At 35.8% G+C, this 72089-nt stretch overlaps 3 protein-coding genes and 2 long non-coding RNA genes across 5 annotated transcripts in view; 1 reads left to right on the forward strand and 4 right to left on the reverse strand.

The window, feature by feature from the left end:
• Positions 1 to 16940: 16940 nt before the first annotated feature.
• Positions 16941 to 17348, reverse strand: LOC145109095 (uncharacterized). Its single transcript, XR_013708768.1, has 3 exons — positions 17283 to 17348; positions 17116 to 17206; positions 16941 to 17035 (listed from the first exon to the last, which is right to left on the reverse strand). It is a non-coding gene; the product is annotated as an uncharacterized LOC145109095 (long non-coding RNA).
• Positions 17349 to 18572: 1224 nt separating this feature from the next.
• LOC145109100 (uncharacterized) lies at positions 18573 to 19324 on the reverse strand. The gene is made up of 3 exons (XR_013708769.1): positions 19255 to 19324; positions 18960 to 19098; positions 18573 to 18652 (listed from the first exon to the last, which is right to left on the reverse strand). It is a non-coding gene; the product is annotated as an uncharacterized LOC145109100 (long non-coding RNA).
• A 793-nt stretch (positions 19325 to 20117) lies between these two features.
• On the reverse strand, positions 20118 to 20976 carry LOC145129114 (uncharacterized). The gene is made up of 2 exons (XM_079063862.1): positions 20257 to 20976; positions 20118 to 20150 (listed from the first exon to the last, which is right to left on the reverse strand). The coding sequence occupies exons 1-2, from the start codon at positions 20974 to 20976 to the stop codon at positions 20118 to 20120; spliced, it is 753 nt and encodes a 250-aa protein (XP_078919988.1).
• Positions 20977 to 21084: 108 nt separating this feature from the next.
• LOC145129124 (uncharacterized) lies at positions 21085 to 25781 on the reverse strand. The gene is made up of 3 exons (XM_079063867.1): positions 24338 to 25781; positions 21974 to 22198; positions 21085 to 21917 (listed from the first exon to the last, which is right to left on the reverse strand). The coding sequence occupies exons 1-3, from the start codon at positions 25779 to 25781 to the stop codon at positions 21085 to 21087; spliced, it is 2502 nt and encodes an 833-aa protein (XP_078919993.1).
• A 40432-nt stretch (positions 25782 to 66213) lies between these two features.
• LOC145166105 (SNF2 domain-containing protein / helicase domain-containing protein / F-box family protein) overlaps positions 66214 to 72089 on the forward strand; it is a 7222-nt gene continuing 1346 nt past the window's right edge. Inside the window, exons 1-6 of the mRNA XM_079085044.1 lie at positions 66214 to 67011; positions 67836 to 70304; positions 70386 to 70599; positions 71505 to 71753; positions 71833 to 71892; positions 71991 to 72089. The exon at positions 71991 to 72089 is cut by the window's right edge and continues 32 nt beyond it. Of these exons, the coding sequence (XP_078941170.1) occupies positions 66458 to 67011; positions 67836 to 70304; positions 70386 to 70599; positions 71505 to 71753; positions 71833 to 71892; positions 71991 to 72089 (3645 nt within the window). The 5' untranslated portion in view covers positions 66214 to 66457. The remainder of the gene's footprint in view (positions 67012 to 67835; positions 70305 to 70385; positions 70600 to 71504; positions 71754 to 71832; positions 71893 to 71990) is intronic.

Genomic DNA, 72089 nt, shown 5'->3' on the forward strand with positions numbered 1-72089 from the left:
ATCTTGAAGATCCAATATCCTGAATTAGGTTGAGGATCTTGGCCCTAACAAGTACAATATGTGGGCCGAACCACAACTAGGCATATCCTGCACACCTATAGTTAATTATGGTTAGACCGATACACAACAAATCCTGGATATATTAGTTGATAGACTAAACTCTCGAGGATCCCATAAAACTTGGAACCCAACGATTCAAACCATTACCATCTAGGAAAGATAGGGTAATAAAACCATTTCCATAGAAATATCAAGTTAGGCCACTCACCATTAAAATCAAGGATATCCATTTTCCTTAGGTTCCCATACATCTACTTTTCTTTGACCCCCGACAAGGAACCCCACAAGGAGGACGGTTCCTCAGAAACAATTATAGAGCGTGCTGAATTGTCTTAAGAACCCTACGAGGACCTTTCAGATTTCTCCGAGGAAGACGATCCTACTGAGAAGGTGATAAATCCTACTAAGTAATAAGTTGATTTCCCGCATTATAACAATAAGAAGTCCAGAAATCAACATAGGATTTGCTACCTATCCCTTCCCTCGAAATATCACCTACTTGCGCATATCTACCCGAGCCAATCACACTATGCGTTACATCGATCAAATTCACACAATCAATGATGAGTTGGGAATCATCAAAGGAAGCGCAATGAACCCGTCTTACATAATCCAAAGATTAGAGAAGGTTCGAAAAAAAGGATTGAAGCTTCAGGCACAAGTTACTGAGAAAAAGTCATCACTATAATGGAAAGAGCATGTGCGAAAAAAAAATCCATTCCTACAATCCCACAGAAGGGTAAAAGACCATTTTACCCCTCCCTGACCCAAAAGTCCAAATGTTGACCAAAACCCTAAAAGTCAACGAAAGTCAACAGAAGGCAGTACGCGGCGCATACCATCTCTGTACGCGGGGCGTATGCCGGCGATCCATAATCAGGGTCTCAACCCATTACGATGCGCGTTCTGAGAGTTACGCCCAGCATAAGTCTCAGTCAGCCTTTCTTGGATTTTGGTCTAAAACGGTTAAGACATGAACTCAAACTCCAGATCTGACTTCCCTAAGACCACCTAATCCATAAAGTCGAGACCTTTAAGCCTTTGCATGGCTGTAAAGGTCCCTAATCACTCTAACACCTTTCCTTCTTCCTCATAAAGTCTAGATCTCATGCATGGCTCAATATTCACGTCCAAGATTGGATTTTTATGAACATACAACTCATATTACCCTGAAATATGGCAGATCTTGGCCAATGAAGACCATTTGCTCATAAAGTCTCCACCTTGGGACCAAAAACCCTAAAAATTGGTCCAAGAAGCACAAATTACAAATGACAAGGAAAGCTTTGAGCATTTTACCTCAGAAAGAAGCTCCAACCTCTGTAGAACTCGGGTCTACTCTTGTCCACCAACTTCTAGCTCCTAAAATGGCCTCCTCTTCTCCTTCACTACCTTGAAATAGCACTTTGAAGCTTAGACACACACACAAGCTAGGAACAAAGGGTAGCTCTCTATTAGGGTTTCACTCTCTGAAATGGTGGCTGAGGATAAGGCCTTAAAATTCCTTTTATAGTGTACAAGCCACAAATTAGCTTTTTCATCTGGGCCCGCTACGCCCAGTGTAACCCTAGGTACGCCCAGCATACCTAGGCGAGTCCGCGTCCAACTTAAGCGCATGAGTACGCGCAGCGTACTCTTCAGTATGCCCAGCATACTCATTTTCCTTAATATTTCAATTAAGGGCTCAACTTGACAATCTTGGAAAAGGAGAAGGATTTAAGAGACGCACCTGAATTTTGGGATGTTACAGATATTTTCTTTTACACTAACTCATGCGCTTAGTCATTAATACCCGCATCTGCAAAAAGGTGTTATTGAATAACACTCTCTTTTTCGCTAACTACAAAAGGATCCAAACATGCCTCAGAGAATAGTCACCAGAAGAAACCCCAGAGTACAACCAATCCTTGACCCAGTAAAATTGAGAAATTGATTGTCCAATAGGTCGTGCATGCCCTAACTAACTTTGAAACCAACATGAATGTCTGATTCGGTCAAGGAGGAGGAACCAGAGGAGATAATACTCAGGGTCGTAACAGAGATCATCCAAGGGCATGTACTTATAAGAAATTCATGAACTGTAACCCTAAACCCTTCTATGGAAATGAAGGAGTAGTAGGACTGACTCGCTGGATCAAAAAGACGGAGTCAGTCTTTGAGATCAGATTTTGTGCTGAAGATTACAAAGTTAGATTTGCCGCCTGTACCTTCGAGGATACAACATTGTCATGGTGGAACAACCATGGAAATTAGTACAGCCAATTCCATCTCATGGGATAAGCTAAAGCAACTTCTGGTTAATACGTATGCAAAAGCTAGAGCAAGAGCTCTGACATCTTGCTATGCAAGATGAAAACATTGCAGCTTATACCAATCGCTTTAAACATCACTACTCTCTGTCCCAACCTTCTCAGCCCGAAACACAACAAGGTAGATATATATATATATATATATAGGGTTTAGTTCAGCCTATTCAAGGATTATTCACTACTTCCAGAGAAACTACATATGATAGTGCCAAGAGGCTGGCCTTTAACCAAACCAATCAATAAATCTGCCAGTGCACTATGGTAGAGAAGGCTGACCTTCCGGTGTCAAGAAACAACAAGAGGAAGTTTGACGGTGACTCAGAACAAGCACCATGGAATAAAGAAGAATTTGGGAAAGTTTACGTAGCAACCATCGCGTCACCTATTCAGTAAGACGGTATGCATGAGATATTTCGTTATACAATGAGTGCAACTATCACCATGTAGGTGCATGTAGAGATCACTTCTGCAACAACTGCGGTAGAAAGGACCATACTACTAAGTTTTGTAGGAGCTCAAACCACGTCCCAAACCAAGGAATTGGTGTTGGTAGAAATCACAACTAGTATGAATGTGGAGAAATTGACCACTTCAAAAGAGACTGTGCTAGAGTGGCTAGTTGAAGCGATAACACTCGAGGAAAAAATTATATTATTGGCATGAATAACGCTACCAGGGTCTTTCTCTAGAAATTGGTACGTCCTCTTTAACTAATTTGCGTGCAAACTAAATGATGATGTAGTTTTACGAACACTAGATTTAAATAATCGCTAAAACATAAAACTAGTAAAAGCTAAGAAAGACGTGCTATTAAATATTAGGAGGATAAGTAGGTTACATGATTATAGGATTAAATAGTTTTAGAAAGTGTGACTAAGCTCCATTGTACAACTCTCGTCCGAGTCTAACCGTAATAGGAGGAATCATGCAGTCGAAACACTGTTTAATTTTAGTAGCATCTAACAGTATTTGCCAGATTATTAGATAACATTAAGTAGAACTATGGTTATAATACTTTTAATCCCTCGAAAATTCTAGAAAGAATTATTTCGAAAACCCTTAGAATTATAATAGGGATTCAAGATTATGTATCAGAAAGTACTTGTATGAGGGATCACTATCATTACCAATATGTATTAGAAAGTACTTGTATGTGGAATCATTATCACTACCACTATTTATCATAAAGTACTTGTCTCAGGGATCACTATCAATACCACTATCTATCATAAAGTACTTATCTGAGGGATTACTATCACTACCACTATATATCAAAAAATACTTGTCATAGGGATCACTATCACTATCACCATATATCATAAAGTACTTGTCTGAAGGATCACTATCAGTACCGCTATGTATCAGAAAGTACTTGTCTGATGGATTAATATCACTACCACTATGTATCATAGATTACTTCTCTGAGGGATCACTATCACTACCACTATAAGTGTTAGAAAATACTTGTCTAATAACACTATCACTAGTTAATCCAAATCGGTTCTAAACTTCATTTCGAAGGAGAACCCTAGCGAGTCAATTTACTCTCTATAAAACTAAACTATAAGGATAAGCATAGTACTTGGGTATTACTCTGCCCGAATTATCCGGAACAAAAACGATGTAATTATATATATATATATATATATATATATATATATATATATATATATATATATATATATATATATATATATATAAGTATGATATATAATTCTAAAAATAAGATAAATCAAAACAAGGAAAATAAGATCAATAAAACATAATATAAGGTTAAACAAAACCGTTGTAAAATGAGAACGACAATTCATCCTTTAGCTAATTAGTTTTCACCTAACCCCCGCATATATTCATAAACCTTAAGTGACCATGAAAGATATGTATAGATCAGTACAAGATTGACACCTCACATTCGGTTGCTAGCCACAACCCTAATGGTAAAATCACATCAGACATAACTTTCTGAACTAGATAGCCCGATGAAGTGTTGTGTAGTGAAAATATCTAGTCAAAATCTCGATTTTAGGAACTCATTGTAACAAATGCTCGGCTATCCTTAATAAAAATAAACTACCGAGAGGGGAACACCTTGAAGTAGTAATAGTATGTATCAACAAAGCAAAATAAGTGAAAAGCCTTAAGATAAACAGAATAGAATGATGTATCTTAAAAGAAATATTTATAGGATTTAAAGAAAAGATATAAATATATTTATCCTAATTAATTAAGCTTCTCCCGATAGTGCATTCACGTTTGGCACTACAACTTGAATTTTGGGGACGAAATTCCATAAACGGGGGGGGGGGGGGGGGGGGGGGGGATTTAATTAATGCAAAAGTTGTCACCCATCGTTATCCACTAAAAGTGACAAACGTAAAGTATAATAAGGTTTAATACATAATATATATCAATCTATGATAAAAATACAAAATTTCATATTAAATTAGCTAAGAAAAACCATCCAAATCGTCCAGAATTTAGAAAAATAAGTGTGCAAAAAGTTATATTATTTTGAAGAAATAATAACATATTCCCAAAGTACGCGTCTTCCTAATCCTGAAAATATAAATTTCGTAAAAAACCGACTCCATATGAAGTAGATATGATATTTTGCTAAGATATATATAAATCAACCGTGCACAAGGAATGTGCAATGTCAAAAAGATACGAAGAAAGTGGTTGCCTTTTAGTTAAAGTCACCGAAAGGAGAATCGTAGTACTCCTCGAGATAAGAGTTTTGAGAAAAAGAATCCCAAAAATGAAGTCCGTAAGAGAAAGATATGATTTTAACTAAATCATTTAATCTTATAAAATAAGGTCTCTAAATAATGTCAAAATTAGCCAATGCAAGCTAAAGGAAAGTTGTAGTAATCGTCGATAGCTATGTGTGGATATAAAGAACATCAAAAATGGAGCTTTTATGAGGAAGTTACAGATTTTACAAAAAATAGCATTTTCGGCGCGCGCTCAGCACTTCTAGAAGGGGGCATCGCATACCAACAGCTTACAAACGCATGTCATACAACAGCTGGAGCCATGCCTCAAACGAACGACATGCATCTTGAAAGGCATGACGACACACATTCTATTTCTCTACCCTATAAATAGAGGCGTAGGGCTCCCTATTTTTTCACTCATCAAATCAGTTTCTACTGATTTTCTTTCTACCCTCTATTAAGAATTTCCTTGATATATATATATATATATATATATATATATATATATATATATATATATATATATTAGTTATTTTATTTTTCACTCGAGCCTTCTGAATCTCGAACCTCGACGCCACTAACCGCAGTCTAGGGTCTAGTTAAAGCATGCTACAAGGGTGAGTTCATGGTCACACTTTTACAAGGTTTTAAAACATTTACGCGGGGGGGGGGGGGGGGTGATACATGTTATAATATTATGCTATCAGTTTTAATAAATATTATTATATGTAATATAACAGTAGTTTACAAAATGCATGAAACGTTAGGATGATATTATGTATGGTAGTTACCCTACCAATATTTTGGGAATAATATTATTCCTAATCGTTATGCTACAAAACCATAGGATGATATTTTTCCTGGTAGATACTCTGCCTAAACTCCATTATAATATTATACTTAGTCGCTATGCTGATCAAACCACTAGGGTAAGATAGTACCTATTCGTTACTTTGGCCATTTTTCTAGGGTAATGTAGTACGTAGTGTTGACCCAATGTAAAGAAATAGTGTTATATCTAATCGTTATGCTAGCCATTTCTCTAGGTTACCATAGTACCTAGAGTCGACCAAATCCAAAAGATAGTATTTAATTTAGTCATTACTCTAACTATTTCTATAGGGTATCATAGAACCTACAGCCGACCAAGTCTAAATAATAGTATTTATCTAGTCATTACTCTAGCCACTCCTCTAGGGTACAAAGTACCTAGAGCTGGACATATCGAAAGAATAAGTTTAGTACGTAATCATTATGCTTGGCCATTTCTCTAGGTAACATAGTACCTAGAGTTGGCTAAAGGAATAACGTTATACCAAATCATTACTATATCAAATATTCAAACAGATAATAGTAGTATACTATGTCGTTACTTCACTCAATAGTAGTATATTAGGTCGTCACTACGCATGGATAATGATAATATATTACGTCATCGCTACGCTCAATCTAAATGGAGAATAGTAATATATTATGTCGTCGTTATGCTCAATCTAAATGGATAATAGTAATATATTATGTCATCGCTACATTCAATCTAAATGGATAATAGTTATATATTATGTCGTCGCTATGTTCGAATCCCACGGATAACTGTAGTATGTTATTCCATTGCTCAACTCTAATAATGGCTATATCGTCACTCTGCCAGTTGGCTTTACTAAGAACATCTATTTAAATATAACTACGTGTTAATTGTAATTATACAATGAAACATCAAAACTCTAGTTACGTCCTAAGTACATAGTTATATAGGTAAGGGTTGGATTGTATCCAACTAACCTACATTAAGTTCACTCTCGGTTTGGCCTGCTCTCAAAAGTATTATTCGCCTTATGTGTACTCCTAAGATATGGATACACTAACAGTATATAAGATGAATGAGAATTATGAAAACCCTAGTACCTATGAATAGTATATTACTATTTTCAAATCAAATAATCAAAATACTTTTACAACTTAAGAAAGTTATGTACAAAAGGGTATTTTCAAATTATAAAAACCTATGAACTCACCAACAATATGTTGATCTTTCAAAACCACATGTCTTCCTAGGAAACCAGGAGACGGAAGATTGTACTCCCAGAAGTAGTGGTTGATCAACGAAGCTACCGAAGACTTGTTATTGTTATAGTTATGCCTAACTGTCAACGGACCTTTTGTATTAGAAATTCTAGTATTTCAGAAACATATTCTAATGTAATATTTTATCTATAATGGAAGTGATATTTATGTTATAAATATTTTTTGTACTATTCACTGTGATCCAACGTTCTAATGTCGCACAACCTGGCATTTCCGCTACCAGGTCGGGGGTCTGACACTTCCCATGGAATTTGAGAGGATCTGCCTGTTTCACAAAAATCACAACAAGGAAGTTAGGTAAATATGGTCAAACATCATTTCACACCAAGTTAAACACTACAAGTCCATATTATTCAAGAAAGCTCAATTCTTTTAGTATACTCTAGTCTAAAATGGAGTCGAGTATAACAAAATAGGGGCTGAATTCATGCACACGAATCCTGAAGAACTATTTCTCATTGCCATGGTATTTAGCTTAAATATTGAGAGGTATTCACACTTCAAACTCGCCTATGGAAGAGTGAGTGATTTTCTTCAATCTCTTCTTTTTTATTTTGCAACTTTAGATGCAAAGAAACATATAGTTGAGCTTCTGCCCCTTGAAGATCCAGCACTTATAGTTGAAGGTATCTAGAACTTGAATTGCGGTCCTACAAACGTACCAGAGCTTCTGTAAGATACTTGAAAGGTTTTTCAAGCTTCACAAGTAAAGGTGATAGCTACGAGGTCACTTAGGATAAAATATTGATACATGGAAGTTAAGTGTTTGGGTGTTTACGATGTTATTTTGAAGATGATGATGTAAAGGTCTTTTGGTGCAAGTGACGCGAAGAAGTCTATTTTGAGGAATGCGTAGAGTATGAGTTGAATGAAGTTGACTATGTGAAGACTGGAGTTAAGGAGCTTATGTGAAGAATTAAAGATATTTTGTCTTTTGGTGTTGTGTAGAACAATTACTTCACTCAGCCTTTTCTGACGTTGAGTGTTCATTTTTTAGAACAGGCATGGCAAGCATAGGTTCCTGTTGTCTATACTTTTTGTATTATCTTGTCAATAGGTTGTACCTTGTTTTCCTATTAATAGATGGTCTTGGTATATGATCAAAAGTGTGTCTGAAAATCCTATCTTCCTATAATCGATGTTATTAAAATGAAAGTCTCCTTCTCTCCATTAATACTTTGTGGTTCATCATTTACTAACTAAGTCTTTGCTAATAAACCTGGTTACGATTCAACAAGTATTATTTAACTTCCTTATGTTAAAGTATGTATTTTGTTGTTATGTTTCCTTTATAATTACATTACACACTTTAATTATTATAGAGCTAACCATAAGATCCATGAGATTAAATTTAATTATGCATCATCATCTATAAGCATAAGTTCTTTCTCAACAAATACCCTTATCATCTAACATACACACATACTTATTATCACGATTTTAATACATATAATCATATTCTATCGCAATCGAATCTCCCCTATGTATTTGACATAATATTGTTTTTATCTAACCATACAAACATAATCATACATAGGATTATAATGCATATAATCCTACTCTTTCTTCATTTATCTCTATTAGGAGTTTATCCTAAATTGATTAACATCTACTCATGCATACACACTTCTTTATAAGGTTATAAATGATATATCCATATTTACCTTCATTTCATAACTTGTGGGCATTTATCATAATTCCTTAACATTTAGATATACATGCATATATATATATATATATATATATATATATATATATATATATATATATATATATATATATATATATATATATATATATATATATATATATATATATTCGCACACAAGAATATAAAACATATACACATTATCTAGTGAGAGAGAGAGAGAGAGTGTGTGTGTGTGTGTGTGTGTGTGTGTGTGTGAGCTATAACTCACATGTTTAGTTAGTGGAGACTAACTACCCTTTTCTTCAATTCTTCCATTGATGTATGTTGGTCTATTTTCTTTGCTCAAATGTTATTCATACAACATATCAAGATCGATAAAACTTGTTTTTTGCCTATTAAGAGCTTAATCCCTATCTTTTTCGAAATGAATTCTCAATGGATCATAATTCTATCTTCTTAATTTCTACCTCTAAATCTACTCTAAACAATGAATCAAGCATCTCATAGTACCTAATTCATTATATTCTAATCTCTAATGCATTAATCATAATTCCTCACTAGTTAGGGTTTCAAACCCTAACTCTCAATGGATTGATTTCACCATGGACATCACTTCCAAAGCATGTTAAAAGCTTCTAAAAACTCTCAGTAGCATAATACTAAAGTTATATGTTGATCAAACCAAGAATTCTAACCAAAATAACACATTCACCATTAAAGCACAAAGCTTAAGAAAATTGAGAAATCTTTACCTTAATCTAGAGAGGGTAATAATCCTCGCAATCCACCTTCTCTATTTTCTTTTGGCATGGTTTTGGCATCAAAATTGTTATCTTCAAGCTGTCAATCGATTCCCCAAAGAAAATGATTGGAATCAGCTCTTAACATGTTATAAAATGTTTTCTAACCTCGTAACTGTGTCGTAGTCATGTCTTTACCGCGCTGTGGTGCGCTTAGTTTAGCCATCGCCAGTCTCTAACCGATCCTCAGTGCCTTTCTCACAAAGCAACCTAGTTTGGCCACCTCACCACAGTACCCACAAACCAAGCCATAGTGCAAAGTAATTTTCCTTCCACTTACGACAAGGACTTCATCTGAATCCACGCTTCATGGAAAGATCTTCACCATGCCACGGTGGATTTTGACAATAACTTTCATGTCTGATTCCATTCCAGCTTTAGGACATTTTCTTCCAACCTTCAATGCTTCATATCTTCTTTGTCTTAAACCTGTTATCTAATATCTTTATATAAACACTAAGGTGGAGATGAGTTCTACAACTTCATTAAGTCACTTCTCACCGAATTAATATGGGTTTTAATCTATTAAGTCACAAACTTGGCCTAAATGCATAAAATTTCCCATTTTACCCTTTTGGCCAAAATGCATATTCTCATGTATTTATTCTATGGAACTTACCTATCTTATCTCATATAAGTGAATTAAACTTATCTTGGCCATTTTCATGAAGCCATAACGTCATAAACTTCTAAAGTTATTCTAAATGACCAAATTTCCCTTTTGGTCAATACTTTACTAAAAATCAAATCTCTTTTTAAATTTTGGGTTCTTAGAGACAAGGTGCCACTCAGTGGAACCTGATGTGACGTCATTCCACCTCGAAGATGTGTCATGCAGGGGAGGTGTCACTAAGTGAGAAGGGGTGCCACTCATTGGCACATGATGTGTCATTGATACAATATTTGTGCCAATATAATGTATCTCAATGATGAAGGTTCCAGAAGTGGCAACATGTTGGATTTTGTGATTAGTTATCACATTTCATGTGCCTATGGATTAATGGGCTTGGAGAGTTAGGATTTTAGGTCTGATTGAGTGTTTGTAATAGTTCCTTAAAGTTAATAAAATATTCTCACTCTCGTTCGCTTGTGTATGTAGGTCACCTTCACCGAACCACGGTAAAGATTGTGTTCAGTTTTGATTTAATTTTTTTAGAAGTTTTATTCAACAAGTTTAACCGAAGATGGTTTGACATTTGTATGAAGTGCTTAACTTGTTTTGTTGCTATCCTAACAACTATGACTAAAACAGAATGACGACATAAATAAAATGACTTTTAAGATATTAACCATAAACATTAATATGACAATGGATGGAGATATTGTAGTATTTATATATTTATTGATTTAAAGACACATGATGTATAAGGGTACATAACATGATTCTTTTTGATATACGATAAAAAAACATGTTTACTTCAAAGTATATAGGGATAGAAGCTTTTCCCTTTTTATTGTAAAAGTTGCATTTATGTTCCAAGATCATCAATTGCTTCCAATTATATCATGTGTTGCAGGGTCACCTCTTACTCCACCATTATGTATGTTACTACCATTCCCGGAAACTCCTTTAACCATCATGGAAGATCCCATGTTTAGGAGGTTCATAAGAAAACTTATTATTCCTTGGACAAGTGGTCCTATAAAGTCAATGTTCAATTGTGGAAATTGTTCCATGAGGGATTTTTTAATATAATCCTCAAGTTTTCCTCTAAAATCATCACTTAGCCCTTGTGGAAGACGGCTCTCCACTTGTTCTCCTTGGTGAATTGTGTCACTTACTCCACATGATATGTTTCTTGCAGAAACACAACTAATATGGTCAATTTCGTTTCCATATCCAGCAACTATCTTGTCCTCCCCAATAAGATTTCTGCAATAAACATTGTCAATCATGAAAACAGACAACCAAAAAAACACAACAACAATAGATTTAAGAACCATGATAATTTTTATGATGTTCTATCCACCATATGAATTAACTGACCACAACTTCACATGGTATATATAGGATTCTATTGGAAATTAATTTGGTAGGAACAATCAAATACAATTAACCAATCTATTATTTCATGCAAAATATTAAATAAATAATTATGTAATATATATATATATATATATATATATATATATATATATATATATATATATATAAACACATACCGTTCCACACTATTATGTTTTCTTCTTAAAACATTCCAAAACATATATATATATATATATATATATATATATATATATATATATATATATATATATATATATAATTTGAGAACTCATAGATTCTGGAGTATTCAAAAACTTTTTTCTTGACCTTCTTTTCAAAAAAAATTATTTAATGCCTATTGAAGTTGCGGTAGAAGCTTAAATTCTAGTAAAAATTCTAAAAAAAATCATATGATTTTTTGGTGGGTGCATATATGCAACTTTGTGATTAAAACAACTATTTTCATATATACAAATAAAAAACTTGCTTATAGACAAATCGAAAATTTTCATATACACACATATGTACAAATATAAAAAACCGTGTTTTTTGTTTTTTTAATTTACTTTTTACGTGCGGTTGGGCTTATTTAGCAGCGTCATAATGCATTAAGTCTCTTTTTTTAAAACAAAAATCGGGATAAACGTTTTGGGTTTTTGACAATATATATATATATATATATATATATATATATATATATATATATATATATATATATATATATATATATATATAGAGGATAGCTGAAAATATAAAAAAAATAAATTTTTTATTTTATCTTAAAAGTATATCAATATGGATGTCTATTTGTAGAGAATAAAAAATCATAAATTTTGGTATATTTAAAATCATTTTTCGATATAAATAGCTTCTTAAAAATTAAAAAAACAAAAAAAAATATGTTTTTGTATATATTAAGGTAATGATTAGCATAGTTTAGGGAAACATGTTTTGTTGGAAACACATATGTATTCCTTATCCATTTCCGCTGGTACAACAAAGGCTTTTGCGACAAAAATAAATGAGTGGCTGAGAACGATTCCCCATTCTCAACCTTTTTTAATTTCTCAATTGAACTTACCTCTATATATATATATATATATATATATATATATATATATATATATATATATATATATATATATATATATATATATATATATATTAAATGTTATTTAAAAACTCGTAGTTTCGAAAAACCCAAAAACGTTTATCCCAATTTTTGTTTTAAAAAAAAAGAGTTAATGCATTATGACGCTGCTAAATAAGCCCAACTACGGATAAAAAGTTCAAAAAAAAAACACAATTTTTTTTTACATGTGTATGTATGAAATTTTTTGATTTGTATATAAGCAAGTTGGTGTTTTGTATATATGAAAAATAGTTGTTTTGCATATACAAAGTTGCAAAAAATCAAATATTTTTTTAAGAATTTTTACTACATTGCAGCTTCTGTAGCGGTATATATATATATATATATATATATATATATATATATATATATATATATATATATATATATATATATAACCAATTTTATTTAACAACACCATTCCACACTTTCATGTTTTCTTCTCCATCAAAAAACATTAACAACATCTATATTGATTTGTCGTTTCCGTATTACGATAAAACATACCAAAACACACACACACACACACACATATATATATATATATATATATATATATATATATATAGAGAGGTTATTTTGTTTTTACTAACTATTGTGTGCAAGAATACACAGATCTGGACCTCCATTATCGTTTTATCATCTCTGTTTTCTTTCCTCCATTATCGTTTATTACTTCACCCAGTGAACATTACTTTTTTCCACTGTCACAAAGATCTAAGATAATCAATATTTTTGCTTCCTTATCAAAACTATTGCGTCGATCTTGAATCTACATCTTCAAGTGTTAATTATAAACCCCCTAACCGCGATCTTTTTATAGTAAAACAACGTATTTTCATAAGGTTTAGTACCTAAGCTTAAATGGGGCTGTAATGTATACACTTTTCCATATATATATATATATATATATATATATATATATATATATATATATATATATATATATATATATATATATATATATATATATTATTTGTCTAAAATATATGAACACATAAAAAACTTAGAAACACTCAGAAAAATATGAATTTGGTTTTATTACTAATGAATTTGGATGTATATTACTACTGAATTTGGATGTAATCACGATTGATATGGTTTCACTTCCTGGGAACAAATTAGTAGGTTTTTATTTGGCTTTTTTCAATTTCACAAATTAAATGAAACAACGACAAGAACTGATAAAACGTAGGTTAAGGCAACTTATGGTGATTCCATCAACTAGTATACTTATGCGTAATGTTTATGTATATATTATTAAAAATAGAGAATGTTAATTAAACCGCAAAAACCGCACAAAAACTATAGAAACCGTCCGCACCAATCGCACCGCATAACGCGATTTAGAAACATACGCGGTGTGGTTTGCAGTTTTTAAAAATCTCAAACCGCACATGCGTTGCGGTTTGCGGTTTAACCTCGAAACCGCGCCAAACTTTTTTTGGCGAATTTTTTTTTTTTAAAGTTACTTAATGCCTATAGACACCGCCATAGAGCTGCACTGTAGTAAAAATTCTTAAATATTCTTAAAAATATATATATGATTTTTTGTTGGGTGTTCACTGTTCAACTTTGTGATTTGGCTATATGCAAAACAACTTTTTTTTTATATATATATACAATAACAAATTTACTTATTTACTAATCATAAATTTGTATATACACACAAATATAAAATCATGTTTTTTATTTTATTATTATTATTTTTTTTTACATTTTGGCCGCGATTGGGCTTATTTTGGGTTCTATATATATATATATATATATATATATATATATATATATATATATATATATATATATATATATATATATATATATATAAAAAGCTGATTTAACAACACCATCCCGGACTATTATGCTTTCTTGTCCAACTAAAAACATTAATTACATCTATATTAATTTATGACCTATGTACATGTCTATATTGATTTATCACGTATGTACATGTATGTATATATTTATAAATATACTAGTCGAATTTCCGCACGTTACGCACCGAAGATTAAAAATATATTGTTAAAATATTGAAAAGTATATGTTTAAAATTGTTATGTTATTGACATTAACTTTGAGATAATATTTTTACACTAATATATATATATATATATATATATATATATATATATATATATATATATATATATATATATATATATATATTGAACAATAATATTCATTGACATGAACCCACATGCCTCATTAATAGAATTAAATATAATTATCTAATTAGTATTATTTTTAACAATTATTATTATTGATTACTTATATTTTTACTTGTGCGATCATTTTCTAATTTCAATAATGATGTTCATTTAAAATACAATTTATTTATAACTAAATGTAATTTATAACTAGATTGCTAACCCCCGCTTCGCGGGGGGCAGAGCGGGGGGCAGAGGGACCTGATGTCGGCATATGATCTCGGTTAGAAGTTTTGGTCAGAAAATTTCGTATGTATTTTCACATATAAGGAATCTGTTTATAGAATAGATAAATATATTAGGGGATAAGCATCAAAAGTTATCATTCATTACTGGATTGTTATAGGATATTCGATTACAAAACTGTCGATCCATTAAAGGATGACTATAGAACATTTGATTACAAAAGTGTTGGACTGGTATTTGTCGTCACGGTGCTTCATGGTCTCGAATGATCTTCCTGCAGATGTCTGTTGCTGAACTCATGTTGTCTTGCATCGTTTCGAACATGTCCAGCATGATGACGGTGTCTTGGTCGAGGTCTTTGATGAAGGTGTCCGTGATGACAATGTGGGTGTACGGCATGTCGACCGGTGCTTCTTTTATCATAGTTGTCCTTGTCTCGTATGTGCTTTGAACGATTGCCAGTGATTCCTTCATTGTCTGGAGTTGGTCTTGAAGTTTTTGCATGATCGCTTCCATGTTGTATGTTTGGTGTTTGGTGGAGAAGTCGATATCTTTGGTGTATGATTTTATAGGAGATTATTGTGGTTGTTGGATTGTATTTATTAGAGGCAGTGAGTTAGGGTGGCTGTGACCTTTTTTTCCTTTATTTGATAGATGTGATTGTTGGGTTTGGGTGTGGTATTAAATGGGTAATATCTGGGGAAATCTTTGACTACAAGAGGTATATTTGTTTTGGAAAATGGGATAATATATGAATCGAAATTAATAGCTGGCTTGTCTTCAATATGCTTTGTAGCATGTATATCTATTTGAATACACTACTTTTAACCCTATGGTATCTGTTTTCATTGATGTAGTTTGTAAATTGTTAATTGTTGTTGTATATAAATTTATTTAATTGTATATGTGGTGATTCATATTAATATAGAGTAGGATAAGTATGTCGCTTATATTAGTGTGATATTAAATATGACATTGTTATGTAAGTATCATTTGTATAGGTTGTTTTTTGTGAAATTTTGGAAAAGTGGAAGCATGCAAACGGTGTCTGTTTATTATTGTTTATATTACATATGATAGTTGTTTAGCATGTCTGTTACAAAAGATAAACATATTGTCCAAAACAAAAGTTTGATTTCTTAGTGTTGTTTCATGATATCTGCTATTTTGTGGTTCGTTTTTGATTTTTTGGTGGTGGTGGCCCTGTGATAGGAGAAATGAAAAGGTATTAGTATTTGTTTTGGTATTTTGTTGTTTATTTTTTATTTCAGTACATCAACTTTTACCTGGTGGAGTGAAGGTGAGAGTGCGTGCCACAGGGCGAGGAGGTCTGCTTGGCTCTAGTGTTCCATCATCTGGTCGCATTCTTGTCATCCGCGGTACGGCTGGTGTTGTTGGGACAGGTGTCTCTGATGGCGTTGTTGATTCTTGGATGTCAATTATTATGAAACGGATGTTGTCGGTTGTTGATGTCCTAAGCATTTGGATACACATTGTTTTTGTTTGTTCTTTTTGATCAGTGATGATGGAAGGGAGGCTGTTTCTGCTTGTGAGCGGGTTGTCAGATATAAACTTTTGAAGTGATGATTTTAACAGCTTCCGAGACGCTGTTTCGGATACAACCGCAGGTATGGTGTCTGTAGTGTCGGTAATGGTGACTGTGAATTTGCATCTATTGATATAAAGAACTTGTAAGCAGTATAGTTGATGAATAATGGTTTTCTGTATGCTTGAGAAGATACTTACGTGTAGGTTGGGTTTTCAATGAGTCCATGTGCACTGCAATACCACTGTTCGCCTCTTCTGAAAATGGGATCTTTACAAATTGGACATGTTGTTTGGTACCAGCTGTTTTGAAAGTGAAATTCCTTGATTGAAGCTTCTACTATGAATGTTTTATCCTATAGATAAAAAGCAAATAGTTGTCAGAGTGGGAAAGAGATTGTATTTGTATATACTTATATTATTCATATTGTGTTACCAGTAGATCAGATCTGTTTTTCAGTTTCATGTTGTATAGGGTTGAGGGAGTTCCTGATAGTGCTGGTATCGGCCTTGAGGGTCCTGTGAATCTGAAACCATGTTCTTGTTGGTATAGAATTGAAATAATATGGATTCTACCATATTTGTGTAATTTATGTGACTTACAGAGTTATGAGTGATGTTGTCTCCGGTATATCTGGATTGACATAGATATGTGTAGCATGTGATGAGTCGTGCCGTAATGCTCCTACATAGAACGTATTTGGTGATTAAGAATATTAGAGGATATGATGTATATATATATATATATATATATATATATATATATATATATATATATATATATATGGAGCCATACAGAGGAGTGTACCATTGGATGTTGATGGTTTTAGGTTTGCTACTGCAACAACCGTTGTTGTAGATGGGTGATCTAGGGAGGCACGGTTATATTTCTGTGGATTGGTTATGCATTCTTTCCATAGATTGATTGCAAGTTCACTGCCACTAATGGAATTTCAATTGTTTTTGGTGTTAGGCGGTGATGATAGAATTTATGAGTGTAGTTTCATAATTAGTATGTATACCTTTCATCAGTTAGTATAAGCAACACAAATGGTTCTCTATTTGCTTTCGTGCAATCTCTTATCTTTGATAGAACGCCAATGAAGTCTGTTTAGAAGTAAGTGGAAGTATGTAACAAAACCAAATATGAACAATCACTTTACCTCGAAATTGTTCATATTTGTCAATTCACAGTTTCTACCCTTTTTGTTCCTTGCCTCAAAAGAACAGCAGGGGTATATTTGTCAAGTTTGAAACTAAAAAAAAAAAAAAAAAAAACCAACCAAATATGAACAATCACTTTGAATAATATAAAACATTTATGTCCAGATTGTTCATATTGGTTATTTCCCACCTTCAATTTTTTTTTTTTTTTGTTTAATTTCAAAGCTAACAAATATACGTCTGTTGATGTTTGGAGGCAAATAAGAAAAAGGCCAAAAACTATGAAATGACCAATAAGAACAATTTTTGGTTAAATTTTTTATATCATAGATACTTATTATGGGAAATACTGTTTTGCTTTAGAAAAGTTAGAATTCTGTATTTCAATAATGGGCCTGGATTATTGCCTTTAAGATTTGGGATGAAATGAATAAATTTTTTTTTGTCAGATGTACAAAAGTGATTCCCATGGTATTTTGTAGAAATTATAAGTAATACAAATTTACATTTCAGTTATATCGAGGTTTTTAATAAATACCTGGATAGTATGGTGGTGTTTCTCCGAGTTGTATCAGATTTGACTTTGATACGAAGCGAAACCAACTTTTTGGAACTATTATTGTGTCTGGAATTGGTTGTATGATGGACTTGAGACCAACATCAATATAGAACTCATTTTCAAGAACTTTTTGATACTTGTCTAACTGAGGACAACTATAATCTGATATGATGTAACATTCTGAAACATTGAAAACAGATTCAATGTAGCTCTGATTTGTTCGCTGTCCAAGAATTTGAATTGCATCTCCCTGTAGAAACAGATTATTATAACATTAGATTGAATGGTATTAGATGTGTTTTTATTGTTATAGAATTGTATCGTGTGGTAATCATACGTGTTTTTTAAGCAACAAAGCGGTTTGGTTTGTCAATATTAAAGAGTGATAATTAAGAATTTTCTTCATACAAATTTCAAATTTGTTGAAAATTTTAAATCCAAAACCTCTTTTCCTTATATTTTGAATAAATAATAATTTTCTTGATAGACCTTTCATTTGCTGAAAAATTGCAATTTGAAACCTGTTTTTAGTGTAATATATTTTGGTGGTAACTTACAAATCTGTCAACAGCCAGGTACCACGTCTCATATTGGCGGACATCGTGTTTCCATTTGCGTAGTATTCTAACTTGTAAGGGGCCTCCGATACCCTCAGCTTTGAGTTCTGAGATACTCGTCATTACTTGTTTGTGTTTTCTATTATAAAGAAATGTGCGGAGGTAAGCAAGATATTTGGATGAAAAAAAAATATTGTATAAACATCTAAAACCTGTTCAAACATTGAAGAACATATGAATAAAATGAAAAGTAGTAACGGTGATGAAGGGTATAACAGGCAGTGATACTGTAGACCTCGGTTGAAGTCACTCTGCGTAGTAAATCTTTGAAGACAACATTTTTTGTTTCGTTGGTTTTAGTCGTGTCACTGCTGTTTATTAGTATCTTTATGGAATCTGGAGATGTTGCTCGGGAGAGGGCAACATAGAGTTGTCCATGTGCAAAGACAGGTTGTGACAAATATATTCCAATCTTACATAGTGATTGTCCTTGACTCTTGTTGATAGTCATTGCGTAACAGACTTTCAGTGGAAACTGTTTTCGTGAGAAGATGAATGGCAGATCTGCTGACTTATGTATGAACTTTATGTGTGGTATGTATACACGTTTTCCAATCGAAGTGCCTGTTATGATTGTCGCTTCAATAACAGTTGGTAACAATTGTGAAACAATCATATGGGTACCATTGCATAAGCCTTCCCTCTGATTTATGTTTCTTAACAGCATTATTGGACAGTCTACCTTAAGTAGAAGCTCGTGTGGTGGTATTCCTGGAAAGGTTAGGTGGTTCAGGTATTCTATTGGATAGAGGCCTTCCAAGTCTGATGTGTGTTTCCCATTCGGCTGAATGGTGTCCGTGCTATTGTATATCCTGCCACCTGTTGTCACCATTTTCAAAACATGACCGTTTATCTCATCAACTGAATCATTTGTGGGACAAACTATCGCTCTTGCTGAAAGCAGTGTGGCAGTCGGTTCATTAAGTGCACCATCCCCATACATAAAATCAATTAAGGTTTGTAGGGAATTGGGAGAAGGTGATATTAGGAGTGAAGATGGAATTTGTATCCAACTTGAGTCTTGTGGGTCATCTTTGTCAGGCACACCTATATGTCCATTACCACTAGCTAGCAGCCATGTGGCAAAGTCTGATAAAGTCATTGAGGCGTGGGGTATTGTGTTAGAGGACTCTAGTCTCATGTTCGTATGTAAAAAGTGAATTATAAAATATGTCCATAAATATGAACTTGGTAGAGTTAGTGCTATAATTCCAGAACGTGTACTTTTTGTTAGAACAGGAAGAGTTTGGCGGAAATCACCACCAAGAAGCACTGATATGCCTCCAAACGGTTTTTCATCGCAGTCTAGCACATCTCTAAGTGAACGGTCCAAAAATTCAAAACACCTTCTGTCACTCATTGGTGCCTCATCCCAAATAATGAGTGTTGTATGTTTCATAAGATCTCCAAGGAAGGTAAGCTTTTTTATATCACACGACTTTTTGTTGTTTAAATCAATAGGTATTTTGAACCTTGAGTGTGCAGTTGTTCCAGAGGGTAACAAAAGTGATGCGATTCCAGATGCAGCAACAGCCAAAGCGATTTTGCCTATTGATCTCAGATACGAAAGAATAGTCGTCCATAAGAATGTTTTACCAGTACCACCGTGTCCATAAACAAACATTAATATTTGCGTTTCATTCTCTATGGAAGTAACAACTCTGTCATAGACTGATCGTTGGTCGTTGTTCAGCTTTGGTAATTGATCATTGTGCTGTTTCAGTAGTGCTTCCCTGTCATAACTTATTTCTTCCAATAGCAGTCGATTTTGTAAAACACCAATCACATTCACTGACGGAACTGGAAGACCAAAATCTGCCATTGATTTAGATGGGACAGCGGAACGGAGCGTGTCATCTAAATCATGAAGTAGTTGCTGTTCAACAATTTGAGCAGCAGAGGTAATTGTCTTATCTGGTACTTCGACTCTAAGGGTATGTAAGTAGTCATCTTTCATCCTATCGCATGCAGTATTCCACAACAAAAGTGGATTGCTAACCTCACAGAACAGCAGTAGATGACAGAAAAGTGATCGTAGCTGTGATGCATTTGCCCATGTCGAAGCTTATGTGAAACATGTCAACCACTCGATATCATCACCTATTAATCTAAGTGCATTACAGGCCGCCCTGAAAGTTGGATAGACAGTACCAGCAACAGTACGTAAATCCTCAAACGATGTACATCCTTTTTGGTGACATAGTAACATCCGTAAATAGAATAACTCACCGGAAGTCGGATGTACAAATACAAGGCGGCCTACCGCTTTTGATGATTCGTAAACCCTACGACCCCAATACTTACTTGACTTATCCCATTTGTAATTTTTTGGATAGTCCAGATATGTCAAATCATGGCCTTCAGGGTCCGCTGAATTGCTTTTGAACCACCCAAGCAGGGTAGTAATGCTGGCATATGGATTAGATAATACTTCGGGTATTGACATGTCTCCATTGAACACCAATTGTTGCATATTTTCCTCATGAACGGTTAGAATCTGAACAGGTGGATGCCGATGATGTATGTGGAAGTCCAATATCCGCCATGCCGCCTCATGTGGACATATATACCGCCCATCCAAAAAATTTTGGACCTCATTTATAGGACGGTAATCTTCATTTCCAGTTCTGTGATGATTACCAGTATGCACTGAACTGGGTGATGCATTAGAAGATCCCTCCTTTTGGATAGTGTATCTGACACGATCTGCACCTTTGGAAATATATTTAAATAGGTACTTGATCATCATGCTCCAACCACAATACTCAACATTTATATGTGCACAGAATCGTGAGCAAAGCCTTTTATTATAGGGCACAACATATACGTTGTCAACAATCTGTCCATATTCAGTAGTGTGGCGTATAGTTGACGTACGTTTGTAACGTACATATCCATCTGTGTCAAAAAACGTAGCATCAAGAAACGATTAGGGAAGTGTTTGCTGCATTTGCCTTCTTTCATACATGGAGGTTTTTGGTTAAGTGGTCCACATGGACCATGGATCATGCAGGTTGTTATCGTCTCGTATAGTTTTGGCTCCTTAATTGGATCTGGCAACTCAGCTGTGATATACTTGTCAACATCACTTCCAATTTTTATACGGTTGGCAGCAGATACCCAGAGTAACGTATGACAATGGGGAAGACCCCTTTTTTGGAACTCAATGGTGTACAGATCTGCAATAATGTACAGATATGTAAATCATAAACCAACGACAGTGTATAACGGGAAGTAGAAACAGCAACATAGAAGACAACACTATAACAAAGAAATTGTAATTTCATATTGTTTAGAACACAAAAAAAAATTAATATATATATATATATATATATATATATATATAAATTAAATAAATAAATAATAAAAACGATATGTGCAGCGGCAAATTAAAGTTTTTATGAAAGGGAGACTAAAAAAACTCAAGACACAGGTAGAAATGAAACGGAAAAGTGGACAGTCATCAGCTTTAAATGTATGAACTCACGAAAATAAGTATGAAGAACATACGAATGTTAATGTATGCAGATTGTAAAATCTATATACAGAAACAGAAATGGTACTAAATTAGGAATTTTACATGGTTTATATAACATATGGATTGAATATGTAGGAAGTGATAAAAGGTTGACAATAAGAAAGATATGAATGTAGCGATAGGAGTAGGAAACTATCTATCCAATTGTAATTTGGAAAAAAAGTATACAAAGTGAAGATGGTACACGTAAGGGTAGAAATGATACCATATGTACACATACATAGCTTTGAAAATATGTATGAACCTGAGAAGCAGACAATGAATTAAGAAATTTACATAGTCTATGTCACACATGGAATGAACATGTAAGAAGTTAAAAAAAGTGAAGAATAAGAAATAGATACGTACAGTGGCAGGAGCACCAACGTATGAATGCAGCGGTAATTTTCGAACAACATATAGAAAACAAAAATAATTAAGAAAATACAACTTCCACTATAGCATGGTCCCGTCATATAACAATAATTAAAAATTCAATTAAATATTTCTTTATGATAAATTTTTTTGATAAATAACCAATAAGATTCCTGAAAATAGAGCCAACATTTAATCCAATGACGATGCGTATACAGAAACAGAAACAAATACATATCACAACACAGTGACAATAGAATGAACTTATCAATACAGGGGTAATGTTTGAAGAACATATCAGATAGCGAAGGGCTGCATATAAGACTAAAAGCATCAACATATCTATGAAAGGGTAATTTGCGGAGAACAGATAGAAAATGAAAGCAATCAATAAAACCAAAACTCGACCACAACTGGAAATAGAACCAAAAGTGAGCAGAAACGGTAACACATAGAACAGGTGTAAGACAGAAATCATAAATAGAAAATGAAGAGAATCTATAAAAAGCAGTGAAGTCGATAGGAAGGTGCATATGTTATAAAAGGTGAACAAAACTTGATTTGAAGGAATTAAATTAGCATACATGTACAATGACACAATTGAAAACATTAGAAACATCTAATTCGATAGATTCATATATATAAGAATTTGGAAGAAACACAGAGAATATAATATATACAATGAAAGACAAACATCCACAAAACATACAATCAACAAAAATCAACTGCTTTAACAGTAAGATACATAACATATTAAATAATAACAATATATTAAAAAAAACGAAAAAAATTAATAATAATAATAATAATAATAATAATAATAATAATAATAATAATTCAGTTATATTTACCTCCAGGGCACAAAAGAACAGGTGTAAGACAGAAACCATAAATAGAAAATGAAGAGAATCTATAAAAAGCAATGAAGTCAATAGGAAGGTGCATATGTTATAAAAGGTTAACTAAACTTTATTTGAAGGAATTGAATTAGCATACATGTACAATGACACAATTGAAAACAGTAGAAACATCTAATTTGATAGATCCATATATATAACAATTTGGAAGAAACACAGAGAATATAATATATACAATGAAAGACAAACATCCACAAAACATACAATCAACAAAAATCAACTGATTTGACAGCAAGATACATAGCATATTAAATAATAACAATATATATTAAAAAAAACCAAAAAATTAATATTAATAATAATAATAATAATAATAATAATAATAATAATAATAATAATAATAATAATAATAATTCAGTTATATTTACCTCCAGGGCACAAAAATAGTGTACATGAAGCAGGTTCAGACAGGTAAAACAGGAAATCTCATAGTACCTTATACATTATACCTACCAAAGTACACATAACATCATATGAAAATTGTATGAGGAGGCAAGTGGAAAACATACATGCATCTACTTCGCCTAATGTTTTGTCTTCCTTAAGAAACCGGATAAACTCATGAACTTTGATATTGAACACCCGAGCAATGATATCCGCTCTACTATGGAGATCGGTTTGGCGATGTGTATCCATATACCGGGTGATCTCTGGCCACTTTACATTGCATGTAAACATGATAAAGTATTGTGGATTCCCATACACCCTACATATGGAAAGTGCATCTAAATAATGACTGTACATGAACCGGGGACCACCTGTGAATGACGCAGGTAGAAATACACGTTTCCCAACGGCACCCGCCTCCCTATCTCCCTTTGAAAGCGCATCATAGAGTCCACTAACATAATCAGAACGAAGATTTGCCTGATGTTTTACAATGTAATCCAAACGGTTTTCCTCTATACATGTATACGCATCAACCAAATACTGTTGGAAGAGCCGTGATGCATTCAGAATTGGAGACCAGATATGTTGACGTGTATGGATATGATAGGCATAATACATGTTTACAGTAAGATTTTCACCACTCGTGCCTCTCCGATTGCGAAGCCTCAAACGGGGCGACCAACCTTCTTCACCATATGGAAACAAAAGTGGGTACTGTAAAGGCATGTAACTCGGATGGAGCTTACTGATACGTTGGGGCCGACCGGATTGTGAACGAATTATAATGTCATATGTGTTACATGTTGTGTCATCGCCACTCACTATACATCCCAGGGACCCTGGTAAGGGAAGATCATACCTACGGTCCTGAATGTTGTTAAACAGTCGAACTGCATATGACTGCAAATTACTTCCCTCTGCCATCTGTTTTGCAGTCTTGAAAGTCCGAACGTATTCATTATTGGCACTGAAGAAATCAACCAGAAATTTGACAACAGTAGGATCTAAACTTTTCCCTCTAGGACGATCAAAAGCTCTGAGACGATTTTCAACCTCATGGTTTGTATCAAACAGATAAAGCTGTAAAAACCTGGGACCTTTTACAGGATCGGGAGAAAACGACCCAATCTTGTGACTGATCTGACCTGATATCTTAAAAACATATGGACCCCGGCTATCATTCACCTCTTCATCAACATTAGCCCCAAAAGAGGTCATAGAAAACATACTATTATAAGCCCTAATATCCTTTAAAAAATTTCGACTTTCATACAGGGTAATAAACTCAGGTAGAAATGTAGAAGGATATGGAAGAATGACACTCCCACCTCGACAGCAATGAGTGTACCTTGTGTGGGCGAGTGTAGACATATTAAGAGCCCTTTCCACATACCAGAAAAATGCACCACAATACTCACATATCCAACTACAATCACCACAGTCACCATACTGGGGAAGCACAGATACTCGATCAAGACGCGGGCACTTCCGTCGACCACTGATAGGAACACCCCCAGACGACGAAGCACCGTCACAATGCTTCCGCTTTGGCGGAACCGCCATGATATACGTAGACGACCACACAACCACAATAAAGGAACGGAGAAGATGACAACGGAAGAAAGAAGCGCAAAACAAAAGACAAACTTTACCTTACAGAAAGGAAGATCGAGGTGGAGAAACGCAAAGCAGATGACGCCTAAGGAAGAAAAAGAGAGTGAAAATGAAATGAAGGTCAACGATCCAAAAGCAAATGAAGACGAATAAGACACGTGGAAGGTGGTGGCCGGTTCAGAAGAATCTGGAAAGACATTAAAGTGACGATTCTTCAACGCTGACCAGCAGAAAAAAGAAGAGGACGGCTGAAGGAAGAATATACCGAACACTGAGTAAAGTGGGAATTTAAGGAAAATAGAAGGACAAAAAGTTAATGTAACTTCAGGGGCCGATTTTGACAAAATAAGGATACGATTACTGTTCCTTTCCTTCATTTATTTAATATATATATAATAATTTGATGTTATTATCATTTTAAATTTTTATTCATCAATTTTAAATACACTTATTATTAATAATAAGTTAAAGAAGACTTTTAAGAAACACTTAATATTATTATTAAAACGTGAAACATGCATTAATGATAAGATAGACAATTTGCATTTCAAAAGAGACTTGCATGGATAATATGACATATCCATGTAATTTGATTTTATTATTAATAATTATTGCTTATTAGTTTTAAAACCACTTGTTATTATTAATAAGTGAAAGAAACTTTTAAAAAGCACTTATTATTATAATTAAAATGTTAAACATATACTAAAATATAAAGTGATAAGATTGACAATTTGCATTTTAAAAAAGGCTTACATAGATAATATGGATAATATGACATATCCATGATTTTTAATTAATTATTGTTTTGAAGCAACATGAACATACAAACATGTATACAATAGTTAATTAAATAATATATATATATATATATATATATATATATATATATATATATATCACTTTCCATAACATATGATCGATAACATGAATCTAATCTAATTTACATTAAAATTTCAACCACAACATACAATGATATTTTTAAAAGAATACTTAAATCAAGAAAATACAAAAAAGAATTAGTATATAACAAACTTACAAATTAAAAACTTCAACATAATAACATGACTCGAAAAATTGTTCAAAGCCCTCATACCAACACAAAAAACTTTAAACTTGTTTTCTTTGTGAATTTTGTATGTGATTTGTGTTTGTGTGTCTACTCAAAAAGATTAACCTTTTTATAGTAGAGTATCCATTAATTGTTTATTAAATATATTATATAAGATATAAAACCTTTGAATTGTTCATCATTATTAAGAGACTTTTGAGTAGTATTCATTAAAATAGGAGGTTTCAAATGCATGAGGTGTTTGCAAATTTTTATGGGGGTTTCAAATGCATGAGGTTCAAGGAAAATGCTAGCTTTATAAGTATGTATGATGTATCTATGTACCAAAGGGCTTCTAGCCCAGCGGTATCCGGTGTTGCCCTCCCTTCTTGAGGTTGAGGGTTCAAGTCTCGTCGTGGACATAGGTGGATTTGAGGTGTAATTTAGGAGTATGTTAGATTTACCGTTTCAAATATATATATATATATATATATATATATATATATATATATATATATATATATATATATTTCACCGGTTGTATATATTTCTAGATATGAAATTTTGTAAGTTAGGTATATGCAAAGCATATATTTATATATAAGCTACTCACCAATTTACATATCTGACTTCGAAATGATTTTATATATATATATATATATATATATATATATATATATATATATATATATATATATATATATATATATATATATAAAAGATTGTTCATTTGAGACCATATTAATTTTGTCAGAATGAGAACATGATGATAGTCACTCATCTTGGAGAATAAAAAAATAAAATAAAATCTAAATTGAAAAATAAAAGGATAAATCTAAAATTTATTTTTTTAAATATCATTTTCCTCATTTAATTTATATGAAATATTATAATAGAATATTACGCTGTAAATATTCAAATAGAAATGTTAGAATTTTAGAATATTATAATATTTTCACTAGAATTGTTAGACTAAGCAGTTATAACCGTCCAAAATCAAATATCGATCAAGGCCCGATATTTGAGATATAGGTTATTGCGGTGGGATATCGGTATTTTTATATCATACATAATATAAATATAAATATATATATATATATATATATATATATATATATATATATATATATATATATATATATATATATATATATATATATAGGGAAATGATCAAATGAGAACACCTAAAAGGTTGAGAACGCGAGAACAAGTATATTCATTTGTGATTACATGTATTCATTTGTGGAGAAATGATAATTTTTTACGCTCAATCAACATGAATATGTTTTTTCTCTTCAATTGAAATTAAAGGCGTAAAAATTTATCATTTCTCCACAAATGAATACACGGAATCACAAATGAATATACCTTGTTCTCGCGTTCTCAACCTTTTTGGTGTTCTCATTTGATCCTACTCCTATATATATATATATATATATATATATATATATATATATATATATATATATATATATATATATATATATATATAACAGTAATTTATAAAGTCAAAACTCAAAAGTGGCAATGTTTGAAACATAATCTTACGTAAGCCATGGATTCTTCCTCCAAGTCCACATCAACCAAGGCATCCAATTATTTTATCAAGATCTTCCACATCAACTCTAATATCATCATCATCATCATTTAAGAATTAAGTACTTAACACAACAACATGATCAAATTTGTAGAAACTAACAAGTTAACATTTAAGTATTTAAAAATTAACACAACAATAGGATCAGTTAAGATTTAAAATCATGAGTCTATGGCTTAAAACTAATAATGATCTACTTAACATAACAACATGTTCAATTAAGTTAAGACGAAAATACATAAGACCATGACTTAACACTAACAGAAGCAAGTAAAATTACTTAACCGATATCCCACCTGGAAATCATCTGGAAATATCAGTAATACCGGTTAAATATTGGTGTATATCACCGATTTTTTCGGTTCCGATATTTGACATCGCTATTTTGAAAGGTACAGATAACCGATATCCCACCTGGAAATCGCTGATATTAACTGCTTAGTTGTTGGATATGTTAACATATTCTAAGATTCTATTAGAATTGTAAGAATTATTAGAATATTCGAATATTCTACTACAATTATTTGAATATTTATAGTATAATATTTTAATAGAATATTTGAATATTCTAACAATTTTGTTTTAATATATATAGTGTAATATTTTATTATAATATTTCACGTATATTTAAAAAAACGGTAATTTTTTATTTATTTTTTATTTATTTTTATTTTTATTTGATTTTAAATGACGAATAAAATATTGAATATTTTTTTTTCGAAAATTAGCATTTATTTTTCATTTTATAAATATAAATTTTTTGATCTCCAAGGTAAGTGGCTTGGATTGTAGTCTTATGTTTTACAAAATTAACAAGGTCTCAAATAAACCTATATATATATATATATATATATATATATATATATATATATATATATATATATATATATATATATATATATATATATACAGTAGCCTTTTATCTGCGTCAAGCGACGAGTGCGACTAGTTTTTTTTTTCAGAAACTAGTTTCTAAAAGCGATTAGTTCTTTTGCGCAAAACTACATTTAAACAATCCATTTGGATAATATGAACTTGATAAAAGCATATTATTATTTATCATGTCATAACATCTTACTGAGATAAATAGAAGGATGTCTTTATTTATTGAAACGTTTTTAGCCCATGACCTTTTACATTTTCTATCTATTTCTTGGTTATTTTTGTTGTAAATAAAATCAAATTAATTAATCAATGATTATTGGGTAAGATTGATATGACCATACCTAAATTCAGAAATTACTTTTTTTTCCAACCTCTTATTTCTTCTTGTTCATCCACTAATTTATTTATGATTTATTGGTAAGTTGTATGTGCCCCAACCTTATATGCACCTAACTCTCCATTATCACAACTAACCTACATAAAATATGTACAGTTTCCAAACATGTAAAAAGACATTTTATTAGTGAATTTAATAAATATTTTAATTTATAATAAGTTTGAGGTTTAGTAGTTTGGCAATAGACAAATTAGAAGAAGCATCAAAATGTTACTCTCGAATGGATGACTCGAAGGGACTGTTAATCGGAAACTTTGATATATTATTTAACTTACTTTATGTTTCATCTTTATGCATAAAACAAACTATAAACAACAACTTCCAAATGGCAAAAAAAAATCATTTTCACAACATCATATTATCCTTTTCTACAATATTTTGACAACAAAATATTTACATTTTCAACAATATATTTACATTTGAGAGAAACATACAAGGTTGAGCAGCTACAAAAGAACAGAGAATCGACCAAATAACCTATGAAAATACTTCAAAGATGTCTGGATACAGGTCTTAACTGGAAAAAAGGAAAAAAAAACTATAATAGATTGTTAATTAAAAGAAAAGTTATAACTTTACTTGGGAAGTAGATCTGTCCACCAATAGCCATTAAATAGGAATTAATTGTTCTTCTCACTACTTGTGATGAGCTTCCTAAACCAGAAATCCCACCTTGCATAATTTCCATTTGTGATAAAGCCTCATAGATCATAGATAATCATATTTCATTGGAAAGGGTTCCCAACTAACAAAATTCAATAAAAGCATATATTTCCTATTCTAACATTTTATCATCAAAACATATAGTATTTTAATAATAATAACTTTTAAAAAGAGATGTTGGGATTATACCGTCTCTAATATAGATCTACGATGTTATCCCCATCAAGCAATATTACTTGCTCTGTGTAAAGGAAAAAATATTTATGATCAGAGGTAAACGATTTATAGTCAGGTCCTTTTACAGAATGTGCATGTTGAGTTGTACATTGACATTACCTTACGTGTAATCATAGAGCATAAAGTATTTCTAACTTGAAAATTCTTTTGAGAAACAATATTTGTGTCACAACTAGCATTTTAGCTAGGAAATTCTATTCTCATGTAAACATTCATCTAGTGTAACGACTTGTACTCTAAATGAATATCATGCTCTATTCTCACTCAATGCATCTCTTATAGTCAATTATGTGTTGAAAACCCTAGAAATTCTGGTTCAAGTTTATTATGAACTAGGATTCTCTTATTGAACCTAATGGACCAATAAACCTTCAACTTGACTATCTTGGACCTAGAAACCCTAATTGGGTTCTAATTGGACCCACACTCATAAAACTTAACATTTTGGGCCATGTGGGCCTAAAATGGTTCATTTTATTCCTAATGGGCCAAATTGGGCCATAAATAATTTAATTAGCCCTAATGGGCCATAACCCATTCCTTTATACAATATTGGGTCGTGAACCTCCTTAAGAGCCCAATGGGCCGAGAGCTAATTAGTTGGGCCACATAGGATCTTGACCAAGCATGTAAGGCCCAAGCTACCCATCCTTTCCTCTCTTCTTAGCCTCTCTCAGCCCAACTATGTAAAAAAAGGGGAAGAGAAAATGATTAATTAACCTAATGCATGACACCTCATTTTTGTTTAGAAGATAACCAAGATATTACACACCATGTAACAATGCATTCTCATATCTCCATGCAAACATCACCTCAAATCTCTCTCTTTCCCCCACTTCTTCTCCTCTCGTCCGAAACACCCCACAACACCACCTCCATTTCTTTCTTTCAAACTCTCTCAAGAACCCTTCATACTCTTCTAAAAATTTTCAAGATTGTGGGCATCTCCAATAAGTTTTTCACTAAGATCATCATCTTTGGTAAGTTCATACTTGGATCTATGGTTTAGCTTCTTGTTTTCTTCAAAAATCTTTTCTTAAACCATAACATTTCATGATTTATACATCTTTGCTTCATAGAGTTCGAAAATTCTTCAAGGAGCTTGCTAAAGTCGAGATCTTCACTTCATTCTTCATCAAAAACCGAATCCAAACCTCAAAGTGAGTTCATACCCCCTAGATTTCGGTTTTACATTGTTTTTGGGGGAGAATACAAGTTGTTATGTGTTAGATCTATGTATTTGTGCATGTTTATGTGTGTTTTCTAAGTGTATGTTGTGATTGTGTGAAGAAATTCATAGATCTAGACAATATTTGGAAGCCAAAACACTTTATACAACTTACTATAAGGATAAATATGCTAAAACATGTGAAGATCCATAAGAAAACTAAACAACTCTTGAAAGAGGGTTATTTTTGACAAATAAACAAAAGATTGAGACTTTTATTCCATATACGGTTTTACAAGGGCTAAAATGACCTCATTTACATAAAAATGAGTTTTTATAATATTCATAATTTCCAAGGGGCTAAAAGTGAAAATTTTCGCATAATGGGCCATAAAATGGGCCTTACGGATTTTCTTGGGCTTAAAGTGCAAAACTTTGGTTTTTGTGGACTAAAATGTCAGTTTATACAAATTTGAGTCGAAAATGTAAATTTACGGAATATAGGGGCTGAAAATGTCAATTTCCTCGAATTTGGGCCAAAAATGTTATTTTTATAAAGTTTGGGCCGAAATTGTCATTTTTATCAAAAATGGGCTGTAAATGTAAATTTTCATAGTAAAAGGGACGAAAACAGCAATTTAAATATATTTAGGCCAAAGACGTTAATATTTATGATTTTGGACCAAAAATGAAGTGTTTAACCAAAATGGGCCATAAAAGCCATTTTATTAGAATTAAGCCCATAAAATGAAAACTCTTAGCCTTAAGGGACCTATAGTGTCAAATTTTCCAAAAAGTGACTAAATTGAATATTTTTGGTCTAGTGGGCCAAAAATGTCACTATTACGAAAATTAAACCTTTTTACGTTATTCTGTTAAACTCTTAAACAAAACAAACAACGAAATAATAACGATTGGACTAAATATCTTGATAACATTTTATTGGGCCTAATACCCTCGTTACCTGGCTAATGGGCCTTAGGGGCCCATTTAAATGTATATTGGGCCTAATATTTTTCAGCACATGTTTATTGGACCTTTAAGGTCCATTTTCATGTTAATTTGGGCCTGAACTATGGAACACATGTTTATTGGGGTTTAGTGGTCCATTTACATGCCTATTGGGCTTGGATTACCCTTTCACATGTTTATTGGGCCTTATGGGTCCATTTACATGCTAATTGGGTCTGGACTGAAAAATCATGCTTAGTGGACCTTAACTGTCCCACTACATATTTGTTGATCTACATGTACTCATATACATACTTTTGGATTTGAAACTTAAAACATATACGTAAACGTTATACTTGGTGTAGTACATTACTCGTAAACAAGTTAAGGATCTAGTGAGACTTGTCGATTGACACTCCTGAGTGTATGATCGTAGCCTATAGTTATAACCAGAGTCTCCTGGAGGGAGAGCGGGAGTTTGTGTATAGATCTATACGGGGTGACACCCCACACCTGAACTGTTCGCTACAGCTAGACTAGGTCAGTCTAGGGTGACAAACCTTACCTTCGACAAACCGGCGTATGATATGCCATGACAGGCGAATTAGTCATTATTAAGCATGGTTGTAACGAATCACATAGAGATCAATGCCATCAGAATATTACGGAATACAAATACAAATTGTGGCGACACAAAACGTACACACACTAATTCCTGGTCTTAGGGTTTTAAGACTACATTACTTTTATAATCAGAAAATATCGGATTTTCTGGGGAAAAATGAAAGACCCACACTTTCATACTTGACAATTGTTACTCCGAAACATGCTACATGCATATTCATAAAAACAATATCTTATATTGATAAAGTGATTACAAACTACTGGATACAAACCAACTATTTCAAAGTGTTATATATATTACATAACTTCCCAGAATTCTATAGTTTTATACATATGGGAGTGCAAAATACAATAGTTTCAAACTATTCGAAAATCTTCTATCAATACAATAGTTTCAAACTATTCAAAAATCTTCTATCAGTATATAACTATACTGGATGCTTATCTCCTGCAAATTAGTTAAACATTGAGAGGGGTAAGCGGTGACGCTTAGTGAGTTCAATAATAGATACAATATAACATTATACCATATATATACTTCAATATGGCAGAAGCAAAGAGGAACAAGGAACAACAAAGGCATAACGCGAAAAGCTTTCCATATCAATCAATGAGATATAACAATATCCATACTTGATATACAATCAATAAAGTTTCAGCACAAGTGGCACAGAAAATACTCAGGATTATCATTTTGCTAGAATATTCAGGCTTTCAGCCTTATCTTAGCATACTGCCGAAGCCAAAGTGATGCCTATGTCATACACTTCATGGTCAACGGTACATACCAATACCCAAGTGATGCCTATGTCATACACTTTGTGGTCAGAGGTATAGCCTTGCTATAAAAATAGCAGAAATAATAACACGAGATGATAACATGGAAAAGCACATAGCACATATAACACATAACATATAATTGTTCCTATATATTAAACTCACTGTGAAATAACCGGGGGTTAAAATAGTAATTTGGGCAGCGTTTCGTTTCCCGGAAAGGAGTTTATTTAACAAGAAACCGGCTCAAATCAGGCAGAGTTTCGACTGGAGAGAGGTTAACTTCTCGAGAATTCCGGGGCTCCGGGGCTTGCTTCGGGCTTTAGACACGATACCGGGGCCTTGGGGGGCCGTGAGAAAGTTTACGGGGTGAAAAGGTGCAAAATGGGGAAATTTGGGGTGAAAAACCTCTCAAATCCGAGAAGGCTCGCACCCTTTATATAGGGGTGCGAGGGTTCGGCCGAGGAGGTGAGTCAGCAGCCACCTGGCGAGAGTTCGGACACCTGGCGAGGCGAAGGTGAGTCAGCAGGACACGCGGCAGCTCCTGCGAAGGCCACGTGCGAGGCTCGGACAGATGGAGGCTTCTAAGTGGGCCGAACTTCGGTCCAATGGGGAAGGAGCATGACGACTTCGAACCAATCAGTGGGTGCCACGCGAGGCTGCGGTCCGAATCCACCTATGCGAAGGATGACGTGTCCGAATCCACCTATGCGAAATTGCCCGGTTTTCAAGATTTTCTTGATTTTTGTGCCAAAAACTTGCGAAAATCATAACTTTCGTATACGAGCTCCGTTTTTGGCGTTCTTTATATGCACGCGTAGGTAAAATTATACTCTACGACTTTCGTTTAGACTTCGTCGGCTGGTTTTGACTTTATTTTTAATATTATTATTTTTAACAGACCAGGACAGGAAATTCGTTAAAAATTCATAACTTCTTCATCCGACGTCCGTTTTCGTCTGTCTTTTTACCGTTGTACTGCTAATGATGAGACTTTCGATTCTCGTTTAGGTTGTATCGGCTAAAAATCACTCGATATAAAATTCGAGTTTTTAGCTGTCTACTACTAAGCTGAAACTTAAAAAAATCATAACTTCCTCATACGAAGTCAGATTTTGGCGTTCTTTTTATCAAAATTCTCAGTTTAATGAATGCTATGACTTTCATTTAGATCACTAAGGCTAAAAAGTAGTTTATCAAAAACTCACTTTTTACGTCATTCTACACCGTGCCGGTTTTGTCGCGGATCTTCGATTAGTCATAACTTCTTCGTTATAACTCGGATTTCGATGAGGTTTTCTCCTAAATGTTTCTAACGAGATTATCTACAACTTTCAATAATAAAATTTTACTTATTTAAAATTTTATATTTTCGTTAAATTTCGATATTTTAACTTTTAATTGGAATCTCATAAGATTTCCAATATTTTCCGAGTGATTCTAAACATAGTTTCACCTTATTTCTAGTAAAAACTATCTGTTAGAACTCAATACTCAATATCACATAATATTTCATAATATTATTTACTTAAAACGCGATTTCAAAACGTGTATGTTACAAATACCTCCTCCTTTTGAGAATTTCGTCCTCGAAATTACATCGATTAAAATAAATGGGGATATTTCGCTCTTATCTCATTCTTATTCTCCCAAGTATAGTTCGGGCCTCGATGGTGTTTCCACTTGACAAGCACCAACTCTACTTCTTTATTACATAGCTTAGTCGTTCTTTCGTTTACGATTTCTTCGGGCTCTTCTACATAAGTTAACTTATTATCCAGTTTCACCTCGGATAATGGAACTGCTTCATCATACATGCTTAAGCATTTGCGCAGATAACTCACATGAAAGACATCATGAATACCTGCCAAAGCTTCAGGCAATTCCAAGCGGTATGCTTGTTTACCGATCCTCTGGAGGATTTTGAAAGGACCAACAAATCTAGGACTTAGTTTTCCTTTCTTTCCAAATCGCATAAGACCTTTCCATGGGGATACCTTCAACATTACGAAGTCACCCACCTGGAATTCTATTGGTCGCCTCCTCTTTTCCGTATAGGACTTTTGTCGATCCTGGGCGGCTTTCATTCTTTCTCGTACAATTTGAATCTTGTCGGAGGCGTCTTGAATCATTTCAGGGCCTCCAATGATTTTCTGTCCTATTTCACGCCAACATAATGGAGTACGACACTTGCGACCATATAATGCCTCATATGGCGGCATTTTGATTGAAGCGTGGTAACTGTTATTATACGAGAATTTGACAAGAGGTAAGTATTTATCCCAGTTACCACCGAACTCCAAGACACATGCACGAAGCATATCTTCTACAGTTTGGATTGTTCTCTCCGTCTGACCATCTGTCTGGGGATGATAGGCTGTGCTGAGAGCAACTCGAGATCCCAATTCACGTTGCATACTCGCCCAAAAGTGAGAAGTGAAGCAAGTATCACGATCGGAAACGATCTTTAGTGGCACACCATGTCTTGCAACAATTTCATCCAAGTATACTTGTGCGTATTTCTCCATTGGAGCCGTTTCACGCATGGCAAGAAAATGAGCGCTTTTAGTCAGGCGGTCGACGATTATCCAAATGCTATCATGCTGTCTAGCAGTCTTTGGCAATTTGGTAATAAAATCCATGGACAGTTCTTCCCATTTCCATACAAGTACACTAAGACTTTCTGGGGTTCCGTAAGGCTTTTGGTGTTCTGCTTTGACTTGTAAGCATACTAAGCATTCCTGTACATATCTTCCAATGTCTCTCTTTAATCCAGGCCACCAATAATCAACTCTTACATCATAGTACATTTTACTTGTACCAGGATGTATTGATAGTTTAGATTTATGGGCTTCATCTAAAATCTTCTATCTTAATCCACCAATCTTTGGAATCCATAGCCGATTCTTGAATACCTTTAATCCTCGTGGATCATCAAGTAAAGCATCATTATAATGTATCATCCCTTCTTTCTTCACATTTTCTGGCTTTAGGGCCTCTACTTGCCATTTCTCTAGTTCATCTAGAATAGTGAACTTTACTGTAGTGTGAGTAATAGCATAACACATACTATTACGATAAACCTTTCTGCTAAGTTCATCGGCAACTACATTAGCCTTTCCAGGATGATACAGGATTTCACAGTCATAGTCTTTGATCAGCTCCATGGCTCGTTGTTGTCTCATATTCAGAGTTTGCTGACTGAATATATACTTGAGACTTTTGTGGTCGGTAAACAATTGGCATTTTGTACCAAAAAGATAATGTCTCCAGAGTTTTAGGGCGAACACCACTGCAACGAGTTCGAGATCATGGGTGGGATAATTCTTCTCATAATCTTTCAGTTGTCTTGAGGCATAGGCTATCACTTTACCATATTGCATCAACACACAACCGAGTCCCAATCTTGAAGCATCGATATATACGGAGAAATCATCATCACCTTCTGGGAGTGATAAGATTGGAGCATGAGTCAAAAGATCTTTTAGGGTTGAGAAAGCTTTTTCTTGAGCTTCACCCCATTCGAACTTCACTTCCTTCCGTGTAAGACTCGTGAGAGGTACGACTATACGAGAAAAGTCTTTAATGAATCTCCAGTAATATCCTGCAAGACCCAAGAAACTACGAATTTCGGAAGCATTACGAGGCACTTCCCAATTTTGAATGGCTTCGATTTTGGTAGGATCTACGGATACACCGTCACTAGAAATCACATGGCCGAGAAATTGAACTTGACAAAGCCAAAATTCACATTTCGAGAATTTAGCATATAGTTTCTCCTTTCGAAGAAGTTCTAATACCACACGAATATGAATGGCATGATCAGCTTCAGACTTGGAATAGATTAGAATATCGTCAATGAATACGATAACAGATTTATCGAGCATTGGGCGGCATACCCGATTCATCATATCCATGAATATAGCAGGAGCATTTGTTAAACCAAACGGCATGACAAGGAATTCATAATGCCCATATCGAGTACGAAAAGCAGTCTTCGGTACATCCTACTCGTGAACTTTCAACTGATGATAGCCAGATATTAGATCAATCTTTGAGAAATAGCTAACACCCTGAAGTTGATCGAACAAATCGTCGATGCGAGGTAGTGGGTACTTGTTCTTGATAGTCACCTTATTCAGCTCACGATAATCAATGCACATCCACATCGATCCATCTTTCTTCTTGACAAACAGTACCGGAGCACCCCAGGGAGAGGTACTCGGTCGAATGAAACCTTTGTCAAGTAGTTCCTGCAGTTGGATCATCATTTCTTTCATCTCATCTGGCGCAAGACGATAAGGAGTCTTTGCAATCGGAGCAGCACCAGGCACAAGGTCAATTCAGAATTCTACTTGCCTGTCCGGAGGGAGTCCAGGCAATTATTCGGGAAAAACATCTGGATATTCTTTAGCAATGGGAACATCATTCATCGTTTTCTTCTCCTCTTTTGAGATATCGACTGTGTAGGCCAGATAGATAGAACACGCTTTCGATATGAATTTACGAGCTTTGAGGAAAGATATTATTCTTAAGGTTCCTTGTTCACCATAGACATAGATAGGATTCTCCCCTTCAATGGGAATACGTACTATCTTTTCATAGCATAAGAGTTCCGCGTGGTTCTTTGACAACCAATCCATGCCGAGAATAATGTCAAAGTTGGGCAAGGAGATAGGAATTAAATTAGCAAGAAAGTTGTAGTCTTCAATTTCTATAACACAATTCCTATAGACTTTATCGGCAAGTAATGATATATTTCTAGCAGTATCTTTGTGAAATGGTTGCGCGAGTACATAGCAAGCAATTTGAAAGGAATGTGCAAATTCATAAGACACAAAAGAATCTGAGGCACCAGAATCAAATAAGATGTGAGCAGGTCTAGAGTTAACAAGAAATGTACCCATCACAACATTCGGGTCCTCGCGTGCCTCCTCTGAGGTAATCTGGAATGCACGGCCCTTAGCTTTTGGCACCTCCTCCTTTTTAGTTGGAGTACCCTTTGATTGTTGAATAAGGGCGTGACTTCTCGCCGGTTGTTGAACAGAAGCTTGACTCCCCGCCCTTTGACTAGTAAGAGTAGGGCAGAAACGCTTCCTGTGGCCAGTAACACCACATGCAAAGCATGTCACACCTTTCATTGGACATACGGGCCTCTTGTGGCCTATTTCTCCACATCCATAACAGACCACAATCTTTCCTCTATTCTGCATTCGCCCGAATGATTCTTTCCACAATTTCGACAAGCTGGCGACTAAAGAGAAAAAGATTGTGACCTGCCGCGGCCACGAAAAGCACTCTGAGATTGTACTTGCTTGCTAGGTTCAGATCGAACAGATTGAGTTGGTGGAATAGGGGAAGCAGGAGCAGTCCTTTAAGTACGTGGATGCTTCGGAATAGTAAGAGTGGCACCACGTAGTTCTAAGTCATGCTCACGTCTTCGAGCATACTCAACAGCTTTATCGAATGACAGTACTTCCCGATTGGCAACGAAATCGTGAATTAAGTATAAAGCGGAGAGCATAAAGGCATATACATACAATACACCACCATTCCAAAACAATCACTGGTGGTTTTAAATCGACTTAACACCGGTTACAATAAGATGTACAAACGTCGTCAATTAACATAAGATGGCTTGGTCCTTACCATATCAATTCCATGTGCTACGAAAAGTACCCACATCTTTTCCCCAAACTCTCGTAGTCCCAGTCAAAACACTTATTTCGGGACGAAATTCCTTCTAACGGGGGGATGATGTGACAACCGTCAATTTCCGGTCAAGTCAAAGTCAACTAAAGTCAACAAGTCAAACCGGTCAACTCAGCTAACCCTTGTATTTTGGGGTTTGCAATATGTTTCCTATTATACAACTCGCTATCCTAATGCAAAGTATCACTTAGAGTTTTCACGTGTTCGGAAATTCTAAACCCTAATCAGGGTAAGTGATGAAACTACTCGATAAAACATTATTCCATACCCCTCGAGGGCGTATAACGTTCATAACAAGGCTTGACGGGGTTTACAAACCTTGCCTTACGAAGTTAAACACTCAAAAAGGTCACAAACAAAGTCTCTTTCAATCTCTCTTTATCAATCTTAATCTCTCCTAAATCTCTCCCAAATCTCTCCCAAATCTCTTTCAAAATCTCTTCTAACTTTTTATAATCATTTGGGGCATCCCGACACTTAACTTGGTGAAAAACCGCTCAAAACGAGAAGTTTATATGAAAAACACCCTTAAAGGACCGAAACCTCTCTATTAGAACCGAACCCTCTTGGAACCGAACTGCCTAGAACCGAAATGCTACAGGACCGAAGTTGGCTAGAACCGAAGCTCCTTGGACCGAACCCGAACCCTGCTGAACCGAACCCGAAGGTCCCTTCGGACCGAACCCCCTTTCGGCCCATTTTGCCTTCGCTCCCTTACCTGACCAGTTCGCCTTCGGTCCTTGCTGCTGGGGGACCGAACTTCGACCCAATCCGAGAGGTTTCGCTGAAATGCATTTTTCACCCGGTTTTCGACCCCGACTCCGTTTTAAGCCCGTTTTTCATTATTTTAACGTGAGATTTTCACCCAAACTCATATTTTGACATATAAGACCCTATATATTCATAATTTAAACATATTTTTAGGGAAATCTTTATTTAGGAATAAAATCTAGTGGGTAAGTTATATGGGTGGAGTGTTGACTTTACCTTTAGGTTATGACACAAGCAATCCCCCACACCCACTTCATGGCCATACCCAATCACTATTCATCACTATTCAGTCACTATTCCTCCATACCTAGTCAACTAGTTGTCCTTTCACCCTTTTTTCACCAGCCATAATTAGATCAAAGGGCTTGAAATCTTACTTCTCTTCCCACATTATTCACTCTTTCTCAAGAAGAATCAAACCCATTTCTCTCTCTCACTTCCTCTCTCTAAAACTCGAATTTGAAGGCTATTCTTGAGCTTTTTCCCTCCAATTTTGGTAAGTAACTTCATCCTACACTTGATTATCTTACACTTCTTCACTCAAATCAAGAGTTCCTTACACAAATATCATCATATTTGTTGTTAGATCTTCGAATCTTCAAGCATCTTCTAAGTGTTCTTGAGTTGAACACTTCTTTTCTTCATCATCCATCTACTGAAATCACTCAAGGTGAGTTCATGCCCCTACATTTTCATGTTTTCTTCAAGTTTTAGGGGGGGGGGGGAATACAAGTTAAATCACCATAATATAACTTAAACTCAATCATCAGCTTTCAACAGGAAAGTTGAGTCCCATTCACGGATTGTTTTGACCTTATTAAACTTTTTATCTTTCAAAACTGTTTCACATGCAAGTATTTCAGGTTAATACCTTTAAAATGACTACTTGCACATCTCCATACGATTTTTCTACAATTTATGGCGATTTTTACAAAACAGCCTATCATTTCAGAAACTACTTCGGACCAGTCTGTGAAGTTGGACATTTTTACACAAGTTAAATATCACCAAAAATCATGATAAACATTATGAATAAAATAGACCCGTTTTCTAAACCCTCAGAGTTTACGGATCCAAATTTCGACCTCTGGGGATTTTTCTATAAATTTTCCAATAGCAGGAACAGAAAAGTTAAAAACTATAAAATAGTTAACAATCCTATTTACACCTTATAACTTGCTGAGCAAGGTGTGGTATTATTTGAATACATGTTGCTGATTGTACATTTTATTTACCTTATTTTACAGGTATGAATCATATACAAAGGAGTACTACCACTACAAATAATTATAATAAGTATGGTTAAGACTATTATACACCACAAACAATTATGATAAACTATAATAGGTATAGTTAGGTTGCATATACAATACAAATATTATGATAAACTATAATAGGTATAGTATATGTTTCATTTACATTTCGAACTCATTACAAAAGATTTTCATTTCATATAAACGGGGTACGAATACAAAGTATCGGGTCTATACAAAAGGGGTACATTACAAAGTACTGGGTTTTCATTTCATATAAAAGGGGTACGAATACAAAGTACCGGGTTTATACAAAAGGGGTACATTACAAAGTACCAGGTTTTCATTTCATATAAACGGGGTACGAATACAAAGTATCAGGTTTATACAAAAGGGGTACATTACAAAGTACCAGGTTTTCATTTCATATAAACGGGGTACGAATACAAAGTATCGGGTTTATACAAAAGGGGTACATTACAAAGTACCAGGTTTTCATTTCATATAAACGGGGTACGAATACAAAGTATCGGGTTTCTACAAAAGGGGTACATTACAAAGTATCGGGTTATCATATAAACAGGGTACGAATAAAAAGTACCAATCGACTTAGAATTGGTGGGCCCGCCTTACTTCCTATTCCTTGTTTGGTTGTGGACCTAGGGTAGACCCATTATATTCGACAGTTTATTTAACTTAAATTTTATATAACTTATATACACTGGGTGATTATAGAAGGAATATACGGGTCTTTCTAGGGTACATTATTGCATAACATAGGAGCTTTCATTTCACATTTTATAAAGAAAATATTGGATTTTCTGGAATCATACTCATTCACTTTTACAAGGAAAATGACATCTTTATCAAATAAAACTCTTATGAACTCACCAACTTAATTGTTGACACTTTTTCAAAACTACTTGTATTCTCAGGAAATCAGTGAACAGGTAATCAACTGCTTTTGAGGACGGGACACTAAAGCGTTAAGTTTAAAACTCATTTTGTCATCATGATGTAATTTATTTGGAAACATGTAACTCGTACAACGATGTAACCTTTTAAATTATATTTATGATGGTTGTATTTACTTTGAGCACTATTATACTCGTTGTTGTGATACTATACATGAAGTCCTCCACCCCTGGATGTTTCCGCCATCCTTGGTTTGGGGGTGTGACAAAGCAAATCTTCAATCTTTTGTATTCGTCTTTATCATTGAAATTGTCATCTATTTTGAACTGTGAGGATGTGAATAGCATATGATTGATTGGGAAATCGAGTTGATTGAAATCTAAATTCTCAGTATCATAGCTCTTCTTTGGATTTTTCAAAAATTCATCATTTTTACCAAGAACAACAATTTTGATTGTTTCATAGCATCATTTCTTGTTGGGATCACCCTTGTTCAAGCCTGGTGGGTCATTTGCTCTTTGTCTCAAAATGTTGTTGATTTGTGTTTGTTTATCCAACTCTATAGCTTGCAGTCTTTTGTTCACTTTGACTAATTGTTCAACTTGAATTGTCCAACTCTATAGCTTGCAGTCTTTTCTTATCTTTGACTAATTGTTCGACTGAGTGACTGTCCCTGTTGAAGAAATTGTTGTTAAAAATGAGATGATAGGCTTCATTGAGATGGTTGTTGGAATTTGAGTAGATATAACTTTCCCCACAATAGCTCCTGTGTCTTCACCAGAAACTTTAGACGAACCAACTCCTCTATCTCCCCTTGAGAAACATGCATGGTACGAGGAGCATTAGTTGGGAGTCTAAGAACCAAATTCCTGATCGGATCCAACTCTGCCTTAATATTGCGATGTTCGAAACCATATTAGAAATGTATTCTTGAGAAATTGAAGATTGAGTCGAAAGATCAACTTTCGATAACGTCTCTTTAATATTAGACAAGAATTATTCAACCTTGTCAAAAACTTTGTCATCCTTCTTTGTTTTGACTCAAAGATCATGTGGGTAATCTTTGTTGAAGGTTGTTATATCTTTTACCAACCTTGTAGTTGCATTTACTACAACATCCACCTTCTTGTGTAACAAAGAGTAATTATCATCAAATTTCTTCACCTCTGTAGCCATCAACGTTCGAATTTACTTCATTTGGTTCTCTATAAAAACTTTCGTTTCTACAAGTTGTTTCTCAAAAAGTTCATGATGTTCTTTCGCTTCGTCACGCAACTTGGAAATCTCATTGTTGAAAGTATGAGTATGAGTGACTACTCGATCATCACGCGCTTATTAACATCTTCAATTAACAGGAATGCATGTAGTAACAGATGTTCGAATTGGTGATATTGGTGGTGGTAGAACAGTAGATGTTTCGACCGTTGTTGTTGTTTTGACTATAGTCATCCCTTCATCCTTATCAGATAAGTTCACAGTGATGTCTGGAGTTTTGACCTCTTCCATAACGGACTCAGTATTTGAAACACCGGATGGTATGAATTTCGCCTTCTCAAGGATGGTTGTGGACTGTTGTACACCAAAATCGATGTTTACATCCATATTAAATATGTTTGCATTGACATCAGGAATTTGTGTCTCCTCAAAAGTCGATTTGATAGGGGTATCCTTTCTACGTGATACTTGAAATGAATCCATAATTTGAGTATCTGACCCATCGCTATCATTTTCAGTCTCCACTATTACTTTCTCAAACTAAGCCTCTGCCTGATTGTGCTTTCTCTTCTTTATCTTATGTACAACATCTAACGCTTGGCGCTTCTTTGAGGCTGGGGATCCAGGACTCAAAATCTCATGGAGTACAACTCCCCTTTATGGTAAACTGTAGCTTTTTAACTCTTTTTGAACCACTCTTTTTTGCAGCTGGTTCACCTTCTTGTGTAATTGTAGTTGTATTAGGAACAAGACTCTCCATGGGAATTGTCTCAGCTATTGGCTCAATAGTTTTGAAAAATGGCTCTTGAATAGGTTTTGTGATTTCAGATTCAGAAGATTTCTTAGCAGATTTCTTAGTTCTTTTGAGTACCCCTTTACCAGTCTTCGTAGGTATAGTTTCTTACCAATCCCTCTTCCACTTCTTTTGGCTTTTCTGCTTGTTTCTTTTTCTTATGAGCCTTAGACCCTTTTGATGATCCTTCTACCCTATTTGAGAAATCTTTGGTGGAAGAACACTAGCTGGAGTAGAATCTATAGAAGCCAAATACTTCACCAATAATGGATTTTTAGGAGCCACTAAATTGAGCATCGAATCAGGGATTCGAGAAACAACCGGAAATATCATAACATCATCCACTACGTCCTATGGAACTGACATCGAGGGAAACTCGGCAGTATCAATATCAGTTGAGATAAGAATATTGTCCTGATTATACACCTCCTTTAAGATCAATCCCCAAAACCTAGCACTTGAAACCCCAGTTGCTAATTTTGAATGAGAAATAGAAGTTCCAAATTCTTCCCACAACAATGATGCATAATCGACATTAATACCATAATATAGACCAACCATAACTGAATAAACCTCAATCTTGGCCATAACATGTCATTAAGATAAGCAGAAGTATTATCAAAATCAGAAAAAACAACATTATAAGAAGTTGAAGGAATATTAAATGAAGTAAGAAGATCACGTACCTTCTCTCTCATTGGTGATTTTGTTGCATCAATCGAAACAAAACACCTTCCTGAAACTCTTTCATCCTCACTCTCAACATTCAAACTCATCTCTTTTCCATAATCCTCCTCAAGCTTTACATACAAAACACCATGAGTGGGATGGCGCATTTCTTCATCATCTGATCCTGAAGACCAGATTTGATAAGTACCTTCATCATCATCATCATTCCCATTAGCAATAAATGAGATGTTCTTTGTTTGAGAACAAATGTCTTCAATCTTCTCCACGTAATATGCTTTGTATTTCATTCTTTCCTTCTTATTTTCTTTCTTCCTTAACATGCAGTCGTTTGCCAAATTATTGTGTCCATTACAATAGTTACAGTTGTAACCAGAATCACCTTTCAACTTCATTTCTTTCTTCTTCTCACTTGAACTCTCTACCTCCTTCTTTTTAACTTTCGCTACTTCCTTCACAGTTTTACCAGACGTCGACACTCCCTCACTCTCACAACTATTTTTGAACTTTCCATTGAATGGCTTCTTGAAAAACTCCTTGACTTTGTTGTTAGAGTGATGTAACATCCCAAAAATTAAGACCAAAAATTTTTGTTTTTAAATTAATAAAACTATTATCCAAAACATCATCATGAAAACCATGGTGGAACAAAGTGTATCAAGTACATCATAAAACATCAAAGTAATCATAAAATGTGGAATGAGGTGGTGTGTGCACTGCAATCATCATGGGCTCTTCCCCTTCGAACCAGAAGTACCTGAAACATAAACTGAAAACCGTAAGCACAAAGCTTACATAATAAACACATACCATACATAATAAACACATGGTGGGTCCCGCCCTACATCGAGCCCCGCTCGGTATACATATCTGTCAGTCATCGGGCCCCGCCCGGTATATATATAACAAATAAATAGATAAATACATAACACATGCAATAATCACAAAAATAAATAGCATATATAATGGTCATTGGGTCCCGCCCGGTAAGCATACAAGCACATAACACATGCAAGAGTCACGCAGACATCTAGCATCCTATATAACAAACCATGGGTTGGCATTGGTGACTTCGACCCGCTAAACATAGTGAGGAAACTCACCTCTAGCTGTTGAATCACTCAAATGAATCTCTGTCTGCTGGTCCGGAAAATCCTCACGTTATCAACTTCAAATAACATCCAATTAATAATTGGATTTCGACCCATAACCAAGAATCTAAGCTACTTAGCCCATAATCAGGGTAAAAGACCATTTTACCCTTTATCTAACTTGGCTCAAAGCCAAGGCCCAACTCAACTACTCAAAAGGCCCAAATCCTAAATGGCACTTAAAGCCCAATTTATGGCCCAATTTTCCAAATTGGGCCAAAAACCCATCATGGGCCTAAACCCAAGGAAGCCCAACATACTAGTCCAAAGTCTAAAACATAAGTCTAATGGCCCAACAAGGCCCAAACTTACAAACCCAAACTATAGCCCAATATGAAATATTGTCGAGCCCAAAAGCCCATCTGCTGAGTACGTGGGGTGTACTCAGCTCGTACGCCCAGAGTACACCCCTTATCACTAATATTCTTCATTAAGCACTTAAACAGTTAAGACATTTTGCCAAACTCTCAGATCTGGTTCCTAAGGGTGACTTATCACGTAAAGTTGGCAACTTTACACTCATGCATGGCTTAATGGGACTCAAAACTCCAAAAAGGGCTTAATAAAGGTCTTAATACTTGCATGAACCAAAAACATCCATAAAGTTTGCATTTTTATGAACATAAGGCCTAAATGGAGCTTAGATCTAGCATACATTGCTTCTGGAGTAGATTAAAAGCTCATCGTTACTTCAAAAGACTCAAAAATGCCCAAGAAACACCATAAAGTAGATCTAACACAAATGACCATCAAGGTGTAAGCTTTTTACCTCAAAAAGCTTGCCAATGAGAAGGTGATCTTGGATCTACAAGCCCAAGCTACTCCTTCAAGTGTTCCTCTTCTTCTTCTTCACCACAAAACACCAACAAATCACTCTCACGCTCAAAAACTCACCAAATGCTCTTAGGTTTTCAATATCAGGGTAAAGGGAGGTGAAGGCTGGTCAATAAAGGTCCAAGAAGGGGTTTATGCCGTTTAAATAGGGTGAAAACCCTAAAAATTAGGGTTTGCCCATGCACTACATACGCCATGCGTACGTGGGTGGAACCCACGATCATCAAGTGGGCTAGTATGCTAAGCGTACTCATAGAGTACGCTCCACGTACTAGCCAGGGACCAAAAAAGTTAACAAATTTGCATTAAGGGCTAAAAGAGAAACTTACCAAAACTTGAATGTTACAAGTAATATGCAACTGCTTCGTCATCTAAGTTAAGCAAGAATCCTTCTTCACCATCTTTTGCATCTTCATCAGATTCAACTCCCTTGCCAGAGACTTTCGACACTAAGGCCAATGGTCCACCCAAACTTGATTTGTTCTCTTCAGCAATATCTTTAATCTCATTTTCATGAACTTTCAAGATGTTATAGAGATTTAATAATAAATATCCATCAAAATTCTCTTGTGTTTTAATCATCAAACTTATGTTTCCCTATTCCTTTCTCAAACCCATGAGAAAAGTCAAATTGAACTCCAGTGTCGAACGGGTAACTCCATAACGAGTACATTTGAAAATCAATTCATTCAATCGATCATAATATGATTCGATTGATTCACTTTCCTTCTGTTTGAACTCGCCTAACTCCAACAAACATTGAGTAACTAAACTTTTCTTTGTTTTCTCGTTACCTTTATACTTCTCCTTCAAATTGTCCCAAATTTGTTTTGCAGTCGAACATCCACGAACATAGTTGTAAACTACTAGTGGAAGAGCTCCACGCAATCCACACAAGTACCTTTTATCATTTGCTTTCATCTTATTTCCTTGCGTTATCATATCTTTAGTAGTAGCAACAGTTCCAACAACAATTAACATCTTTGGAAGCAATGGACCTTTATTGATTGACCACATCAGATCTTCATCCATGCCATTCAAGTAATCCTCCATTCTACCAGCCCATTGTTCATAATATTTAGGAATCAACATCAGAATTTTTGTTGCAAATACAAGGAAATGAGAGAAGCTCGTCATTGTGTTCAAGTTGAAATTCGTCATTGATGAACAATTTTGAAGAAAGAAAATTTTGATTTAAAGAGAAATAAATCAGAGATCAATTGATTAAACACACAAAATGCAGAATCGATACAACTTAATCGATTGACATCAGTTTTCTGTTTCAATATGTGGAATATTTGAATTGGAAAGAACGATTCAAAAAGATGAAAAAATACGAGAATAGAAAACTGCAATCTATGATATGAATCCCACTCTGATACCAATTGAAGTGTGTTAGAAATGATGATCTAATTAATTGATTATATAAAAGAAAAGTCACACAGATCTAAATATAATATGTTTGGCTCAAATTCACGCCTGAAAGAATACAAAGTATGAGAGTACAAAATGTGATGAAAGTGTTCAAACCGCTACTCAGACCTAAGTACTTACCCTATTTATAAGGTACATCAGACATACAAAAATAAAAGGACTATACATGACATATCGAAACTCTAATTGCCTTGTAAATAGATCACATATCGAAAGTGCTCAACTTTCGATACTTACAAACACAGGACACAAGGTATAGCTTTCGACTCTCACTACCTACTCCCTACAGCCACTGTGTTGACCTTTGACTTTTTATCAAGTGTGCCTTTAGGCAAGTTGTGAGGGTTGTGGGTCTTGGTAGGGGCAAATGTTCTTTTTCCCTAAATATGTATTATACTTGGCTTATGACTAGTTGAGTATGGAAAATCACCTTAATTGTTAATTAGGGTTATTTGGTGTGATTAATAGGCGGAGTCTAGTTCCGGTAGTTCGGGTGTGAGTTCTATCAGTCTTCTGTGTGAGGTAAGTCCCCTCACTATTCTTACATGTTTGGTAGAATATATGTGTTGACCAGTATGGTCTATTTACTGTTGCTATGATATGTGTTACTGTGTGTGCTGAGACTTCGGGTAGTCTTTAGAGTTGCTGATAACCCATTGGGCGTGTTGTTTGCCCACTGAGACTTCGGGTAGTCACCAGGGTTGCTGATAACCCATAGGTATTTATTTTGTGTTGTGTTGTATGTGGTGTTTTCGGGAACTCACTAAGCTTCTTGCTTACAATTGTTGATTAAATGTGTTTCAGGTACTTCTGATTATTGCGGGAATGTGAAGGCTTGATTGTACACATTCACCTGCAGTTTCTGATTCTGGATATTTTGGGACATTCTGATATTATGATGATGATTTGTGTTTGATACTTGTGATTTTCTTAAGATATGTTTTTATGAACAATGTTTTTAGTAAATTAAAAATGAAAATTTTGGTTTGAAAATTTAGATGTTACACATTCAATGGATGAAACTCTACCATTATGAAATGCCACCTTGGCAATCAATGAATTTGGAGTTCAGTGACCATTGGACTCTTCAATGGAAAAAAGGAAAGTTTTTAATTCTTAAATATTTACTATAAATTATATTTTGTAAAATTCTATTGAACTTTGAAGAGTTCAATGCATTGTAGGAAAAATGATAAGATTTGTATGGATTGTAGAAAGATGTTGTGGCAATCCATTAAACTCTATGGAGTTCAATGCATTGTGGATGCCCTTTAAAACACACATAAGGCTACACGGTGTGGCCTCGGTAATGAACTCGGCGGAATCAACGCACACCAGGCCGAGTACTCGGCATGCCGAGCTCAGCTCGACAACTTGGCTAGGATTTACCGAGGAGGAGGTGGTGGGGGTTTGAATACTATAGCCGCTGGAGCCCATTTTTGAACGTTTTTTAATCTTTTTTCAAAAAACACACATATTTACCCTATATAAACACAACTATTATACCAATTTTATCCCACTTCATGATCTTCATTTTTTCACTCAAACCTAGCATACTTTGTCAAAAAAAAATGGCTTCCCATTCTTACCCAAGACCTCAAAAAAATACCAAAAAAACCACCCAAAACCCAAACGTTTCACCTTCTTCTCCAAACTTTGTTCAAAATCAACACTATCGGTCTATTTATTCTCCACCAAATTTACATTTTGGTGGAGTTTACTACCCATTTCAAGGTCAAGCACAATTTCAAGGTCAAGAACAATACCAAAACCAACCTCAATTCCAAAATCAACCACAATTTAAAAGGCAACTCCAATTTCAAACTAACCACAAATGAATTTATCATCCCAAATGGGCAATGACTTCAATCCATTTGATGATATTCCCGACTCGCCAATGAATTTCGAAACCAAACCCAATTTCCAAGTCAAGCGGAACCCAAAGTCGTCCCCGAAACGGAATCGGAACCGGAAGAGAATCGCCCACAATCAAAAAAAAGTGGAAGGGCAGTTCTAAAGCAATGGACACCGGCCGAAGAAAAGGCGTTAGCTCGTGCTTGGGTGGATGTTTCCGAAGATCCGGTGATCGGAAACAACCAAGATTGTCCAACTTTCTTCCGGAAAATCACGCGACATTTTCTCAACGAGATGAATCTTGATGATTACCGGAAAAAAGACCAAGTTTATTCGAAGTGGCGAAATGTCAGCAAAGTGGTGAGAAAGTTTAACGATGTGTTTTCGAGTGTGAAACGGCAATGAAAAAGTGGTGCAAACGACGAAACCATTTTGCAAAAGGCTCTTGAAATGTATCCGAATCAAAAAGGGGTGCCATTCAAATTTCTATGTTTGGAACATTGTAAAATTTTCAAAAAAATGGAATGATGTCGGCTCTTCCAAAACTTACACGGGTGGTTATTCAAAAAGAACCAAAACATCCGAAACGACACATAGTAAATCGTTCGATGCACATGTCGGGATTGACCTGAATGATGAGGAGCCTATTGAGGTTCCAAGAGCCACTCGTCCCATGGGAAGAAACCGAGCCAAGCGAAAGGGGAAAGTGGCGACAACTAGTTCCGGCGACATCGATCAACTAACAACAAAAATGGACAATTTGAAGTTGTCCTTGGAGCGATACTTGGAATTTGCACAAGAGAAAGAAAAAACTTGTGACATGTCCATCTTAACGAGACCCACAAACGAGTTATCCAGACGCGAACGAGAAATGACGATAAAAGCCAAAGAAGAGCTTGTAAAAAATATAACATCTAGATTTCGCTTTTTTAATTTTCATGGTTTCGTTTTTTTTACATTTCTAGGTTTGTAATTTGAATTTCTATGTTTTTTTTGGTGTGTTGTATTTTTATTTAATGTTTAATGAAATTTAAGTTTAAAAAAAAACAATATGTTTGAAATATTTATTTTCTATATTAGTTAGAAAAAATAGCATGACAAGTGTGGCAACTCGCGCCTTGCAAATGACAAGTTTTGGGTAAAGTGTGGCAAGTGTGACGTGACACCTACGTGGACCGTGGCAAGTGTGGCACCATACCCACCAACCTAATTAAAGAGTCTAAAAGTTCAGGGTCTTGTACTTTGGGGATAAGGCCTGGGGGAGTGGACTGCGACCTCTACCGCATTTGGGTGCCACCTAGGACGAAACACCGCCCCCTAACCGCGGTATGGGTGCGGCGAAGGCCGCACTACGGCTGTAGGAGGGAGCGTTTCATCGACGATTTTGATTGGCTCTCATTTCTTACCGTTGCAAACGGTTAAATTTTGAAATATATATATATATATATATATATATATATATATATATATATATATATATATATATATATATATATATATATATATATTACCAAGACTATAAATACAATACCATTTTAACCAAAATAACTCAGAAACACTTTATATTTTTACCATCTTTTTCATTCTAAAACTTACAAACATGTCATCCTCCAAAAAGCCTACCAACCAAAAAACACCCACTAAAAAACCCAGAACTCCAAGACCTTCACTCGATCAACCGGTTTATTCGCCCCCTTTCTACCACTACGGTGGTATGCTTCCTTATTTTCCGCAACATATCCAACAACCACAACGCCCTACACAAGCACTTCCACAAACATAACTATAACTCGACCCAAATTTTGATCATTTTGATTTTGATTCTCAACCGGAGTTTGTTTCACAAACACAACCTGGATTTTTTCCACAAATACAATCACAACCACAAACACCCATTTCCGAATCCGAACCTAAATTTGTTCCACAAACTCAACCCTCTCAACCACGAAATAAAAGAAAAGAGAAGGCGGACTCTAAAATGTGGGAACCTCAAGAAGTGTTAGTATTAACACAATCATGGATTGACGTTTCAAAAGACGGGAAGACGAGAGCGGACCAAAAACATGACCGTTTTTAGATGCGCGTTAGAGCTAGGTTCCACAAAGGAATGAACCTAGAATCATATCGTTCTAAACATCAAGTCTACTCGAAATGGGGAAAGATGAACAAAGAAGTCAGGTTGTTTAACTATTTGTATAACAACATTAAACGATAATGGAAAATCGGCGAAAGTGACAATGTGATTTTGGAGAAAGCTTTTAACATTTACCAAAAAGAGAAAAAGAAGACTTTCAAGTTTTTTGAAGTTTGGAATCTACTAAAAGGCAACAAAAAATGGCAAAATAAAAAAAATCGACGAGCACATCGATAGTGGATCAAAACGGTCAAGAACCTCCGAATCCGATCACACTACATCGGATGCTCGTGTTGGTTTCGACCTCAACCATGATGAGCTCGTTCAAGTGTCACTACCCCCCCCCCCCGACCGATGGGAAGGGACAAAGCAAAAGGCAAAGACAAGGGCAAATCGTCGGAGTCGGATGACTTGAAAGAAATGAGCGAGAATGTGTAAGCCATAAAAGATAGAATGGATAAATTTTTGCAACTTGCTTCGGATAGAGAGACTCGGAAACAAAGGGACAGCGACATGAGAGTGCTAGCGATAAACACATCGAATATGACCGGGGATGAGCTTCAAGTTGTTTTTGTGATGAAGGAAGACGTCAAAAAACGTTATACTAGTCGTTTTTAATTTCTATTTTTTTCTAAGTTTTTAATCATTTGATGTGTGTTTTTTCATTAAGTTGTAAGTTTAAGCTTTCTAATTTTCTAGGATTTTTTTTAATGTCATGTTATTTTTTTTAAGTAATGTAATGGTTTTTATTTTTAATTAATGAAATCTTTTGTTTTTAATTAAAACTAAAAATTTTATTTATTTAAAAATAAAAATAAATAAAGAAGTTTGGCACCACTCTTTGTGTGTGGTATGAAACTACACTTTTATGGCAAAAAGTGACGTGTCACCTGATCGGCATAGTTGACAGCTAAGACTATTAGGTATGGGCCCGTTTTGGTGGTGTTATAACAAAAAACAACAAGAAGAGGGGGTGATGTTCATGGTGTTATAACACCCGTTAAGAGGAGAGAGATAGAGAGAGATAATTTGTGCAGCCAATAGATGATCTCGTTTCATCCGGTCATGAAGGGGGTGTTTGGATAGGGAAAAAATAGGCTGCTTATTGCTTATTGCTTAATCCCACCGCAATAAGCAAATTTAAGTGTTTGGATAGGAGTCTTTAAAAATCAGCTTATTGCTGTAGAAATAAGCCAAATAAGCTGATTTTAATAAGCAAGGGGAGAATGCTTATTGCTTATTGCTTATTGCTTATTGCTTATTGGTCATTTTACTCATATAAGTTGTTTTATTTTTCCAAACACTTAATTGCTTATTGCTTATTGCTTATTCCCACCGCAATAAGCCAATTGTCACAACTAGGAATTCTGATGCTTTGTAAACAATTAACAAGGATAACATTGTAACTAAAACTTGAAAGCATGTATGATGCTTATTCAGTGACAACAAAATTCCATCAAACACTCCATACAACCGCTCAAATAGTCTACAAAAGGTTGGAAACCATAGAAATCCCGGTTTAAGTCCATTATGGACTAGGATTTCCTTATTGGGCCTAATGGGCCAATAAACTTCCAATGTGACTATTTTGGGCTTAGAACTCTTAAATGGACTCTCATTGGACCCAATCTCATTAGACTTAACCTTTTTGGGCCTTATAAGCCTAAAATGGACTAGTTTATCTTTAATGGGCCTTTGGGCGATAACTAATCCAATTAGCTTAAATGGACTCAAAACCATTCTCTTATACAAAAATTGGTCCGTGATCTACTCTAAAGGCCCAATGGGCCGAAAACCATCAAATTGGCCCTCATATTATGGACTCAAGCATAAAAGGGCCAAGCCATTCTCTTCCTTCTCTCTCTCTCGGCCCAAGTAGAAAAAAAAAGAGCAAAGAAATGAATAAATGCCCATGACACCTCATTGTTGTTTAGGGGTTAATTATGGGATTATCCAACATACATCCAAGACAAATCTCATGTTCCCATACATTCATCTCTCTCTTCTCCTTCTTAATACTTGCGGCCAAGAATCAACACACACACACAAAACATTTCATACTCTCTCTAAGAAAAATATTCAAGAACATCCCTTCCCTCTCATCAAGACTTTTCGAGAATTAAAAGCATTTCAAGGAGATTCCATCCAAAAATCACTTCAAGCTACACTCTAGTGGTAAGATCTTGCAAACATATTTCCTTTCTACACTCATTCACTCTTCTTACCACCTTAAATTCATGATCATACTCCTAGAAACATACTAAGTTCGAGATCCACCCAAGAAGGCTTACTAGGACCAAAACTCTTCCATTTCTTTCTTCAAAACCGACAACAACAAGCAAAGGTGAGTTCATACCCCTCTATTTTCGGTTTTCATATGATTTATGGGGGAGAATACAAGTAAAATGTGAAGATCTATGTGTATTTGTATGTTATGTGTGATTTCTTGTGTTTTTGTGGTAAATATGTACTAAAAATGAAAGATATTTCGAGATCTATAGTTCAAGAAGGAAAAATATGTGATCTATGTCATACTTCACTTAACATGCCAAGATAAACTACCATACAAGCTTTAAAATAACACACTACAACATAAAAATTTGTTATTGGACCATTTTTTGAAAAATAAACAAAAGATGGGGAAAAAGATGTCATTCACGGTTTCTACAAGGATCAAAAGGTTAAAACAGCCAAAATAAGAGTTTTTATAAATATTAGGCTTTTTAAAGGACTAAAAATGTAAATTTTAGCCTAATGGGCTAAAATTTGGGCTTTTCGGCTATTTAGGCCCAAAAATGCGAAAAATCAAATTTAAGGGGCTGAAATGGAAAGTTTTCTCAAAACAGGGGCTATAAACGTAAATAAACCTATTTCAGGGGTTAAAATGGCCTTATTTATCAAAAGGGACTAAAAATGCAAAGATTTTGGATTTTGGGGTAAAAAGTGTAAAAATTGCGAAAAGTGTGGATTTAAATGCAAATCTTCTAACTAAGGGGCTGAAACTGTCCAAAATAAAACTCTGGGCTTAAAACATTATTTAATTAAGTGTTTAGGCCAAAAATGTCAAGAAAAAGAGTTCGAGGACCTAATATGTCATTATTCATAAAAAGGGCTAAAAATTGCCAACTTTACCAAAATAAGGGTTGAATAGGTCAAACTAATATTTTTGGTCAATTATGTTAATAATAAAATAACTGAGTCAAAATATACAAAACTTTATAACTTATGGGTTTTTAAATAGGAAAACAACTATTTTTATAAATCTATGAATCGTTATAAAACAAATTCGTGATTATTACGACATATCGATTAAACAACTTCGCTACCAAATACTATACAAATCAAGTAAACATTTTAATGGTTGGGCTTGAGAGATTCTAATCATGCTTATTGGGCCTTCGTGACCCATTAACATGGCTGTTGGGCCCAACATAAATAATACATGTTATTGGGCCTCCTGTGACCCAATTACATGCTTAAGGGACCCTCAATGGTTTTTACATGCTATTGGGCCTCAGTGGCCCATTAGCATTACTAGTAAGGTCCAAATAAATCATATGCGAAATGGGCCAACGCGCCTTTCGTATACTCGACAGCCTTAAATAACATACAAAATTAGTAGGGCCTAGTAGTCTTCTTCTCCTCGTCTGTTAGGCTTACCTTCTCTTCAAATAAACTAAAATCAGGTCATTAATCAAGGTTAATCAAATTCATGTGGATTAAGTGAGTAATAACGGGTGACACCAATAAGTGTCGGTCGTAGTCTGTAGTTGTAATCAAAGTCTCCTGGAGGGAGAGCGAGAGTTTGTGTATAGATCTATACGGGGGTGACACCCCACACCTAAGCTGTTCGCTACAGTTAGACTCGGCCAGTCTAGGGTGACTAAATCTTAAGATCAATCCCGGTGTTCATTAGAATGCCAAGACAGACGAACTAGTCATTATCATGCATGGTTATAACGACTCACATAGAAATCCGATACCATTTAATTAATCAAGGGAAATCATATTCATTCGCTGTGACGATACAATAATACAAAACAATCATAACTTTATATCGGAAAACATCGGGTTTTCCGGGGAAACCAATCTTACTCACTGGTACTTTCAAAAACTATAATGCAAAACTTCTCATTTATACACGTTTTGAAATCATTCACACATATACTTACTAAATCATCACAACATTTTCATGAAAAGTCTTATTACAGAAAATATCGGATTTTCTGGGTTTTACGAACGACATAAACTATTTTACATCAAACACACTTATGAACTCACCAACATTATATATGTTGACCGTTTTCAAAATAACTTGTATTCTCAGGTAATCGTTAGAACAATGAAGCATCCAGTGTGTTGAAAGTTTCTTTTGTAGTTGCTAATCACCAAACACTTTATATTTTGGAATCATGTAATGTAAACCATGTACTTGATGTAAACAATGCCAGTTGTACTATGTAATGTTGGTGATGAATGTGTTAAGTTTCATGTATATTCATTGTGATGATATTTCAATTTAAGTCACGCGAGCCCTCGGACGTTTCCGTCGTCTGGTTCGGGGGTGTGACAGGTTGGTATCAGAGCTCTGTTTATAGTGAACTGACATATCTAACCACACATTGATATGCAACTATAAACCCAGCAAGGGACTAAATAACTCTGAACAAAACAAATAAAATGTGCTAATAAACACTCTTATTTATGCGACTTAGAAAAAATGAACATAATAACAAATCAAATAAGATGATTTGGGAGAACCTGACATCCCGGTTAAGCCAGGACTGTTCACAGTTGTATTAGGGATGAATGTAGCCTGATCAACTACATTTCTTCGTAGTACAACTATCACATGCCCTGGAATGATCGCGATGGTCAGTAAACCTAAGGAATACCCTATTGTTGAACAAGAAGAATGCATCAACCCAATTTTTATAACAACTAAACATATTTTAGGATTAAAAATAGTTTATTGATATACCCCCCCCTTGCAGACAGTATGGCTGGGTTCCATCTCCCTGGAGATCCGTATTTCCCCAATCAGGGGAATAACAGATGGCTAGAGGAATCCGACGAGGAGCCTGAAGAGGATCCTATGGAAGAAGAGGAACCGGAAGAGGAAATCGAAGAGGGACCTGCAGAACCTGTGGCAGACATTGAAGAGGAAGAGTCGGGCGGCGACAACATCGATGATTCAGACACTGAGTCTGTAGTCATCAACCCCCATACCTAGTGAGGGTGCCAGCTCACCGAATGGGCCCTAACGGCCCTACCCCTCCCTGGGGTATTGACATTTGGAGATGGAGCAGACAACAGGGACAGCGACCCCCGTTTGGCATGGCTCGCCAGTTCTATGACTTGCGGGAGGGAGGACCGGCTGACCGAGCACTTCCTGTCATGGTGAGACGATTACGAAACACTGGCGACTTGGCCCAGGACACGGCCGAGCAACTGAATCAGATGCGAGCCGCAGTGGCCCGGGTGGAGCGAGAAACTCAAGAAGTAATCCATAAGTTTCATGTACGTCAAGCGATGTGGGAGGATCGACTACGAGCCACAGAACGACAAATGGCGCGTCTTCAGGGCGCATCCACATCATCAACCCTACCACCCGACGCATCTCAGAGCACTTCGGACCAGTAGACTTCCCTACTAGTGCTATGTTCTCTTATGTTCGCTATATTATGTACTACCGACTCCATGTTTAAGTGATTACACTACTCATAGAGTCGTTATGCTGCCAAACTTTATGTATGCCCTTTCGAGCAAATTGTCATGTATCAAAGTACGAATATTATTAGTGAAAAATATTATGTGTTTTATGGTGATGTTGTGACCTGCTATGTGTTTTATACTATTATTGTTTGGTGTAAAGATATGGGAACAATTAGATACAAAAAACGATTCACGAAATTCTCAACTTAAAAACAATACATACTCAACATCTTTCTGTTCCGTAACAACAAGATGCCTCAGAGACCAAACCGCGGAAATAACCAACCACCGACACCACCGGAAGTCAACTCAGCTACGTTTCAAACAGCTGTATCTGCTGCAGTCACAACAGCCATGGCGCAAATCCACCAAGGGAACAATGGCGGAGGAAACGGGCAGGGAGCTGGAAGTTCAAACAACGGAATAAATCAAGGACCTACCAAGACATGCTCTTACAAAGACTTTACCAACGCCAAGCCACAGACCTTTAATGGAACGGGAGGTGTCATAGCCCTAAAGAGGTGGATTGAGAAAATTGAATCCGTCTTTGAAATTTGCGGGTGTCCAGATGGGTGTAAGGTCAAGTTCGCAGCATGTACCTTTGTTGATCAAGCTCTTTCCTGGTGGAACGGTCACATCGAAGCCATGACCCTTCCAGTGGCAAACGCGATGCCCTGGGAAGAACTGAAGGAAATAATGTTGGCAGAGTACTGCCCTAGAGGCGAGATACAAAAGATGGAACAAGAATTGTGGAACTTGACAGTTCAGAACTCTAATATCGACGCATACATATCTAGGTTTAGCGAGCTATCCCTTCTGTGTCCGGGTATGATCACCTCAGAAGGGAAAAAGATTGAGAGGTTCATCTGGGGATTGACTGCACCTATCCAAGGGAATGTCATTGCGAAAAACCCTGAGACGTTTGATAGCGCCAAAATATTGGCCAAGAAACTGTATGATCATGGCAACAAGAAGAGTGTTAAGATTGTGGAAGCGGATGTTAAGAAGGAAGAAGAGAATAAGAAAGGGAAGAACAACAAGAGAAGAGGTAAACAGAACTCAGAATCATCTAAGAAGCAACAGACAGTAACTGTCCATGCAGCAACCCAAGCTACCACAGCACCACATGCTCCAGCCTCATCCACGTCGAATGCTCCGAAACAGTACACAGGGAATCTTCCCAAGTGTAACAAATGTAACTACCACCACCACGGGGAATGCAGAGAGATGATGTGCACAAGATGCAACCGGAAGGGCCATACAGCAAAGTATTGTAGGACCCAGCTTCCACAAAACCAGATGCCCAACAACAACAACAACAACAACACAAAGGATGGGGCCAGTTATACCTGTTATGGGTGCGGGAAGACCAGACATTTCAGGCGGAATTGTCCCAATGCAAACAACCAGGCGACAGGAGCAGCAGGAAGAGTGCTGACTATGGGTCAAGGAGAAGTGGTTCAGGATCCCGCTGTCGTCACCGGTACGTTTCTCCTTAACCACTCATATGCATGCATCCTGTTTGATATCGGGGTAGAGCGAAGCTTTGTGAGTAACAAATTCAAACACTTGCTAAAACAACAACCCCAAAAGCTTAATGAAACCTTTACGGTGGAAATGGCTAATGGGAAAACAGAATCAGCTGGGGAAATCTATGTAGGATATACCCTAACTTTAAATCAACATGCCTTTCAAATAAACTTGATGCCTGTAACTATTAGGAGTTTTGATGTGATTGTCGGCATGGACTGGTTGAGCCCCCATCATGCCGAAATTATGTGTTGCGAGAAGGCCGTTCGCCTTCATCTCCCTAACCACGAAACCCTAATTATATACGGGGACAAACCCAGTACGAACCTTCGTCTTATCTCGTGCATTAAGGCACGGAAGTATCTACAAAAGAAGGACTTGGCGTTTCTGGCACACATAGTGGATAAGTTCAAGGAAGAGGTCAATATTCGAGACATCCCAGTGGCTTGCGACTTCCCGGATGTCTTTCCTGAAGACCTTCTGGGGATACCCCCAGAAAGACAAGTCGAGTTCCGAATTGACCTGGTGCCGGGAGCCACGCCCATTGCCAAATCACCCTATAGGTTGGCTCTTGCGGAGATGCAAGAACTGTCAAGCCAACTTGGCGAACTCTTGAGCAAAGGATTCATCCGACCTAGCTTCTCACCCTGGGGAGCTCCGGTCCTCTTTGTTAAGAAAAAGGACGGATCCTTTAGAATGTGTATTGATTATAGAGAACTAAACAAGCTCACTATCAAAAATCGCTACCCACTTCCGCGAATCGACGATCTATTCGACCAGCTCCAAGGAGCAAGTTACTTCTCTAAGATAGATCTGCGATCCGGATACCACCAACTCAAAGTCCGGGAAGAGGATATCCCCAAAACCACTTTCCGAACTCGCTATGGACATTATGAATTTGTTGTAATGCCCTTCGGTCTAACGAATGCCCCTGCCGCATTCATGGACCTAATGAATCGAATCTGCCGACCATTCCTCGACAATTTTGTCATTGTTTTCATCGACGATATCCTGGTCTATTCTTGAAGCGAAGAGGAGCATGGCCGACATCTCCGGCAAATCTTGGAAACCCTACGAACTGAAAAGTTATACGCAAAACTCTCTAAGTGTGAGTTCTAGCTCTGTAGCGTGAACTTTTTGGGTCATGTTGTCAGTCAAGAAGGGATACATGTAGACCCTTCTAAGGTCAAGGCCATAGAAGGATGGGCGGTCCCAACGACACCCATAGAAATTCGTCAATTTTTAGGTCTCGCAGGCTATTACAGGAGATTCATTCAGAACTTCTCCAAAACAGCCAAGCCACTTACCATGCTTACACAAAAGGGCGTGCCATTTGAATGCACAGAAAAGTAGGAGGTTGCCTTCCGAACTCTGAAGCGAGCTCTCTGTAGTGCACCAGTACTATCACTACCAGAGGGAACGGAGGATTTCGTAGTTTACTGCGATGCTTCGAATCAGGGTTTAGGCTGTGTACTCATGCAGCGAGGAAGGGTGATAGCTTATGCATCCCGACAACTAAAGACACATGAGGTGAATTATACCACCCATGATCTCGAATTGGGAGCTGTGGTCTTCGCCTTGAAAATTTGGAGGCACTACCTTTATGGTACGAAGTGCACCATTTTCACCGACCACAAGAGTCTCCAACACATTTTAAATCAAAAGGAGTTAAACATGAGGCAGCGAAGATGGGTTGAGCTGCTGAACGATTATGAGTGCGAAATCAAGTACCACCCAGGCAAGGCTAACGTGGTAGCTGATGCCTTGAGTCAGAAAGAATACTCAAGTCGTCGTGTGAAGACTCTTTCAATAACCATTCAATCCCATATGTCCTCGTAAATCAAAGCAGCCCAGTTCGATGCCATGAAGATAGAAAACAGAACAAGCGAAGCGTTACGTGGAATGGAAAAGAACTTTGAAGTCAAGAAGGATGGAGCATATTACTTCATGAACCGAATTTGGATCCCTAAACTTGGGGGATTCAGAGAAGTAGTCATGAATAAGGCTCATAAGACACGATACTCCATCCATCCGGGTTCAGATAAAATGTACTTGGATATCAAGCAACAATATTGGTGGCCTAACATGAAGGCAGAAATTGCCACATACGTTAGCAAGTGCCTCACTTGTGCTAAAGTGAAGCTAGAATATCAGAAGCCCTCGGGACTATTACAACAACCGGTAATACCCGAGTGGAAATGGGAAAGGATTACTATGGACTTTGTGACCAAATTACCCAAGACAACAGATGGATTGGATACCATATGGGTAATAGTCGACAGCTTGACAAAATTTGCTCATTTCCTGCCAATAAAGGAGTCATACAAGATGGAACGATTGACAAGAATCTACATCAAGGAAATCGTGAGACTCCATGGAGTACCAATATCTATCATCTCAGATCGAGATAGTAGGTTCACTTCACGCTTTTGGCAATCACTGCAGAAGGCTATGGGGACACAACTCGATATGAGCACTGCTTACCACCCACAGACGGATGGTCAAAGTGAGCGAACCATTCAAACGCTTGAGGATATGCTTAGAGCATGTGTGATAGACTTTGGAAGGTCGTGGGATACCCACTTACCTTTAATTGAGTTTTCGTACAACAACAGTTATCACACAAGCATCAAAGTTGCTCCTTTCGAAGCGTTATATGGTCGTAAATGTAGATCACCGTTGTGTTGGACTGAGGTAGGCGACACTCAGCTGGCAAGAGGGAAGACACCAAGAAATGCATTAACAGGACCAGAAATCATACGCGAAACGACAGAGAAAATAGTTCAAATCAAAGCTCGACTTCAAGCATCACGAGACCGACAGAAAAGCTACGCTGATAAACGGCGAAAGCCCTTGGAATTCCGAGTCGGGGATCGGGTATTGTTAAAAGTCTCTCTCTGGAAAGGGGTGATTCGTATTGGGAAACGGGGAAAACTAAACCCACGGTACATTGGACCATTCGAGATTCTTTCCCGAATCGGTCCGGTGGCTTATAGACTGCAACTAACTGCTGAACTCAGCAGTGTACACCCCGTGTTCCATGTTTCAAATTTGAAAAAGTGCTTATCCGACGAGACTCTCGTCATTCCATTGGAAGAAATCGAAATAAACAAGAATCTCTTCCTTCTCTCTCTCTCGGCCCAAGTAGGAAAAAAAAGAGCAAAGAAATGAATAAATGCCCATGACACCTCATTGTTGTTTAGGGGTTAATTATGGGATTATCCAACATACATCCAAGACAAATCTCATGTTCCCATGCATTCATCTCTCTCTTCTCATTCTTTTTAATACCTGCGGCCGAGAATCAACACACACACATAAAACATTTCATACTCTCTCTAAGTAAAACATTCAAGAACATCCTTTCCCTCTCATCAAGACTTTTCGAGAATTAGAAGGATTTCAAGGAGATTCCATCCAAAAATCACTTCAAGCTACACTCTAGTGGTAAGATCTTGCAAACATATTTCCTTTCTACACTCATTCACTCTTCTTACCACCTTAAATTCATGATCATACTCGTAGAAACATACTAAGTTCGAGATCCACCCAAGAAGGCTTACTAGGACCAAAACTCTTCCATTTCTTTCTTCAAAACCGACAACAACAAGCAAAGGTGAGTTCATACCCCTCTATTTTCAGTTTTCATATGATTTATGGGGGAGAATACAAGTAAAATGTGAAGATCTATGTGTATTTGTATGTTATGTGTGATTTCTTGTGTTTTTGTGGTAAATATGTACTAAAAATGAAAGATATTTCGAGATCTATAGTTCAAGAAGGAAAAATATGTGATCTAGGTCATACTTCACTTAACATGCCAAGATAAACTACCATACAAGCTTTAAAATAACACACTACAACATAAAAATTTGTTATTGGACCATTTTTTGAAAAATAAACAAAAGATGGGGAAAAAGATGTCATTCACGGTTTCTACAAGGATCAAAAGGTTAAAACAGCCAAAATAAGAGTTTTTATAAATATTAGGCTTTCTAAAGGACTAAAAATGTAAATTTTAGCCTAATGGGCTAAAATTTGGGCTTTTCGGCTATTTAGGCCCAAAAATGCGAAAAATCAAATTTAAGGGGCTGAAATGGAAAGTTTTCTCAAAACAGGGGCTATAAACGTAAATAAACCTATTTCAGGGGTTAAAATGGCCTTATTTATCAAAAGGGACTAAAAATGCAAAGATTTTGGATTTTGGGGTAAAAAGTGTAAAAATTGCGAAAAGTGTGGATTTAAATGCAAATCTTCTAACTAAGGGGCTGAAACTGTCCAAAATAAAACTCTGGGCTTAAAACATTATTTAATTAAGTGTTTAGGCCAAAAATGTCAAGAAAAAGAGTTCGAGGACCTAATATGTCATTATTCATAAAAAGGGCTAAAAATTGCCAACTTTACCAAAATAAGGGTTGAATAGGTCAAACTAATATTTTTGGTCAATTATGTTAATAATAAAATAACTGAGTCAAAATATACAAAACTTTATAACTTATGGGTTTTTAAATAGGAAAACAACTATTTTTATAAATCTATGAATCGTTATAAAACAAATTCGTGATTATTACGACATATCGATTAAACAACTTCGCTACCAAATACTATACAAATCAAGTAAACATTTTAATGGTTGGGCTTGAGAGATTCTAATCATGCTTATTGGGCCTTCGTGACCCATTAACATGGCTGTTGGGCCCAACATAAATAATACATGTTATTGGGCCTCCTGTGACCCAATTACATGCTTAAGGGACCCTCAATGGTTTTTACATGCTATTGGGCCTCAGTGGCCCATTAGCATTACTAGTAAGGTCCAAATAAATCATATGCGAAATGGGCCAACGCGCCTTTCGTATACTCGACAGCCTTAAATAACATACAAAATTAGTAGGGCCTAGTAGTCTTCTTCTCCTCGTCTGTTAGGCTTACCTTCTCTTCAAATAAACTAAAATCAGGTCATTAATCAAGGTTAATCAAATTCATGTGGATTAAGTGAGTAATAACGGGTGACACCAATAAGTGTCGGTCGTAGTCTGTAGTTGTAATCAAAGTCTCCTGGAGGGAGAGCGAGAGTTTGTGTATAGATCTATACGGGGGTGACACCCCACACCTAAGCTGTTCGCTACAGTTAGACTCGGCCAGTCTAGGGTGACTAAATCTTAAGATCAATCCCGGTGTTCATTAGAATGCCAAGACAGACGAACTAGTCATTATCATGCATGGTTATAACGACTCACATAGAAATCCGATACCATTTAAGTAATCAAGGGAAATCATATTCATTCGCTGTGACGATACAATAATACAAAACAATCATAACTTTATATCGGAAAACATCGGGTTTTCCGGGGAAACCAATCTTACTCACTGGTACTTTCAAAAACTATAATGCAAAAATTCTCATTTATACACGTTTTGAAATCATTCACACATATACTTACAGGATCATCACAACATTTTTATGAAAAGTCTTATTACAGAAAATATCGAATTTTCTGGGTTTTACGAACGACATAAACTATTTTACATCAAACACACTTATGAACTCACCAACATTATATATGTTGACCATTTTCAAAATAACTTGTATTCTCAGGTAATCGTTAGAACAATGAAGCATCCAGTGTGTTGAAAGTTTCTTTTGTAGTTGCTAATCACCAAACACTTTATATTTTGGAATCATGTAATGTAAACCATGTACTTGATGTAAACAATGCCAGTTGTACTATGTAATGTTTGGTGATGAATGTGTTAAGTTTCATGTATATTCATTGTGATGATATTTCAATTTAAGTCACACGAGCCCTCGAACGTTTTCGCCGTCTGGTTCGGGGTTTGTGACACTAATCCAAACACATTTTAAAAAAATGCTTATTTCCACCGCAATAAGCAATAAACTAATAAACTAAAAAGTATTTATCCAAAGACCCGAACACAACAAGAAGAGACATGTGTTTTTGATGTTATGACAGCGTTGTAGGCGAGTGACCCATACCATTTGGTCTAAAGGAGTGGACCGTTATGAACCAATCACGTCTAAAAAAAAACACCGTGGATGGAATCGTAGTCGTAGTTAGGAATTGTGCCTTCCAATGGACGCAGAAACAAGAACTTGAACCACCAAAGACCAAACCAAGATTCACAAACCTCGGTTCATCCAACAACGAATTCTCATGATGCTTTAAGAACGAAATTTTGTTCGACATCAAAACATCCAAAACACCGAATTGAATTTGTGTGTTTCCCTGAAATCCCCAATTATTCCCTTCATTAAATGGATGAAAATCAGGACGACTCCATCCGGGATCACAAGCTCTGTGGTTACTTGTGCGTTGTCCTCTCGTTTCCCCAAACCAGCACCCAGAATCAGATTGTCGACAATGGCATTACCGAAACCCTAATTGTCAACACTTGCTGTGATATTTTTCGAGATGGAACTGATGTGGGTTTTCTGTCGTCAAACGGCATCATACTATCGTTGATCAATTCAAACTCCATCAACTCTACTTCGACCGACGGCGAAGTTACTGAAACACCCCAGAAGTCTAAGATCGAAAGTGGCGGTGGATCAATGTCGGTGTCGAGGAAGAAGTTGAGCAAGATAGGGCTAGTGCATGGTAGTGTAAGTGTGATTCATCAACTTCACGCTTTGGTAAACAATAAGTGTTTGAAGATCACTTCAAGAGTGGTTCGAATTGCACGGAAAATGGAAGAAGGGGAAGTCAGGGTTGTGGTGCTGGTTGATGTTTATCTGCCAATTGCTTTGTGGTCTGGTTGGCAGTTTCCAAAATCAAGATCCACGGCGGCAGCTCTCTTCCGCCATTTGAGGTTCGGATCTCTTCAGTTAATTGCTATCAAATTACTTGCTTATTAGTTTTAATAATCTCATCTCTCATGGTTAATTTACGTCTAACAACCAGTCTATAAAACTTACATCCCAACTTCATTGGGAGTCTTCAATCACATACAACCCTGAATCTACTTGATTCTCAAATCATGTTTTCCTCCTATTTGGCTTCAACCCATACCAACCCTCATGGAACTTGTAAATTTCCTTTTAAGTGTACTTACTTCCATCTAAAACCTATACACGTATGTATAACATAAAATACTCATTCTAGCTCATGAAATGACACATTTACCTCAATGTTCATGATCCTCCTGTTATGTAATACACCTTGACTAATCATTAACACACATACATACTCAATGGTTTCTCTTTAGGGCATTGTACTTTGCTAAAGAGTTAATTTAGGAAATATATTATCTTTTGGGTCTAACAACCCATTGTCTAAACACATATCTTACATCAAACTATGCTACTCTTATAGCTTTCAAATTTCAATACCATACATTCCTCTACTTTAGGATTTCATCTTGTAAGTTGTAGTCTCATATATGCCAAGTTATTCATTTTGGGCATCATATATATTCAAATTTCAATGTGACAAATATCTTGTCCACCCAAAAAGATGGGACAAATATCTTGTCTTTTCAAAAGACATAAATGCCCTTCTCATCCTCATAACTTAAACTAGCCCTAGAAAGCTTACACCAAGCCATATTTGCATGCACATTTTAGTAATTATCATTTTAAAGATCCAAACTTTTTCACCATAAATACTAACTTATTTCAAATCATTTCCTTACAGCTGTGATTGGGAAACAAGGCGAACAATACTGGATTACAAAAAACTCGATCTCAACATCGACACCCAAATTTGGAACATTTCAGATTGCCATGTTCTTGGATGCAATCAACACTGCAACTCACCCGATACTTCCCGAAACAAACTATTCGAACTCCATGAAATCTTCAAAACTCTACCAAGCGTCTCAACGAAGGGCGATTTCGTCAATTCCAAAATAAACCCTGCAGACGATTCCCCCCCATCCGGTTTCCACCTCTTACCCGATGATGTTTTGATCAATATTTTAACCTCCCTCAGCCCTCTCGAACTCCTCAAAATCTCCGCCACATGTCGCCACCTAAGACTACTCTCACAAACAATAATGCCATCAATGAAACTTAAACTTTTTCCACATCAGCAGTCAGCAGTTGACTGGATGCTAAAACGGGAACGTGACCCTGAAACTTTCCCGAATCCATTGTACATGAAATTGGAAACAGAAGACGGGTTTGCTTTTAATGTCAATTTGGTTTCTGGAGAGCTTGTAACGGGGCCCACTCCCATGATTAAAGATTTTCGTGGGGGTATGTTTTGTGATGAACCCGGGTTAGGAAAGACCATAACTGCCCTTTCTTTAATCTTGAAAACCCTTGGTACCCTAGCGGACCCACCAGATGGGGTGGATGTAATCTGGTGTAAACAAAATGGTGATCAGAAATGTGGCTATTATGAGTTAGGTGGAAAAAAGATTGCTGCCCGGAGCACCCGAAGAGGGCTGACCGGACTTACCGTATCAGAAACCGTTACCCCTGATCCACCAAAGCTTATAAAATCCAGCACACGAAGCTGGACAAAAGTTAAGAGGAATATTTTTAACGAATACGAAGGACCATCTTACCCTTCTAGTGAGAGAAAGAGAAAACATGGTGGTGGTGATGATGATGATGATGATGATGATGATGATGATGATCCACCGTATGTGATCTCAAGAAACATGAAAAAGAGACCAAAGAAGGAGAAGAAGGGTAGTGGGGAGAGTTTTGAGGTTAATGAAACGTGGGTCCAATGTGATTCATGTAGAAAATGGAGGAAGCTTTTCCAATCAAATATTACGGATTCTGCCACTGCATGGTTTTGTAGTATGAACGAAGACCCGTATCACAGAAGTTGCAATGTCCCAGAACAGTCATGGGACAACGGGCAGTCGGTCACCTACCTGCCCGGATTTTACACAAAAGGAACACCACAAGGAAAAGAAGAAAACATTTCCTTCTTCACTAGTGTCCTTAAAGAACACTACCACTTAATCAATTTCGAAACCAAAAAAGCTTTAATTTGGTTAACAAAACTAACCGAAACCCACCTCACAAAAATGGAAACCACAGGATTAGTCCACCCGCTCACCGGGACCCGCGTGTTAGCCACGGGAGAACCCCGTGGGTTCCACAAAATCTTTCAAGCTTTCGGTTTAGTCAAACGCGTTGACCAAGGCACAATGAGGTGGCACTACCCGAGAAATTTAATCAACTTATCTTTCGATTTATCCGCTCTAAAAATCGCCCTCAACGAGCCGCTTGATTCGGTCAGATTCTATTTATCCCGGGCAACTCTAATCGTGGTCCCCGCAAACCTAGTCGACCATTGGAAGACACAAATCGAAAAACACGTGAAACCCGGGCAGCTACGCGTTTTAATTTGGGCAGATCATAAAAAGCCATCGGTTCACAACGTGGCGTGGGATTATGACATTGTGATTACAACTTTCAGTCGTTTAAGCGCCGAATGGAGCCCTAAAAGAAGAAGCGTGTTGATTTCGGTTCATTGGGCTCGAGTCATGTTCGACGAGGGTCACACCCTGGGCTCGAGCCTCAACCTAACCAACAAACTACAGTTGTCGATTTCATTGACCGCTTCGACCCGGTGGTTGTTGACCGGGACCCCGACTCCCAACACACCGAATAGTCAAGTCTCGAGTCTTCAACCGATGTTGAAGTTTCTAAGGGAAGAAGCGTATGGTCAAGATCAAATGTCGTGGGAATCCGGGATACTTAGGCCGTTTGAGGCGAAAATGGAGGAGGGGCGAAATCGTCTTTTGGAGGTGCTTGGGAGGTGTATGATTAGCGCAAGGAAGAAGGATTTGAGGATGATTCCTGAGTGTGTTAAGAAGGTGGTGTTTTTGAATTTTAGTGAGGAACATGCGAGGAGTTATAATGAGTTGGTGGTTACAGTTAGGAGGAATATTTTAATGGCGGATTGGAATGATCCGAGTCATGTGGAAAGTTTGTTGAATCCGAAGCAGTGGAAGTTTAGGAGTAATTTGATTAGGAATGTGAGATTGTCTTGTTGTGTAGCTGGACATATAAAAGTAATGGATGCGGGTCAAGATATCCAGGAAACCATGGATATTTTGGTGGAAAATGGGCTTGATCCGGTTTCCGAGGAATATGCTTTTATTAGATATAATATTTTATATGGCGGAAGCTGTATGAGGTAATTGATAATTTGTAGTATTTTAACGGGGCCCACTTTGATGGAGGTTTCTGAAGGTGATTTTTTTTTTTTGATTTACAGATGTGAAGAGTGGTGTCGCTTACCTGTGATAACGCCATGTAGGCATCTTTTATGTTTGGATTGTGTGGCTTTAAACAGTGAAAAGTGTACATTTCCAGGGTGTGACAATTTATATGAGATGCAAAGTCCTGAAACATTAGCGCGCCCAGAAAATCCTAATCCAAAGTGGCCAGTTCCAAAAGATCTCATTGAATTACAACCATCATATAAACAGGTTTCATTGCATTATTTTAAAATATTATTTTCTGCTTTACAATTTAAATTTAGGCTTCAATGCAAGAAATAGCAATGTACTTTCATTCACTTTTTTTTTTTCATTATAGCATCCTACTTCCATTTTGTTTTATTACAAAATTGGATTTTGAAAAATCTACCCTTTTATTGTAATGTCATTCAAGCACAGAGTATTGGGCATGTTTGTTATAGGGTTAATCTCATAAAAGACCTTATATTTTGTGTGTTTGCCGGATTAAAACTCGTTTTTTTATTTTTTATTTCCCAAAAAACACCTTATATTTTTTCATTTTTCTGAAAAAACACTCAACTTTGTCTTTTTTTCCGAAAAAAAACACTCAACCTTCCAACTGTTTCCAAATAATCCCTCAACTTTTTAAGTGTTTCTCGAAATAACCCTCACATTTTACAAGTTTTTCGGGAAAAAAATGACTAAAAGAGCCAGATCGGAAAAAATGAAACAATGCAAGGGCTTTTTCTGAAAATAAATTAAAATGGAAAAAACACAAAATATAAGGTCTTTTATGAGATTAACCCTTTATTAAACTATAATAATATCCTAATAAGGAAAAGATTGAAAGTGCAATGCTATAATCAGGTAGATTTTCAAAGTAAAATGCCTTAATAAGAAAATAAAAAAGTGAATGAAGTCTGTTGCTATTTCATGCATTTAGCCCTTAGAATAAAGTTAAAAATATAATTCTATAATTACGTATATTTTCCTATGTACAATGCTTTAATAAGAAAAGATTGGAAGGACAAGGCTGCAATAGAGAGAAATGAAAATTGAATTGAAGTTGAAATGTGGAATATGATATAATGTACAAATAAATAAAAGTATTTTGCTATGTTTTTAATCTTTTAATCTTTTTATTTTGGGTTTAGGATGATTGGAATCCTGATTGGCAGTCAACATCCAGCAGTAAAGTTTCATATCTTGTGAAAAGATTAAAAGATTTACAGGAAGCTAATAATAAAACAACAGACAGTTGCATCAACGATGGAAAAGACATTAATGCCCTTCATTTGCCTTTTGGGAAAAGCATGAATTCTGCTAGATTTACCAACAGGTCTGTAGAGAAAGTGTTGATATTCTCTCAGTTTCTTGAGCATATACATGTAATCGAACAGCAGGTAATTAATTCTTAATTATTATTATTATTATTATTTTTTTGAGCACAAATGATGAGATATTTATGAACTCCTTTTTCAGTTGACAATTGCTGGCATTAAATTTGTGGGGATGTATAGTCCAATGCATTCTGTTAACAAGGTAAAAATTTTGTAGTTTATATAAACTGATGAAAATACATGTCAAATTTTTTTTTTTTTTTTTTTTTATTGAGTTTTGTAGTTTATAAAATGATGTAGGTGAAATCACTGGCTACTTTCCAGCATGATGAGGAATGTATGGCTCTTTTGATGGATGGAAGTGCAGCACTTGGTCTTGATCTCAGTTTTGTGACACAT

The sequence above is a fragment of the Lactuca virosa genome, chromosome 1 (assembly GCF_052849685.1).
Source record: "Lactuca virosa cultivar CGN04683 chromosome 1, Lactuca_virosa_CGN04683_v6, whole genome shotgun sequence".
Lineage (NCBI taxonomy): Eukaryota > Viridiplantae > Streptophyta > Magnoliopsida > Asterales > Asteraceae > Lactuca > Lactuca virosa.

What these genes read in the sequence shown, in the direction of transcription:
- LOC145129114 (XM_079063862.1), bottom strand. Translation starts at nt 20,976, where the DNA reads ATGAAAGATGACTACTTACATACCCTTAGAGTCGAAGTACCAGATAAG. An exon ending in ATTTCCGCCAAACTCTTCCT is followed by an intron (nt 20,151 to 20,256) that starts GTTCTAACAAAA and finishes ACATGAGACTAG; the next exon opens with AGTCCTCTAACACAATACCC.
- LOC145129124 (XM_079063867.1), bottom strand. Translation starts at nt 25,781, where the DNA reads ATGGCGGTTCCGCCAAAGCGGAAGCATTGTGACGGTGCTTCGTCGTCT. An exon ending in ATTAGGCGAAGTAGATGCAT is followed by an intron (nt 22,199 to 24,337) that starts GTATGTTTTCCA and finishes ACATTATTGCAG; the next exon opens with ATCTGTACACCATTGAGTTC. An exon ending in ACCTCCATGTATGAAAGAAG is followed by an intron (nt 21,918 to 21,973) that starts GCAAATGCAGCA and finishes TTTTTGACACAG; the next exon opens with ATGGATATGTACGTTACAAA.